We start from the raw sequence: 55,300 nt of genomic DNA on the forward strand, positions 1-55,300 counted from the left end.
CTGGGCTGTCTGGAAAGCCGTGGGGAGTTTCCTAAGGGGAATGAGATGGCAGGCCTTCGAAAAACGGTCAACAATGGTGAACATACCTCGAGAAACTGGGAGGCCGGTGACAAAGTCAATAGCAATATGGGACCAAGGGCGCAAGGGAACCGGAAGCGGCTGAAGCAGGCCTGAAGGAGGTTGATGTGAGGCCTTATTACGGGCACAGGTGGAGAAAGCCAGCACATACTCCTTGACATCTCTATGGAGGGTGGGCCACCAGAAGCGTCTTGAGATCAAAGCAATGGTTCTACTGACTCCCGGATGAGCAGAAAACTTGGCAGCGTGCATCCATTGAATGAGACGGGACCTGACGGAAGATGGTACATAGGCTCGGTTAGTGGGACTGTTACCTGGGTCGGGTTCAGTAGCCAGGGCGGAGTTGATAAGGTCAGTGATTTCCCAGTTAACCACTCCCACTGTGCAGGAGGCCGGAAGGACTGGTTCAGGTGTCTCGGGATGATCGACGGAGTAAAGACGAGAGAGAGAATCGGGCTTGACATTCTTGGATCCGGGTCTGTAGGAGATGATGAGATTAAACCGTGAGAAGAAAATGGACCACCTGGATTGACGAGGATTGGCTTGCTTGGTTGACTGGATGTAAGCCAGGTTCTTGTGGTCAGTCCATACTAGAACCGGATGCTCAGCTCCCTCCAGCCAATGTCTCCATTCCTCCAGCGCTAGTTTGATGGCCAACAGCTCTCGGTCTCCCACATCGTAATTCTGCTCAGCGGAAGAAAGTCTACGGGAGAAGAATGCACAAGGGTGGATCTTTTGATCCGTGTCAAGTCTCTGGGATAGGACAGCTCCAACTCCAGAATCTGAAGCGTCCACCTCGAGAATAAACTGTTTAGCTGGGTCAGGCTGCATAAGCACTGGTGCTCTGGAAAATAAAGATTTCAATTTATCAAACGCAGCTTGCGCCTCAGGAGTCCACTGAAAAGTGCGTTTGACAGAGGTCAGAGAAGTTAATGGAAGGGCGGTCTGGCTATAGTTCCTGATGAACCGACGATAAAAGTTTGCAAAGCCTAAAAATCTCTGTAGCTGTTTGCGGTTCTCTGGAACTGGCCAATCTAAAACTGCCTTTATCTTGTCCTCAGATGGTTTTACCTGGCCGCCCTCGAGCACAAACCCCAAAAAGGTGACTGAAGACTGGTGAAATTCGCACTTCTCAGCCTTTACGAACAGCTTGTTCTCCAGCTGTCTCTGTAAAACAAGGCAGACATGTTTCTTGTGTTCAGCGAGGTTCCTGGAGTAAATGAGTATGTTGTCAATATAAACGAAGACAAACACATTTAAAAAGTCTCTGAGAACATCATTCACGAGGGCCTGGAAGCAGGCTGGAGCGTTAGTTAGACCAAAAGGCATTACCAAGTACTCAAATTGGCCCAATGTTTTCCATTCATCTCCTTCTCGGATCCTAAGAAGATGATATGCGTTCCTTAAATCCAGTTTAGAGAAAACTGTAGCTCCCTGTACAGGTTCGAATGCAGAGGCGAGTAAAGGAAGTGGATATTTTTTCTTTATTGTGATCTGGTTCAAACCTCGGTAATCAATACATGGTCTCAGGGAGCCATCTTTCTTTCCAACGAAGAAAAACCCAGCGCCCAAAGGAGAGGAAGATGGGCGGATTATTCCTGCAGCTAATGATTCATTTATGTATTTTTCCATGGTTTCTCTTTCAGGCTTGGAAATGTTATACAACCTGCTGCTAGGTAGTGGTGCACCAGGTAAAAGCTCAATGGCGCAGTCGTATGGTCTGTGTGGAGGTAGGGACGTCGCACTGACCTTACTGAAGACAGGGGCTAGGTCATGGTACTCGGAAGGAACAGAAGAAAGGTAAGAAGAGTCCATCTCCCCCCCCACCTCTAGGAGACCCCACCAAGGGGGCAGCTGAACGGAGGCATGTCTCATGGCATGAAATGGACCATGATTCCAGGTGACGTTCTGTCCAATTAATGTGAGGATTATGCTTTCCAACCACTCAAAGCCAAGCACCAGAGGGGAGCATGCAGAAGGAAAAACAAAAAATGTTATTGTCTCTCGGTGGTTACCTGACAGAAGTAGCTCGAGGGGCTGAGTTTGATGGGTAACTTGGTGAAGTCTCTTTCCGTCAATAGCAGAAACACTAAGAGGTTGAGTCAGAGGAATGGTTTCAATTTGGAGTTGTTGGACGAGGTTTGAATCGATTAAGTTCCGTTCACAACCTGAATCGATGAATGCAGAAAAGGAGAGGCTTTGGTTAGAACAAAACAACGTGGCAAGAAGCAACAATCGAGGAGATTTCTTAGTGTTAATTTGGCCCGCCAGACTCCTCAGATCCTCTGGCGGGCCCAGGCTTTTGATTTAGCCGGGCAGGAAGCGATGAAGTGTCCACTCTCACCACAGTAAATGCATAATTTGCTTAGAAAACGTCTTTGTCTCTCCTCTGGGGTGAGCCTCGTGTGTCCCACCTGCATGGGTTCGACATCTCTTTCGCCCGAATGAGAGGCCTGAATAGGCAGCGGTAGAGACTGGGACTTAGGTCTCTGTATGGGCAGCTGCTCTGTAGAGGGAGAACAAACAGTCACGTTATGTGAGGCAGAGGAAAGTGTCCCCTGCTTTTTAGTACTGTTTCTGGCACGGATTCTATTGTCCAATCTGATCGTGAGACGAATTAAATCTTCGAGGGTAGCAGGTTCGTCGAGGGTTGCAAGCTCATCTTTAATGTGCTCATTTAAAGCCATGAAATAGGCTCCCTTCAGAGCGCTTTGGTTCCATCCGGAAGCTGCCGCTTTAACCCGGAAGTTGATGGAGAATTCAGCCACAGAAGAATTTCTCTGCTTTAGATTGAAAAGAGCTCGAGAGTCAATGGTTTGATCAGTCTCTTGGTTGAATACCTGAGTAAATTCAGAGAGGAAATCAGAGTAATAGCAGTTAAGGCTATCGTCGGTGGCAAATCTTGCCTGAGCCCACTCCAAGGCTCTTCCTGTTAGCTGAGAAAGGATGAAGGTTATCTTTTTGTAATCCGTGGAAAAGCTGCCTGGAGAGTTCTGAAAAATCAAACGACACTGAAATAAAAATCCTTTGCAATCTTTCATGTTACCAGAAAACTTTTCTGGAAGACTTGGGCGGAACTCGGATGACGTCACTGCTGGTGACCTCGGAGGTGGAACTGGACCCGGAAATGGTTGTGGTGCAGCATTAGCGCTGTTCAAATAGTTAGCATAGCTCTGTAGCATATGGTTATGAGTATCAACCAGGCGGTATAACTCACGGAGCGTTTGGGTTTGTCCTTGAATTTGGGCATGCTGCTCCTCCAATCGACGGGTGAGGTGATCTGCTGGGCCTTGAGTTTGGCCGCAGTGTTCTGTCATGATGGGTTCACTAAAAGCGACCCAAGTATGCAGAACACCACTGACGGACACAGGAATAAAAGTTTAACAAGTTTATTTTGCTACAAGCACAAAGAATTTACTGGTTCTGGCTCGGGCCTGGATACTGGTTCACCGGAGTCTGCGTGAGAGACAGTTCAGTTAGCGTTGCAAGTTGGAGCTTGATTTCTTGATGGTTACTGATTGTACCTTGAGGGTTCTTGAGGTTAGCTTTGGGAGAGTCACTGTTGGATCTGGAGAGGAGTTGATCAGCAGAGTCCGCTTGCTGCTTCAGCGTCTCACGTCTATTTATGAACAGACCTTGGCTTTGGGTTTTCCAGCTCTTAGTCCTGAGCTGCATGGAAGTTCTCTATGGTTCTTCGGGTTTGGCTCTGAGGGTCGGCTCGGCAGGTTAGCTCTTCCTGAGCTTCACAGAGGAGACACTGGTTTCCTGGAAGACAGAGACAACGGTTAGAATCCAGACTGGATTCAAAGTCACAAAGTAACACTGAGAATCTAGGCTTAGGCGCTGACCAACTGGATCAACACTGCGGCGTTGAGGCAAGGTCTGAAGACAGCTTATATAGTGGATCCTCTGATGATCTTGATGGGCTGCAGCTGTGCAGGAGGCTCAGTCAGAAGGATCCACGGCGGACTCTGCTGGAGAAAAGGTGGAACTTCTCCAGCTCCCAACAGCGCTACCTCTATTATTTAAAAAAAATGCATTTTGCTCTTTATGGATATGTTGGTAAATTTACATTCAATAAATATTCAAATATATTTGAAGGACATTTAAGATAATATATTATCAAGCCAAACTGTTTCTTTTTTTCCATTTAATAAAAAAGTTATCATTTTTAGTATTTTGGAAGTCGACTGAATTTAAACCTGATAAACAACTGGAAAAAAGAAGAGATGAAGATTCTCAAGTTGTTTAGTTTAGTAAATGTTTTTAGGAAATAAGTTTTTTATCAGTGTTTTTAAAAAGGTTTTTAAGGGGTAATATGTATTAAATAGATGTTTTATTGGTTGGAAATAGGAGGAATGATAACAGAGATGAAATGATATAAAACAAAAACACATTTTGGTTTAAGAAGATAATTTTTGATTAAGTTCATGTGGAAATGGTTAAAAAATACAAAATAAATTGTTTTAGGATAAACTAAATATTGTTACATACATTGGTACTTGAAAGGGGAGCTTTTTAAAAAAAATGCTGTGGTAAACATATTGGTCTCCATGGATACATGCAATAAACAACTTTAAGGCTTTTTTAAGGTAGCATATATTTTTTAATTTAATGGAAGGCCAAAGGTGATAAAAATGTTTTTTATTTTAAAGTTTCTGGTTTCAAAGGGTCATTTTTGGTGAATTTGGTTTCCAATCCTTTAAAAACAAGGTGGCGTCTGGCCCCTTCTGTCAGAGAACAAGTATGGTCTCTATCGAAACAACAATAAACAACTATAAGGCTTCAAATTATTGTGAAATAAAAATGAGATCATTTACATTTTTGGGCTGTAACATGTTTAGAAGTTGAGTAAATTATTCGAAGTGCTGCCATTGCTAACCGTGTGAGGAAAAAATAGAGAATAAATGTTTAATCAAGAGTTTAGAAAGGAGGATGATATGTTTATGTTTACAGGGAGAAGGTAGAATTAAAACATCAATTTAGAACAATTTATTATTTTAACATATTTCTGAGCTCATTCTTAATTTTTAATTAATACAATTAGTTCATTGAGGACTCATTTTCTAGATCTTCAAAACATTCAACACTGGAGGGTTTCGCCTAAACCATTAAAAGTTCTGTATAGGACCCTTTCTTAGAGGTTTAAGAAAAAGAACAAAATTCTTCTAAATAGTTTGCTAATTTCCATTTCTGCTCCGGGCTTTCTATGTGTTAATAAAAGTCTTTATTTCTACTCTAGGATGCATTGAGGAAGGGGTCTGATAAGCTGAGGTTCTGATTCTGAGAAATTATAGATCTGAAATTTAAAGCCTGATGTTTTTAAGCCTTTATTTCTGTTAATCGGGACAATTTTCTGCTTATAGTTAATTAACCTCAAAGATTCATGATTATATTACCAAATCACCCAGTCAAAATGTTTTTCCGATAAAGAATAAAAAAAGGTTTGTTTACAGTTTAAAACTTTAATCTGAACCAATCCGAATGAATAGTCTGGGTCAGCAGCTCCCAAAGGGGGACGCGTGCCCCCTAGTGGGAGTTTAGTGTAACTGTAGGGAGCGTCATCGAAATAAAATAAATGGACCATTTAGAGAGAATTTATTTATTGTTAACATCCTGAAATAAAAATCTAAACCCCATTAACCAGTAAAAGAAAGATTTGAATTTAAAATAAATGAACAATTTAATGTTGGTCTTGTGATTTAAAGGATATTGTAGTTTTTTGTTCTTAAATTAGCCGTCAGCAAAAATAGCTGGTGAGGAGCAGCAAAATGTCCTCCCTTTACAACGATCACTCCTCATTGTGACGGTGAAATCAGAAAAATGCTCCTCCCACTGATGCTGAGGATCATATACACAGATATATATAAATACTTGTGTGTATTTTTGTATGTATGTGTTTTTTAGAACGATTAAAACTTTTCTTTTAACACTAACCAAACCACTAGCATTGATTAGATGTTTTTTTTATTAGTTTTAGCTCACAGATTGATGTTCTTTTTTATTAAAGCTACTTAAACCTGACTAACTCACACAGGCACAGCCAGCAACCTAAAATAAAGCATTGAGTTTTGTGATTTAATGTTCCTTAATTAATGTTCCTGGTCTAATGATTTTTTTCCTCATTGCTCCAGACGCCCCGCTTCCATCTGATCCTCCCTGGAGCTCTGCATCTTGATGACGGATCAGGTTGATTTCCCTTTTTTGATCAGGATAGAACTGTCCTCCAATGACTATGAGGAAGATTTTACTGCGGATGGTGCAGAGATTGTATCTGGGTTTTCGGTGTATGACAGGATAGAGGATTATCATGAGGTTGGTTGGCCTTTTAATGGTGAGTCTCTTGATGGGTCTAGTGAAGGCTCCATGTATGGTCTCTGCGATAGCTCTGAGACAGAAGACGACGAAGAAGACGATGACCACCGTCCACCACAGGGCGAAGAAGACCACCAACCTCCAGGGACCGGCTCTGTCTCCAGGAAGAGGACAAGAGAGGAAGACGAAGATGAAGAGGAGCCCCCTGCCAAGATGTTTTGTCGTGGGAGGGAATAGGAATTTCATCAAGAACCTTCCTTTAACTCCTTCAGCAGCTTCTCACAATGAAGAGAAGCTGAGGCTTAAGCAGAAGAACCAAACATTTGACCATCTTGCTTTGGATCATCTTGCAGAAGGAGTTAGATGGATTTTCTTGGTGATTTGATGTTGATTGGAGGTGGAAAGGGTGAAAGATCACATGTAGATATTATTTATTGATTGGTTTTATATCTGGCAGGTCTAGGGATGCCTCAGGTAGCGTCTAGCCCCGTGGCTTTTCTTTACCCCGCTGCTAGATTTTGTTTTAAGTTTTAGATCTTAAGAATTTTCCTCCAGCACAGACATCAGAGCAGAGACTGGAGACGTGCTACAATTTATAAAAGCTGTAAAACATGAGAGCTGGTTAAAGCAGAAATAATCTAACATGCTCTACGTCTAATGACAGAGCCGGACCGTCTCCTAGGTAACAGAAGGCAAACCAAACAATCCAAGGGTTGATTTAAGAACGAGGTTTGACAAGAACAAAAACAGAATGGAGGCAAATGGAAAACATAAATAAAAGGACAAAAACATAAATCCTGGTTTGAGTTTGAGGCAGAGGACAGGACTGATGGAAGGATGTGGGTTGTGAGTGACGCCGATTGTTAGAACCCGCTTTCAGCTGTGACTTGATCTAGTTCTAGATGTTCCTCTGGTCAGTTGGTGAAAGAACCCTCTGCAGACATACTCTCCATATGATCTAGGCCAGTTCTGACCACAGTGGATCTCTTCTGTGTTTTTTGAATCCCATGTCGGACCGAGCCGCTACAAGCTTTGGGCCGTCAGAAGATGCTGATGAGATCTACGGCGACCAAACCAGAGGAGCAGTAAACAGTGAGAGCATGTTCAGTAAGGAGCAACAATGATCCATCATTTAAATAGAAAGTCAACATTTCAGGAGGCCTCACTTAGTTTTTCATTTATGTTCAGACACTGTGGACGTCCAAAAGCAGAACTCCTGTGAGGAACCGGGACCTCCAGGATGCTGAGGAGCCTCCCAGTCCCCACCTGAGGACGGCACAGAGGAAAACACCTGGAGTAAGCCTTTATTAACACGACAACAGAAAACTTCACTTTAAAATTCTGTAGATTAACTTAGTGTCTTTTTTTTTTACAGGGAAAGAAGGTTGAATATGGAAGCAGCGTTCTAGCAGTCGGATCTCCGTGGAACAGACTCCATCCACACGTGTTTGAAGGTATGTTGGTTGTTTGACTAGAGAGGAATCACATGCAGACAGTTTCAGACTCTGACGACGCTTTGCTTTCATTGATGAAGGAGCTGAAGCAGAGGATGGAGAACACAGACCACCAAGGAGGAGAAACATGGCTCCTCTGCTCGTCTCTCCAACATTCTGGAGTCCTGGAATGAAAAACGTCCACGAGCCCGCAGCTAAACCATCAGTGTGCTCCACCCAGAAAGAAGGTAAAGAACCTTTATTGCTTCCAGATGTTCATCAGTAGTGGTGATGACAATAAAAACAGATCCAGAACAAATAGATTCAAACCATCCCATCAAGGTGGTCTAACCTTTAATCCTTATCTTTCCATCATGAATGGATGTTCATCTAAATTTTCATCTGTTTTACCAAAACTTTACCAGAAGCAGAAGTTCTGACTTTTCCATTAGACCACAGATAAACAGTTCAGAAGCAGCTTCTGATCCAATATGGGAGAATTTCCCCCTGGTTGATCTCTGAAGGGTTTTTAGAACTTCTTAAAGCAGAGAAACGACCCTGATGAAACCAACTGTAGACTCCAACAAACGCAGCATTTTCAGGCATTTTCTCCAAGCATCCATTGTCTACAGTTATCACTGCTGTTAGCTTTAGCTTCTCCCTGTGTGTTTTCCTCTTCTCTTGGTTAAAGTTCCACCTCTCTCAGTGCTTCTGTGTTAAATGTCACAGACCAGCGTGTTCTCTCACTAACTCCTGTTCTTCTTTTCCAGAGATGGTCAGCTGCTCCTTGGACCGGCTCCTCTGTGTCTGTTGGACGTCTGCTGTCCTGTTAAAGACTCGCTCGGCTGCAGTAGATGGGCGCTGACATGGAGCCGGGTTCTGCTGGAGGATCCTTCCTGCTTGAAGCTAGTTTTCCTCTCTACTGTCACCACTTCATTGCTCAGGAGGAGGGACTGATGGAAGATTGGCTGAGCTTCCCTGGATTGAATATGTTTCTTTAAACGCCATAATACACTGAATTTATTTTCATTATGTAAATAGGATCTAATTTGACGTTTATTATTGAAATTCATTCTGTGTTTGTGTTGAATTCTGTTACATGTTTCTGTTTTAAAGCTCTCATGTAAATTGCCTTGATATCATATTAGCTGTGACTTGTTTTTATTTTTAAAAGACTGAATTATATCAAATCCTGCCTACTGGGTCTGGTTCTGTTGAAGGATTCATGTCATTCTATCTTCATCTGTTATTTATTATTACTATAATAAAGGTTTGATTTGTGTTCATTTTTCTTGAAATAAGTGTTTGTAAATTGGTTCTTTATAAATAAACAAACTGAAGTAAACTTGAGCAAGAGTTTTAATATTACTATAGTGCAGCTCTTTAGCATATTTGTGGTTATTATTGTTTCTCATGTAAACAGAACAATTGTTCTGGTCATCTTGCAGCGTCTGAACAAATTAGGTCTATAAAGTTTGTGGTTGTTTTTCATCAGTTCCAGAAAATGTTGTTAGAGGCGGCCAGTTAGCTCTATAAAAAGGACAGGAAAGCATAAAACAACTCAAATTAGTGGAGCCAAAATCAAACTCTAATTGCACTCTGTAACAAACCATACTAAACAGGTTGGGGGTCGTTGTTCATCAGTGGCGCTTCCAGAAAAAATGTATAGGTTTGCACAGAGGGGAGGATGAAAATTAATAGATGTCAAAAACATTTAAAAGTCAATCTCTGCTGATCACAATAAACAACAAGAACATGAATTCAAACATCTTATTTTCCAAATAAATCACTAAAAACAGACCAGATTTCCATGAGGTCCTTGGGAATGAAGCTCCGCTCATATTAATACATTAGTGGAAGTTAAATAAAAATGTTTTCTAAATAATCACTCGACCTGATCTAACAACTTCTATGTCATTCGATTTTTTTTTTTACTTTAAATTGCATTAAAAATCCTTCCCTTGTTGGTGTATATTAGAGTTTGCAATTAGGTTTTTAAACTTCTTTGATTTTTTTAGTTGATAATGGGAATTAATTTGAATCCTTCTTTTATGTCTCTTGTAAAAGAAATGCTGTGTCAGCCTTAGTTCTAAAATGCTCTCTTGGTTTTTCCTTTGAATCCAGGAGCAGTGAAGTACCTGGAAAGCTCAGTCAGTCAAATAAAAAGTCTGAGCTTTTTGTCTTGGAGTTTATGTAGTAATGCTGAGTGGCCAGTAGATGGCAGCATTCTTTTTTTATATTGAACTAAATCCAGTCTCCTTATTTGAAACACATCCATCATAGAATACATGAAATCAGCTCAGTTCACAAAGTATTAAAAACAAACTCATTTATTTTTTTTATCTACTGACAGCAACCCCAACTTAAAGAGTGGTATAAAATATTATTGTATTCTCTATCAAATTAACAAATGTTATCCTTAAAGACAAACATTTTATAACTTTTCATAATGTTAGACTTCTAAATATGATGAATATAAAAACAGGAAATGGATTCAGTGGTTCTACTGTCATCAGATGCTGAATAAGACATTTACAGAGTGGAGCATTTATTTCTGTTTGAGGTTTTTAAGTGTTGTGGTTTTGGTGAATATTTTATCAAATGGAAATTTCTATCATAGTCAAGTTTAGAGTGATTGTAATATTTCTAAAAAAAAAAAATATATATATATATATATATATATATATATATATATATATATATATATATATATATATATATATATATATATATATATATATATATATATATATATATATATATATATATATCAAAATAAAAAAGGATCCAGTTAAGGGGATGTTTTTCCTCCTTTGCTGTTTATTAAAGCTATTTAAACATTAGCAATAACCATCAGAACTCACTAGAATGAAACAGGCATAACAACTGGGCATCAACAACACCGTTATGCATTATTTGTAGCTGATGCATTGTTAGTTTTTAAAAACATAGAAAACTCCAAAGCCAAATTATTAGAAATGATCAAGTCATTTGCATGCTGGTCCTACCATTGACTGCCTATTTACTTACCTATTCACCCAAATTAATAAGAAATAACCAAAAACAAAGGAAACTGACTAAATAACCAAAAAACATCATCTCATAACAGATATCAAACAATAAAATCAAATAAACTTAGCTAGATTATGCACAAATACAAGAAACTTAGTTAATTATTAACAAAAACTAATTGGCTCCTACACATAAAAATCCACATAAACTCCACCAAGAAAGGAAATTAGGCATTCGAAATATTTTAAAAATCCATATAACTTAACCGCAGACATTTTTCACATTTAAATAATGATAAAGAATCAACAAATATTTCATTTAGTCATATCATTGGAAACAAGGAGTAATAAACCTTTTATAAAAATATTCTAAATAACCAAAGGTAATAAGCTCTCAAAGAAATCTTCCATCCTCCTTCTAAACCATGGAGAACATTCATTCAACAAAATTTTCCGGCTCCAAGATGTGTCCATATCCTGCGTATTTTTAAAGACAACGAAGGCTGTCCTGATTAGATGGCCTCCATACACACAGTGACATCCACCATGTGAAGGAAGGCCTTCTACTCTCTCTAATCTGGCTAACAAAGAAACAAAGCACATGCTGTATAAAGAGAAACCTAACATATACACTCACCGGCCACTTTATTAGGTACCCCATGCTAGATTCAACAAGGTGCTGGAAGCATTCCTCAGGGAGTTTGGTCCATATTGACATGATGGCATCACACAGTTGCCGCAGATTTGTCGGCTGCACATCCATGATGCGAATCTCCCGTTCCACCACATCCCAAAGATGCTCCATTGGATTGAGATCTGGTGACTGTGGAGGCCATTTGAGTACAGTGAACTCATTGTCATGTTCAAGAAACCAGTCTGAGATGATTCCAGCTTTATGACATGGCGCATTATTCTGTACATTGTGGTCATAAAGGGATGGACATGGTCAGCAACAATACTCAGGTAGGCTGTGGCGTTGCAACGATGCTCAGTTGGTACCAAAGGGCCCAAAGAGTGCCAAGAAAATATTCCCCACACCATGACACCACCACCACCAGCCTGAACTGTTGATACAAGGCAGGATGGATCCATGCTTTCATGTTGTAGACGCCAAATTCTGACCCTACCATCCGAATGTCGCAGCAGAAATTGAGACTCATCAGACCAGGCAACGTTTTTCCAATCTTCTATTGTCCAATTTCGATGAGCTTGTGCAAATTGTAGCCTCAGTTTCCTGTTCTTAGCTGAAAGGAGTGGCACCCGGTGTGGTCTTCTGCTGCTGTAGCCCATCTGCCTCAAAGTTCGACGTACTGTGTGTTCAGAGATGCTCTTCTGCCCACCTTGGTTGTAACGGGTGGTTATTTGAGTCACTGTTGCCCTTCTATCAGCTCGAACCAGTCTGGCCATTCTCCTCTGACCTCTGGCATCAACAAGGCATTTCCGCCCACAGAACTGCCGCTCACTGGATATTTTTTCTTTTTCGGACCATTCTCTGTAAACCCTAGAGATGGTTGTGCGTGAAAATCCCAGTAGATCAGCAGTTTCTGAAATACTCAGACCAGCCCTTCTGGCACCAACAATCATGCCACGTTCAAAGTCACTCAAATCACCTTTCTTCCCCATAATGATGCTCGGTTTGAACTGCAGGAGATTGTCTTGACCATGTCTACATGCCTAAATGCACTGAGTTGCCGCCATGTGATTGGCTGCTTAGAAATTAAGTGTTAACGGGCAGTTGGACAGGTGTACCTAATAAAGTGGGCGGTGAGTGTATACAGCAGTAAACCACTTCTCCAGACTAGGTAGGACTCCTGCAGGCCTGTGGAGCGATATTTTCTCTCCAGTTTCCCAGCATTTTGCATCAAAGTGCGCAGATCTGCATTAAACGAAAAAGCCAGTTTTCTATTTTAAACGGTTTTCATTTTCAAAGGAGCTGCATTGTCCAAGGCAGTACGCAGAGAACTAGCAACCCCATCAACAAAATCATCAACCTGTGAAGGGGAATAAACTAAGCTTTTGCACTCTGCAGCACTGCTCAGCAACTCTTTAAAATTTATAACTGCACTATAATGATCTGCTACAATTTAACCTTCTTTTGGGGGAGGAGAACTCTGTTAAAGCAATCCTGAAAGTTATTAGAAAGTGGTCAGAGAGGACAGGGTTTTGAGGAAATACTGTTATTTCTTCACATTCTATGCCGTATGTCAGCACAAGATCCAAAGTATGAAGATGAGAATGTGTGGGACTATTCACATTTTGAATAAAGCCAATAGTGTCTAAGATTCCATTAAAGGCTGCTCTTAAGCTATCGCCTTTAATGTAAGCATGGATGTTAAAATTTCACACTGTGATGACCCTATCAGTATGAAGGGAAATAGGCAAGTCAGATCTGTATCTTCGGGATAAAGACTGGCTCTGAGGGCCAGGTCGGTGTGAAGGGGGCTGGGCACGTGCAGCAGCTGGGGGAGCAGTCGCCCCGTCACCCTCCCTTTTCCGCCCCAGGAAGCCCAGTGCGCGGCCCACCTCGCGGTGGCTCGTGTCTGTGGCGCCTCTGGGAGTGACGTCGCGGTTCTCCCGGTGACTCTGGACACACATTGGGCCCTTCTCCCAGATCTCTCCTGCTACGGTGCTCATCCGGGACCTCGTTCGCGCGGGGCCCTGGGAGGGTTGCCTCAGCTGGCGCCTAGCAGCTGACTTAGAACTGGTGCAAACCAGGGGAATCGGACTGTTTAATTAAAACAAAGCCTCGCGAGGGCCCGCGGCAGGTTTTGACGCAATGTGATTTCTGCCCAGTGCTCTGAATGTCAAAGTGAAGAAATTCAATGAAGCACGAGTAAACAGCGGGAGTAACTATGACTCTCTTAAGGGGCGCTACCATAGAACTCCTGTTCGGTACCTTCCCTCGCGATATGGGAGAAGAAGGAGTCACTAGGTTCGTCCTGAGAGGAATTCTCTGACATTTTGCTGGTGAGGGCTAAGCCCCCTTGCCAATGTCGTCATTGGAGCATGGTTACTGGTAATACCTCCCTGTGGTCCCGCTGGTAATGGAGAAATCTGGCTGAATGACCAGGCCCCTGGACCGGAGCTGAGTGATCCGGACCCCAGTATCAGGTTATGTCTGTTCCGAGGCTGGGGTTCTGCACAGCCTACCCAGGCTGCGGTGACCTGACTAAAATATGTGGGCGGTGGGGTCACATGATGATTACAACTTATCATGCGACCAGCACTAGATGGCGGCCGTCACGGGGAGATTAAACCCGGAAAGCAGCATTGCCTGCCTAAACCTAGCCAAATGCCTCTTCATCTAATTAGTCAGTGTATTCTCATTATGAGTTCGTATGAAATTTTACGAAAAGTTATGCACCGTAATTGCGTACGTTTTTGACGTTTTTTTCGCCGTATTTCGTCATATTTTTACGTCTTGCCTCGAGACAAGATATCCTTTTGCATGCGCATCTTACGCACCATTCAATAACATAGAATTTAACATACAATTAACCCTAACCCTGACCCTAACCCTCACCCTAAGATACAAAACAGCAAGAAACAAAGTTAGAGACATCAAGAAGTAATTATTGCACTGTTTTTCCCAGATTTACGTCCGTCCGCGGATCTGCTTTTTTTGTCTGTCTGATCTGGTTTTTTGAGAAAAAACGTCCAAAAGGTACAAAATACTGTGCATAACTTTTCGTACGATTTCATACGAACTGATAATGAGAATATGTTGAATTAGTGATGTGCATGAATGGATGAATGAGATTCCCACTGTCCCTAACCCCCATCCAGCGAAACCACAGCCAAGGGAACAGGCTTGGCAGAATCAGCAGGGAAAGAAGACCTTGGTGAGCTGACTTTAGTCTGGCACCGTGAAGAGACATGAGAGGTGTAGAAGAAGTTGGAGGCTCCGGTCAGCCATTGAAATACCACTACTCTTATATATTTTTTCACTTACAGGGTGAGGCGTGAAGGCTAGCTCTCGGTTCTGGCGTCAAGCAACCCTTGCCCGAGGGATGCGACCCGCATGGGGGACAGTGGCAGGTGGGGAGTTTGACTGGGGCGGTACACCTATCAAACGGTAACACAGGTGTCCTAAGGTGAGCTCAGGGAGGACAGAAACCTCCCGTGGAGTAGAAGGGCAAAAGCTCGCTTGATCTTGATTTTCAGTATGAATACAGACCACGAAAGCGGGGCCTCACGATCGACTTTTTGGGTTTTAAGCAGGAGGTGTCAAAAAAGTTACCATAGGGATAACAGGCTTGTGGCAGCCAAGCGTTCATAGCGACGTCGCTTTTTGATCCTTTGATGTTTTTCTCCTCCTGTATCATTGTGAAGCAGAATTCTGTGACGATCTCGGCACTGGTGCTGGCTTAATCCCAAACTCGACATACCTGCTCACTCTACCCTGACTGCTATTATCACTAATTGGTTACACCTCTATATATACCTCATTTGGATCTGTTCCCAGTGCCAGATCGTCTCAAACCAACCGTTGAGTACCTTCCAGCATTTCAATCTTTTGCCTGCCTACCTGTTGCCTGACCTATTTTCTGCCTTTATTCACCAAGCCTGCCTGATCCCTTATCTAATCCTGTCTACCTGTCCTGAATCCAAACCAGATCTCCGTCTGGACCCCTGCATCAGTTCTGCCTTGGATTGCCTGCCTGTGAGCCTGAACCTCACTCAGTGAGTAGCCGAGTCTGCGTAACCCCTCTGCGTAACCCCTCTGCTTCTCTGAACTTCGTTTTTCAAGATTGAAGACATTTTACTTACATTGTATATAATGTATACATAACATTATCTGTGTGGAACTCATATGAAGTGCAACATGTGATAAAGGTTCAGGATACGGCGACAGTTGCATAAATCGGCGAAGAAGATACAATTATGCAATTCTCAGTAGCATAAAATCAAACATCACACACAGAAAAATAGTGAGTATGCTCCTTGAATGGAACCATTGGTGACAGTGACAGCGCACTACCACATGTTACAGACATCCCAAGTTCCAAAAACAAATTTTAAGGAGTTGCTTATCAAACCCAACCCTCTGCCTCTTCGGTTGTTTGAAAGAATGTGGGGAGTTTTTTTTTTCGGTTCCTCTTTCTTTTTTCTTTTCTGGAATCCGCTTAAGTATCTCTTTTTGGTATCCATCGTCGCTAACAAATTGTATGTAATGGTTATGGTAGTGAACATGTCACCACCTACTGGTGGACAGCAGAACTACAGTTTGTAATAAAATCTGTGATTTTTTATTTTTATTTTTGCAACTGTTCTTTTTTCCCCTTTCAGCTTCCTTTGAAATTGTTAATGGTTGGTGTGTATAATAAAATCTTTTTTAATTTTTTTAAGTGTAAAATTTCTTAGAACAATCATTTAAGGTTCACAGTTTTTCTGTCATTTTATTGAAATAAACTCAAGCAGAGAGTGAAAGTGTTTGTGCAAATTGGGCAATGATGAGCAAAATGAAAGGTATAAGTCATTTTTATTCAAACATGATAGTTTTTCCAAGTTTTTTTGGTTTCAGGTTGGAAGTTGTGTTCAACCAATCTTTTGGCTAAACTGACCTAATTTACCCAATCTATATTTTTACTCGGGCAAAACAATGCAAATTAATCTCATCAGCCAAAATAATTAAGTTTAATCGCAACTTTCAAAAGTCAAAGACAGGTCTTGAACCATCAACCTCTAGCGTCAGAGTCTGTTTCTCACAGATGACGCCACCTATATAGATGTGACGTGTTAACACTGAGTTTTTCCGGTGGTTTCTTTAGATTTTGATCATTACATTGTTTATTCTAACCAAATTAGTTTTAACCAATAGATTGGTTGTTTTTCCAACCAATCTATTCTTAGAATCTATCCAAACTCTATCCAGCTGACAGCAGCTCTCCTCCAAACTCCCAAATCCTGACTTAACACTGAGGCTGTATAGGTGCCAGTCAAAATTCTTGCGCTTCCTGAATCATTTCGCGAAGCGGTCACATGGTATCATGGTAACGAGGCCTCGGATGTCATCAATTTTGGCCCCTCCCCTAAATGAATCACGCCGTGACACGAGCTTCAGGGAAATGCCCCCTTCATTACTCGACACACGCCTCGAAGCCTCGGCTCATCTCGTAACATCACTAGCTTATGGTTTTAATCTACATTCTGGGTTACCCATAACTCCAAGTCGTAGTGTAAAAAATATAATACTCTAATACATTTTTCTTTTAAGATCTTTATTGCGGTTTGAAACATATTATATGAGTGTATTTTTTACCAACCATCTAATAAACTATACACAGTTATTAACATAGTAAGTGAAAGTACCACTGTCTGCTTTGCTATTGGTGTCGTCTTTAAACGGCTCACCATCATTGTGAAATCTGCCATGTGTTGCGGTATAATTATGTCTGGTGCTGTCAGTATCAGGAAGGTATTAGAGGAATTTTTCATACCATTGCATCTGCAAAGAGACATCCTAGTCTACAATTACGTTGGGGAACAAGGTTTCAGTGATGGGGCCCCTTACTTATCAATATTTATGCAATTTATTCCTGAACAAAAATAAATAAAGCCTTTCATTTTATTGCACAAGTTGCACAAGCACTTTCATTGTTTGTTTAAGCTTATGTCACTAAAATGACAGTGTATCTTTAAACATTTCCTAAGAAATTTTAAACACAAAAGCTTAAAAATGAACCTATTAGCATTTAAAATTAGCAAATTAATCCAGATTTGATGTCAAGTCACGTGATTAAAATTAGTCACATTTTTTACAATTTAGAGAGAATGTAAATAATTATTTCCCTGAAAATAAAACCAACTTATCTGAGTCCTGTAATAATAAAACAAAAACAGTCCAAACACTTCCTGTCAAACAAGCTGCCAAGGAAAGGAAGCTGATTGGTCGATCATTTTCGACTCGTCTCTGATTGGCTGATAGAGGCACCTGTTGCACCTGTCAGTGGAGCTGAAAAAGTTTGTCGGCCGCTCAGAAGTTGCAGTGGACCGGTCCATTGTTCGGCCTGGAGGGGGAGCAGAGAATTCCAGTCCGGAACATTTAAGAAGGAAGCAGGCGCGTTTGGACCGGGTCACACCTCTGTGAAGGGATCAGTGGAGTCTTCCAGGAACAGTCGGAGAAACTGCACTACCGCTCCAGACGTCAGCTCCTGGATCAAAAAGCTCCGAACCAGAACCGGTTCACAGGCCGGAAACATGGCATCGAGTCCGGGGCCGGAAAGAAAGGAACTTTTGGAAGTTACCATATGTGACCGTGGAGTGGGCGGCGTGGACTTTCACTCCACGGACGATTCCTACGGGTTCCAGCAGTGGACGAACAAAGACACATCATCGCAATCAGAGCAGGGGGTCTGCGGGGACACCGCCCCCCGCAGCAGGACCTCCATCGTGGACTGCCTGCTGGTGGAGCTCTACGACACGAGGACCGCGGACAGCTGGGACAGCTCCACGGAGGCGTCCGGTTCCGATGCCTTCCTGGGCCGGAGTAACTCCGGATCCGGCTTCCTGCAGGAGCTGCAGGAGAGACACACCAGGAGGCTCCAGATGAAGTACCTGGCCCAGAAAGGTGAGGGCTGGCACATCCTGGAGGGTCCAAACTGTCTGGATTAGTTTAAACACATCGGAACAAAGCAGAAGTTGGTCATGAAAAAAAATATAATGTCTGATGGAACTCATTTTTCTTCTGTCCCTAAAATGATGAAGAGAACTTGGTTTGTTTCAGTTTTAATGGAATATAAACATCATCTGAAGTTTTTTTTTTTTTATAATAGTAATTGAACTTAATCTCACACTGGAGAAATTCAGCTCTGCATTTATTCTATCCCTTTGGACAGGGGCGGACTTAGGAAATTAGGGGCAAAAGCAGGCAGGGCAGGGGTTGAGGTCATTTGCACAGAAACAATTTTTACTTGCCCAGTATAATGTTTGATAAATATAGTTCCTAATATTCATTTTTGTATATATATCAATGAAATATGTTTGTTTTTTAAATGTTTTTTGTAATTCAGTATTGTTTAAGTTTCCAGGTTCCTGGTGTGTATCTGCATGCGTCAGATAATGAACTCAAGCCTACATTACCGTGTTAACATGCTTTTCAATCCTTCCTGCACATTCTTTACAAACTAAACTTTGCTTTAAACTGTTGTCTGCTTGGAAAAATATAAATTGTAATGTTAAAAATCTAAAAAAAAACTTGACAGGTTAAAAACTTAAGATAAATCACAAGACAGACGTCAATGTTACAAATGAATAACTTTTATTTTAGAGTCACGGTATGTTTATACAAGATAATACTATTAATATAATGTGACTTTTCTAGAGAATCATTATAGTTATTTTATTCAGGGTTTCCACAGTCTGACATCATTTCAGAATTCCCTGACTTTTAACTCACTCAGGATTAGTTTTCCCTGACAAAATAAATGCAGCCGTTTGTCGTTTTGGTAACTAGATCAAAATTAAACACCAGGTGGACAAAAATCACACCATCTGGTGGAAAATCACCCGGCTTTTTCAAATCACACGAGAAAACAAAAATGGCGCCGGCAACGCTTCTGCGTCGTTTTCATCGAATGTCGATGATTTTAAAGTAATTTTGAGTGATAAATAAATTTTTTTTTTGCAATCATTACACTTGCCCGACGGGCAAATGAAATTAAATTTGTACTCTCCCGACAAAAAAACCTACTTGCCCCGGGCGATGGTTAGCATCGAGCCCTGCGGGGGGCCCTCTGAATTGAGAAGACGACACATAAAACCCACCCATTATACAGATATAGATATTTTAATTTGACTGTATGATCTGGTTGAACTGTAAAGTGCCTTGAGATGACATGTGTTGTGAATTTGGCGCTATATAAATAAACTGAATTGAATTGAATTGAATAGAATAGACATCCATTATCTGTTCTAGGTTGTGTCCCTCTCTTCTTGTCCCTTTTCTTCTTGTTTTCCTCTCTATGTTTTGTACTCAGCTGACTTTTCATGCTGTCTCTAAAGGAATGAAAGATTTTTTCCAAGCACTAAGCTCACTTAGCTGATTGCTCCTTCCTGTGTTTCCAAAAAGGCCAAAGTAAATAACCCAGTCCTTCTTTTCACTGTAGACAAGCCATGATCTGCTTCTCTGTTCTCCATTTTTCATTTGGATGAAATAATAGCTGCATGAATCATGACAGCAGACAAGATAGAGGAGAGCAGGAGGCGGGGTTACCAACCTACTCGCTCTGGAGAGCAGAGTTCGCTGCTTTTAGATGTTGTCTCCAAAGTCTCCAGTAGCAGAAAAAAAGAAGCTAGATTTGGCGCTAGGAGCTTTTTTGAAATAAGTGCCAGAGGGGTCTGCAAAGTGTCTAAATATAGCGACAAAAGCGCTAAGTTGGCAACACTGCTCTTTGCATCGTTAGTTTTGAAATGGTTTGCTGCTGTCTGTTTGGACCTTTCTGAACATGTGCAGCAAATTAAATTATTCAATATGGTGGACACTGGGGGGGAGGGGCACACTTAATGTTATAAGCGTTTTGAAGATTTAAAAAAACAGCCTACCTACATGTCAGTTGGATCAGGTAGAGGTCTTAAGGCTGATTTATACTCAGAAACCAGGTCGTCTGCGCGTGTGTCGCAGTGAAACGCAAATATGCCCCCGCCCCTTCCGCAGAAACTATGGTGCACCTCTCCAAAATTTTAGGAGACTGCACACAGGAGACTCTGATTGGTCAAATCAACATCTGCTCTACACTATGTATATTTCCTGTTTGTTTGTATGACCGCCATTGTGGAAAATGACTCGTGACGTTGGACCAGCTAGAAGGGCGAGGTGCACGAGAACGCTGGGATGTTTTTTTCACCTGGAGCTTTTTCGCCCTGACGACCCTCCGTTTTCACACAAAGTTGCCTCTTGTGTTTTTCGAGTTCACCGCCGCGGCCGTATCTAGACCCACAGCTAGTTCTCGATTGTCTCTCTTGCCTTGTGGCGTGGAATAAAATAGAGCAGACCACGCTTCAAAACTGGGCATAAATGAAAAATATCTGCGACTGTCACTGTGACACACTGCGCACTCCCGACGCTACGGAAGCCGGCAGACCAAACCAGCACATTCAGCTCGGCAAAGAACTCATGCTCTTCCTCAACACTGAAGTCCTCAGACATTTTTCTTTCGTTGTTTCTTTCTTTGCACAGGTAAACAGCACATTTCTTCTTCTACGCTTGCATTATTGGCAGAGCAGACACTGAATGCGCACTTTCATCTGGCTTGGTCTGCCGGCTTCCGTAGCGTCGTGAACGCGCTTTCAGGAAATCCTATACACTACTGTTTATGCTCCAAAAACATTCTAAATGACTTCGTTTCGAGTAAATTCTGGATGCTACCCACTCAGGACACTTGGATTACATTGGACGAGCAGTATGGAGGAATATTGACACGTTTTTTGTGGACTTTTATGGACCTTTCTGTCTCGGTCACCATAGACCTCCATTATTTGAATGTCAGCAGACAGCAAGAAGCCTCCCAGATCTCCAGATGCATTTGAGATATCAAAAAAGTACTCCAGAGTGTTGTTCAGCATGGGGGTGAGTAGAAAATGAAGGCTAATCATGTTTTGGGTGTACTATTCCTTTAGGCCCACTCCCACCAACTGCCACTCTGAGTCCCTGAGCAAGACCCTAAATCCCACACTGCTCCCCTGGCAGTGTCAACCCACTGCTCCCCAAGGGGAGGGGTTAAATCCAGAGAATGAATTTTGATGCTCTGTACTTGTGACGGTGTAATGACAATACCTAGGAAAAAAGTAGCTCAATGTTTTTGATACAAGTCTGAAATTTTACTGGCATTCAGTAAGCAAAACAGACTGGGACCGTTTTATTTGAACTATCTCATGAGAATTTTTTTTTTTATTTCATTTATGTGTAAAAGAGCAATAACCTATGTTTTAATGAGCCCAGTGATGAGCTCTGGGGACCATTAACCTGCAGAAACTACAGGTGGTACACTGTATAAATCTGACTATAAACATCTGTGGGATCAGATTTGATTCAAGAAAACGCAAGAATCAATGGAATGAAGTGGAGCTTCAGGAAGTCGGCTGTTTACGGAGGGTCGTGTCGGGCTTAGGTCAGGCTTACGGTTTGTTCGCGGTTGGGCTTAGGTCAACTTGGCTAAGGTAAGGGTTACGTCCGGGTTAGGCTTAGTTTGGAGTCTGGCTTAGGTTGACGTTAGGCTTAGGTGAGGTTTATGCTTAGGTAAGGCTTAGACATAGATATAGGTCAGGCTTAGGTTAAGTTTAGGGTTACCGGTAGGTTGGGTTTAGGCAAAGGTTAGGGTTAAGGTTATGCTTAGATCAGGGTTAGGCTTTCTAGGTAATCTAGATGGGTTAGAGTTAGGATGTTTTGCTGGTTGAAATCTTTTGGCTTACTTTGTCTTGTCACACAGGTTCTGTTTTTTAAGTGTATTGATTTCACAAGTGAAGACTTGACATTTTACTGGTTGGTCTTGAAAGATTTCCTACCAAGCTAAATAAAATAATCTTCCATCGCTGCACAGTTGTAGTGAAGGCGGAACCGGAGGTTTGGCTCTGACCAGTACGTCTGTAGGAGCTGAAACTGCCGGTCAGATTGAGGTTCTGGGTCTCTAGGCTGGTCGGGACCACGGAGCTAAACAGGAATCCAGAGCCTCACCCTTCACTCACATTTGGCTTGGTGGAGATAAAGAATGCTGAGAGCTGGAAGTCAAGAAGAGGAAACGATCTGATAGCATCTGAAGGAGCAGCTCTGTCTGCGGCGCCTGCTGGGGGAGGGGCTAAGTTTTGTTTTGTTTTGTAGATTTTTAGGCTGATAAAACTTTCTAAGAACATTACAACAGTGATTTCCCTTTTCCATTTCTGTTAAAACATTTTGAGGTATTATGTATATCTGACATTTCAGAGTTCTGATAGTTGGGTCCTCAATAATGACCAGAAGAGATTATAGCTTCATTGGAAGCTGCTGAAAATGTTGAAAAATCAATGTGTTCTGATTGTGACTGTCAGAGGGGAATCTGGATCATGTTCTGGCTCTAAATCCCTCTGTGCCAAACAGACTGTTCTGGAAGTGCTGATCTTTGGACCGAACTCGGGAGACTTTTACCCTGATGTGGGTGTGGCTTCCTGACGGCCTTCCTAATGATGTAAATCTGATTCTCTCCCTGCTTAAGTCCGTGCTTTCTCTTCCCTCTGCCAGACCTGCAGGAGCTGCGCTCCATCATCCAGGAGGTGAAGTACCGCTCTGGGCTGCAGTCCACCAAGCTCATCCGGCAGCTGAAGAGGCGCGACCGACTTTACAACAAACGGCAGAAGAACTATGACATCATCACGGCCTGCCTTCAGGCTGTCTCTCAGAAGCGACGTAAGACTCCAAAAGATTTATTAACATTTAGTTTTATTCAACAATCCCCTTCAGAAGTTTCTGTCTTTATGGAAGTTCTCTGCTTGGTTTCAGTCAGAATAGTTACAGGTATGTGGGAGAAATTCTCAGGCTACCGGGGTCCATCGGGGACACAGCCTGGGGAAGAAACCATATGTGTGGCAGCTAATGTGGCTAGTAGCCATCTGTTGTAGCGGCCACTTGGAATTAACAGCCAGATGCAGGGAGTTCAAAAACTGCTTAACTCTTGTTTAAATTTAAAATATTAATGTTCACACATGCAACAAAAAAGGATTTGTATTGTCCTTAACTCGTAAAGTTTTGCGTTTTAAACAAATAAACTAATGATTTTCTACTGCTTCAAAAATAAATGAACATTTATCACAAATCACAATTGTTCATATTTATATCTCATTCTTCTTTCCAAGTGTGCTATTTTAACAGGTTTCTTCAGGATCTAACGCTGTCTGACATGCTTAGCAAGAACAGGAAGTGCAGCATGTCACAAAAAACTGGAGAAGAAAATCTACTGTTCTTCAAAATAAAGCATCAATTAACCACTAGGTGTCACTGCTGGACCAATGAACAAGAACGAGAATTTTGTCGTTTAGTAGTCCTTTACACTCCCACCAAATCCTGTCTTGATGATTGAACAGAGTAACATGTAAGGGGTACATTAATTGAACAGGATTTCTAGATTCTACTAAATGAATATGGTTGCATAAAACCAGCATAGAGTAAATAAACTGTACAAAAGTTCTTCTGTTCTGCTCAATTTTCCAAAAAAAGAACCATTTTCTGGATTGGCCTCTCAATAGAAGAAGAAGAATTGGACTTTCGCTCTCCAACTTGAACTTTGACTCGACGGACCAATCCATTGCTGGCTTGAACGGTTTCCACCACTCATCCTGGTTGCCACCGTTTTCTTGGAAAGTCGTCGTCTTTGATAATGACAACGTCATCTTTCTTGAGGTTTCAACATAATGCCAATGATTAGGATCGCTGTTATTATCTCTAATCACTTGGACACGGTTGGTAACGAATATGTGGAACCTGCAGGCATCATTATTGATGTACCCTAGTACAACTCGTGAGTCAGTCCAGAAAAACTCTTGATCAATCTTCAGGTCAAGTTCACATCTTAACTTAACGCTGACCTTTGTAGAAACCACTGCTGCAAGTTCTAAAAAAAGCTATTTCCATTTCTCTTTTAACAGCTGCAGTTTTGCTCTTCCTTGATCCATCTGTTGTTGCATTTCCAATTCTTTTAGCTTCATTTCTGACAGCATTTCTGACTCTTAAGTTTCCATTCATTTTCTAATTTTTGAAGCCGTGCTCGCTGCGCTTGAATTTCTTTTGTGGCCTTTGATTGCTCCACTTTAGCAGCAAGCTCTGCTTGTGCATCTGCCTTGCTGGTATTTGTACTAGATGAGCTGGAATGGCTGCTTGAAGTCTCTGATGACTTTGATAAGCTTATGTAGGGCCCTATAAAATCTGTTTTATTTTTCCCAAATTCCGTTTTTTCCGTTTTATGTATGTATTTTTGCGCTTCCAATCAATGGAATGTTGACTTGCAAAACGATAGTTCACCTGACACGTAAAAGTCACGAGGGAACTGCTCGGCTCTATACTCAGGGCTTAGCGTCGTGTTTCTCAACTTTTTCGCCGAAAGCTGAGGTGTGGAGAGCCGCGTCGCCATTTTTTTCAAATTCTGATGGATGTGTCGCCCGGATTTGCGTCCCCGGTGTGCATTTCCCCCCGACGTACGTTCTTCTCCCACACAAAAACAGAATTTCATTTCAAATGTAGAAATTCTACGTTTACACTAGATTCTGCGTTAATTTGCCAATTCCGCGATTCCGTGATTGCGGAAATTATAGGGCCCTACTTATGGTTTCAGTTTGAGTGTGACCAAAGATAGATCCATATTCATCTTTGTTTAATGTTAAAGGAATAGTACACCCAAAACATGATTAGCCTTCATTTTCTACTCACCCCCATGCTGAACAACACTCTGGAGTACTTTTTTGATATCTCAAATGCATCTGGAGATCTGGGAGGCTTCTTGCTGTCTGCTGACATTCAAATAATGGAGGTCTATGGCGCCCGAGGCAGAAAGGTCCATAAAAGTCCACAAAAAACGTGTCAATATTCCTCCATACTGCTCGTCCAATGTATTCCCAGTGTCCTGAGGGGTAGCATCCAGAATTTACTCGAAACGAAGTCATTTAGAATGTTTTTAGAGCATAAACAGTAGTGTATAGGATTTCCTAAAAGCGCGTTCACGACGCTATGGAAACCACGGCAGACCAAACCAGATGAAAGTGCGCATTCAGCTCGGCAAAGAACTCATGCTCTTCCTCAACACTGAAGTCCTCAGACATTTTTCTTTCGTGGTTTCTTTCTTTGCACAGGTAAACAGCACATTTCTTCTTCTACGCTTGCATTATCGGCAGAGCAGATGCTGAATGCACACTTTCATCTGGTTTGGTCTGCCGGCTTCCGTAGCGTCGTGAACGCGCTTTTAGGAAATCCTATACACTACTGTTTATGCTCTAAAAACATTGTAAATGACTTCGTTTCGAGTAAATTCTGGATGCTACCCACTCAGGACACTTGGAATACATTGGACGAGCAGTATGGAGGAATATTGACACGTTTTTTGTGGACTTTTATGGACCTTTCTGTCTCGGTCACCATAGACCTCCATTATTTGAATGTCAGCAGACAGCAAGAAGCCTCCCAGATCTCCAGATGCATTTGAGATATCAAAAAAGTACTCCAGAGTGTTGTTCAGCATGGGGGTGAGTAGAAAATGAAGGCTAATCATGTTTTGGGTGTACTATTCCTTTAATCTTTCTTTCTCAAGATGACTATTATAATCTTTATCAATAGTCTCTGTACGATTATTTGAGGTCACAAATGTCTTTTCTAAGCGTAACGCAGGCTTCCATGTGGTGTTACTGTTCGTAAAATGGGTTCGTCCTGCAGTCTTACTGCAGCATACTTTGCTTGAATACTTTCCTGTAAAACACTGAGTTCTTCTAATGTACAGAGGGCCTTTAGTTTTTTCCTAGTTTCTCTTGCCAACCACTTCCAAGAATCATAGGCCTTGTGGAACGCTTTCTCACGTTTTATGTTTTCCAGTATGTGCATCTCTTGGCATTTTTCTGTTTGTTTTCTTTCTCTGGAGCTAGACCTGAGTGGCATGTCTACAGGATTATCTGTTTTCTCTGTTGGAAGTGATATTTTATTTCCTTTCTTCAACTGCTTTGGATTCAACGAAGACTTTCTATTTATCCCTTGCCTCCCTATGCCAATTCAGGTATGTTGTGAGCTTGTTCAGGTGATGGTCCATTTTAATTATATGCTTTATCTTGCCTGTGTGAGATCCTTGGTGCGAGTAGAGACAGTTGGGTTTCAGATGGGATAGTGTCAGCTTCACTGTAGAGAGATCTAGTCTCTTGCAATGAGTTTTCACTGTAGCGGCCTCTTGGAATTAGCAGCCAGACGCCGGGAGTTCAAAAACTGAAACCTGTAGCATGAAATACAAGAATATGAAATTGTTTGACATGCTTAACTCTTGTTTAAAATTAAAGTATTAATGTTCACGCATACAACAAAAAAGGATTTATATTGTCCTTAACTCGTCAGCATAAAGTTTTTGTGTTTTAAACAAATAAACTAATGATTTTCTACTGCTTCAAAAACAAATTAATAACTTTTATCACAATTGTTCATATTTATACCTCATTCTGCTTTCCAAGTGTGCTATTTTAACAGGTTTCTTCAGGATCTAACGCTGTCTGAACATGCTTAGCAATAACAGGAAGTGCAGCATATCACAAAAAACACAAGAAGAAAATCTACTGTTCTTCTTAAATTTACCACTAGGTGGCACTGCTGGACCAATGAACAAGAAGGAGAACTGTATCGTTCAGTAGTCATTTACATCTGTAGCTCTGGCGTGGACGTAAAAGTCTAAACAGTCTGTGTGGGATCTAAATCTGAGGTCCGAATGGTTGTTTTTCAGACTTGTAGGAGGAGCTCATCTAAAACGGAGAGCTCCTGCTAGTGTTCTCCTTGGTCCTTTGCTGAAGAGCTCCTCTTTAGCTTCTAGATGTATAGGTCTAAAGGCAGAGTTAGGGAGGGAGCAGGGGGCATGGCCACCCCTTTGTCCCCCCCACTGTCCCAAACCACATGATTACTCCAATCTGGATGTAATTCTCCACCTCTGGAACAGAGCAGTTCTCATATAAACCAGAAGTTGGCAGCACTGATAAGAGTTCAGAGTTTGGGTTCTACTCTGACGGTTCAGAGTTAGGGTTCTACTGTGACGGTTCAGAGTTTGGGTTCTACTCTGACGGTTCAGAGTTTGGGTTCTACTGTGACGGTTCAGAGTTTGGGTTCTACTGTGACGGTTCAGAGTTTGGGTTCTACTGTGACGGTTCAGAGTTTGGGTTCTACTGTGACGGTTCAGAGTTTGGGTTCTACTGTGACGGTTCAGAGTTTGGGTTCTACTGTGACGGTTCAGAGTTTGGGTTCTACTGTGACGGTTCAGAGTTTGGGTTCTACTCTGACGGTTCAGAGTTTGGGTTCTACTCTGACGGTTCAGAGTTTGGGTTCTACTCTGACGGTTCAGAGTTTGGGTTCTACTCTGACGGTTCAGAGTTTGGGTTCTACTCTGACGGTTCAGAGTTTGGGTTCTACTCTGACGGTTCAGAGTTTGGGTTCTACTCTGACGGTTCAGAGTTTGTGACGGTTCAGAGTTTGGGTTCTACTGTGACGGTTCAGAGTTTGTGACGGTTCAGAGTTTGGGTTCTACTGTGACGGTTCAGAGTTTGGGTTCTACTGTGACGGTTCAGAGTTTGGGTTCTACTGTGACGGTTCAGAGTTTGGGTTCTACTGTGACGGTTCAGAGTTTGGGTTCTACTCTGACGGTTCAGAGTTTGGGTTCTACTCTGACGGTTCAGAGTTTGGGTTCTACTCTGACGGTTCAGAGTTTGGGTTCTACTGTGACGGTTCAGAGTTTGGGTTCTACTCTGACGGTTCAGAGTTTGGGTTCTACTCTGACGGTTCAGAGTTTGGGTTCTACTCTGACGGTTCAGAGTTTGGGTTCTACTCTGACGGTTCAGAGTTTGGGTTCTACTCTGACGGTTCAGAGTTTGGGTTCTACTCTGACGGTTCAGAGTTTGGGTTCTACTCTGACGGTTCAGAGTTTGGGTTCTACTCTGACGGTTCAGAGTTTGGGTTCTACTCTGACGGTTCAGAGTTTGGGTTCTACTCTGACGGTTCAGAGTTTGGGTTCTACTCTGACGGTTCAGAGTTAGGGTTCTACTCTGACGGTTCAGAGTTAGGGTTCTACTCTGACGGTTCAGAGTTAGGGTTCTACTCTGACGGTTCAGAGTTTGGGTTCTACTCTGACGGTTCAGAGTTAGGGTTCTACTCTGACGGTTCAGAGTTAGGGTTCTACTCTGACGGTTCAGAGTTAGGGTTCTACTCTGACGGTTCAGAGTTAGGGTTCTACTCTGACGGTTCAGAGTTTGGGTTCTACTCTGACGGTTCAGAGTATCTATATAATGGGTCTGTTTTATGTGTTTTCTCTATTCAGAGGGCCCCCTGCCTAATTTTGCCTAGGGCCCCAACGTTTTTAAATCCGACCCTGCTTATACAAAACTAACCCATAAAAAGTATACCAGCAGCTTTGCCAGATTTCTCGTACAACAGGCATACGCTGGTTAAATCAACACGGTGTGACAGGGGCTTACGCCCAAAGATGTCAGGGACTTGGTTTCTAATAAGTTTTTGAATCTCTAAAGCTCATGAAATAAGTCCTTTTGACTTCTTTGGATTCCTGCTTCTCCTGATAAATAAATTGAAAATTTTAAAAACTCCTTTTAGTATTGTCAATGTTGTTTCTATTGTTTGTCCAAATCATAGGCGGTTCTGGACGGGGGCCAACGGGGGCCAGTGCCCCTGTAGATCACGTTATGGCCCCTGTACCAAAGACGTAATACTCAAAGAAATTCTAATGATGATATGTGCTGGAACAACCATGATTACTGATCTATTTTATCTTTTTTCTTTACAAATTCTATTTTATAAATAATTTAAAAACAATAAGGTGGTGGCTTCAGCAGTATTGAGATAGGATCCCAGGTTTCATCTGCTAAATGTTCTTTTCAAAACAAAAAAAAAAAAAAAAACAGCTGAATTTATCTGTTTTTCTCGAGCCTTAATTCTGATTTTACAGAAAACGGTCATTTTAACTTAAGCCGGGCGTACACTGTGCGATTTTTCTGTAATGTTGCACGCAGCTACAATTCACACTGTACAACCAAACCTCAGGCACTATCAGGCTACATGCGGCCCGATCGAAAATTCTCGCATGACTGGAAAGTCAGCCCAAAAAGGGCTAAAAAAAATCGCACACTGTGGGCCCGGCTTTAAATTAAGTAAAAAATATGTAAAATTCCTAAATTATGAATGTATATAAGGCATAGAACTTTAATTAAACCTAATTGAATAGAATTTTCCAATTAATGCAGCTCTCTTTTAGCCTAGTAAACTAGCCCCACCCACCAGCAGCCAATATCAAGCCTCGATCAATGCCCCAGGCCCTGGAACCGGCGGACCAATCACAACGCAGGGATGTGTTTTCAATATCTGGATGCAAAGCGGGCGGGGTTTGAGGGCGTGACGACAAAGACTTGGGGTTTTCGTTAAAACGCGTGCAGGAAGTGGCTATACGTTCTTCATTTTTAAGGAGGACGTATTCATGGTTTTACCGACAGGCTGTTTGTTTACACTTCCCCACCAGCTTTCTGTCGGGCTTCCTACATCACAGTCAGTTGCTCATTGGTCAGAGCATTGGCCAATAGGCACAGACATGGTTAGAAAAACAATGATTGTTCTCATTAACAATCTTCTAATGTCTCATTCATCAGGGCCAGACTAAATTACACATTTAATCTCACATTTAGTCTGGTTCATCAGGCTCTTTTTATATTTGAATCCCCCACCCAGCCCCCTCCCTACATCTGGTGTAGAACCGCCCCTGCTCCAGCTGGATTTAACAGGAACAGACGGATCGATCATCCATCTTCCTCCCTTCCCTCCTCCTAGTTGTCGTCACCAGGAGGAGGAGGAGGAGTGCAGCATCAGCATCGCTTCCTGCTCTGATGTTTTCCAGCTCCTGGTTCCTCCTCTGAACCTTTGATCGATGCTTTTTGGAGCCGCGCCGATCGTCGCTCCGCTCCGCATGGAGCCGGGCTGTCTGGGAGGAGGCGGCAGGCGATGAGCTGACTGTCCGCAAGGAGAGCTTTGATTCCGGGATGAGGCCTGTGCGGCTCCCCGCCGGCAGGAGGCCCCGCGCCGCCGGCAGGCAGCGGCAGCAGGGCGGGGTGGGCAGCATCATCAGCAGCGTCCTGAGGAAACGGGACGGGATCTCCAGAAGCGCTCCGCGGCTGCTCTGCACCCTGGAGCCAGGTGCGCAGCTCCCGTCTGGACCTGCTGGTTCCGACAAAATAAAAGCCCTGAATTGATTCTGTTTAGAAACATTTAATGAGAAACTGGATCCTTAAATGAGACCGATAAACTTCCAGTTTAACCCTTTTATTGTAAAATCAAATCAAAGCTTTTTTTTTTATTATTATTTCTGCTCGGATGCAGAACTCCGGCTTTTATTTTAGATTTTACTTTGATTATAAACCACTTCCGGTTAGGTCGCGCGGTGGAGCCACTGTAATCCCGCTGCAGTGTAGGAATATAATCCCATACGTGGAAGTGGGAGGAGATTTCCAGGTTAATCCTCCATCGGAACCGAGAAGCGAGTCTGCAGCGGGAGCAGAATGGCGCAGGAGGATCCAGCAGCACCGGACCCTGCAGGTTCATGGAGCTCTATCTGTGCTGGAGACCCAGGGGGCCCGATTTAGGATTCAGCACTGCGTGGAAGTGGACAGCAGCTAAACTTTAATAGGTCATAAAAAGATGGAAAAGGATTAGGGACTCCTGGAAATGATTTTATTCATCTTATTTATGAAACCTTGAGGCTTTTCTCTAAATCCTGATTTTTCTGCATTATTTTTTCTTTTTAGGCAGTGATTGTTTTTGTTTGTTCAGACATCAGCCTGTGTTTCCTCCACCCCTGAACTCCCCATTAAGTCCCTCTTCTTCTTTGTTCTCAGGTGTTGACACAAGGCTTAAATTCACCATTGAGCCATCGCTGGGGAACAATGGCTTCCAGCAGGTGAGTACAGAATTATCTGAAACCAGCCCAGCAGAAATCCCTTCAACATCTCTGTTTTTTGATAAACATAAATGAGACAAGAATTCATCATTTTATACAATTTCCTTCACTTAAAGGAATAGTACACCCAAAACATGATTAGCCTTCATTTTCTACTCAATTCAATTCAATTCAGTTTATTTATATAGCGCCAAATTCACAACACGTCATCTCAAGGCACTTTACAGTTCAACCAGATCATACAGTCAAATTGATACAAAGTTTTCTATCTAAGGAAAACCAGTTGATTGCATTGACTCATTGACTCAAATACAATCCCTCACATACAATCACCCCCATGCTGAACAACACTCTGGAGTACTTTTTTGATATCTCAAATGCATCTGGAGATCTGGGAGGCTTCTTGCTGTCTGCTGACATTCAGATGATGGAGGTCTGTGGCGCCCGAGGCAGAAAGGTCCATAAAAGTCCACAAAACGTGTCAATATTCCTCCATACTGGTCGTCCAATTTATTCCAAGTGTCCTGAGTGGGTAGCATCCAGAATTTACTCGAAACGAAGCCATTTAGAATGTTTTTAGAGCATAAACAGTAGTGTATAGGATTTCCTGAAAGCGCGCACAGGCGCGTTCACGACGCTACGGAAGCTGCTTTAAATTAGGCTGCTGGCCTAAAGGGGTCATAGAATGCAAAACAGAGTTTCCATTGTCATAGATGAATAACGATAGTTCAGTGGGTAAAATGGACGTACAGAGAAGTTCAAAGACCTCCTTTCTCTGCAAATCTCACAATTCTAAACTTCCACCATAAAACGAGTTAACGTAAACTCAGGGATGTTGCCTTCTTTGGTTCTGGCCTTTACTTTTGTCACACTGAAATTTGACATACAGACCAGCCCACTGGTTTACTGGCCCAAGAACATGAATAGAGGGACATGAAAGATGCCAGTTTAGCTGTTGAGCCTACAGTTGGGTTTACCTTTACAAGAATTACAAAGCAGGCAGTTTCTCTATTGAAAATGAGCCAGAATGGGTCACTGACTAGACCGGACCGGGCACTAGCTGCACTGTAGATGACCAAAATCCTAGAGGATTTTGAAAAAGAGGACGTCTGGTCACCCTACCATACCATAGTGAGTGAGTGAACGGCAGCTTTGCCCATTGTAAACCAACCAATCAGTGCACAGCTCATCTAAATATTCATAATCATACCATAAAAGAAAGAAAACCTGTTGTTAACCTTTTAACCAGGCTGCATTAGGGCTCATAGAACAGCAAATATGCCATTTTCAGCCCAACCAATGTTACACACCCTATTAGAGACCTGAAGGACCAAATACCCAATAGAATCATTGTATGACCCCTTTTAAGGAAATGTTTGTTTGTGTAAGGAGATTATTTTGGAGCCTTGTGTTTTTCCATTCTGGAAAGTATTGTGTACAGATGAAAATCACAAAGATAGACGATAAAAATGATCAAACTTTGATTCAATTCAAACTGAAATAGTCTTTTTTTTTCCCACAGTGGTATGACGCTCTGAAATCTGTGGCCCGGCTTCCAACTGGGATACCTAAAGAATGGAGGAAGAAGGTACCCACCATCAGCCCCATTTACACCACCCCCTGAAACCAATCTGTGCCGAGTTCTGACCGAGCTTGGATCGGTTAACTGTGCTGAGCTCAGTTCCTTACGACCGTTTACACACGGAGGCGGTTCCTCGCCTCCTAGTTACGACCTACGGTACCACTGCTCTCTAGAAACAAGCAAGCCCATGTGGCGGCGCCCGTAACATTCAGGAAGTTTGGCTATAGTTGAGATATTTTGTTATTTGCGGAGAATCAGGCGAAGAAGGCAGCCTTTGGTGAATTTGATTGACAGTCTGGTTTCTAGTAGTGGATACGGCAAACCATAGTCTAATCAGAGCGTACAGACGCAAGAAATGCCAGATGTTGAGGTTCGTCACACTGCTAACTAGAATCCTCACTGGAAATGGTGTGGCACGGTAGGGAGGCTAGTGTTTATATGTATGTCTGAAATTTATTGATCACAGAGGCTGACTGTAAGGAGATGATGCGGTCTACTCATGTTCTCTGTTATGTGAGAACCAAGTCGGGTAGTTTTGTGTCATTTAGACTCAACAGTTATCTCGGTTACCGATCTCTGCGCGGTTTCCAAAGGGTATTGTAAATGGGACTATAGACTTAGCAGGGGCGATCCAGGATTTGAAAAACCATTTGAAAAATTGAACCAGCTTTTATTTATCTAGAAGTGAGTCTTTGAGTTCACCTTCAGCTCACATCAAAACCAAGCAGAGGAACAGACTGGAAGTAGATAAGGTTTAGGTCTTAGGGAAATCATATTTACATGTCAAATCATTCTGGGTTAAACATGTATATTAATGTACTCTTTTTCAGACCATATCGTCCCAAAGTCTGTCTTAAAATCTGGGGGGTTGGGTTTCGTTATTTTATGCAGGCTACATCATCATCCTGAACACCTAAGTTCGGCCAATCATACAGTGGGGCAAAAAAGTATTTAGTCAGCCACCAATAGTGCAAGTTCTTCCACTTAAAAAGATGAGAGAGGCCGGTAATTTTCATCATAGATATACCTCAACTATGAGAGACAAAATGAGAAAAAAAATCCAGAAAATCACATTGTCTGATTTTTAAAGCTACAGTGTGTAATAATTACAGGGATATACAGTCAGAAATGTAATATATTATTCATAACTATGTTATTTATCATTATCTACGAGCTCAGCCTTTTAACCATAATATTTGCGTTTCCTTAGAATTCGTTATTTATAATTACATAGGAGCGGGTCTCGCAGCCATGGAGGCAGACATCTTTGCGCTACGGCAGCGCAGAGCCAACAAACTAGCGATTGCGAGATCGCCCATTACGCTCGAAAGTAACTACGGCAAGTTGAGAGAGATGAACTGAGACGGTACTGAACAATAGATGGCAGTATTAAAATTATCTATGTAAACAAACCTCATCACTTGAGAAGGTAGGTGATGCGGACGGCGTGGAAGACATTTTGTCCCGTAACGCTCGCCGTACTGTTGGGGGGGAGAAGCGGTGGGGGGGAGATGTTCATGTTGCTGCGGTCTGCAGTCTGGACGTTAGATGTCGCTGAAAATTACACACTGTAGCTTTAAAGAGTTTGTACATTTATGTCTCACTGTATAATTTTATTTCTACCTACATACATTTGTTTTTTGTATTTTTGGTGGCAATTAATTGTATGCTTATTTATTTATTGAGCATTTATTTATTTCTGTATTTATCTTTAAATATGGCAGAGTTGGTCCTCCATACAAGCACTCATAAAAGGTATAACTGACCGAAGATGAAGAATCATTTGTCAAAATAAAATATAGTAACGACAAATTGGTAACTACAAATCAGAGCATAATTCTTCTTGTATTCCCCAAAACTGAAACAGTTTGTTTAAATTATTAGATGCAGATTATCGGTACTTCATCATACCAGGAAGCAGATTTCTCATCTCGATCAAAATATTGATTTTATACTAAGAGTCATAAATGTTTAATGAAATCCAGTCACAACAACCTCCATTGCAGCCAGAATGAATGAAGAGATGCGGGGTTTGGAAGTAGAGAACATCCTAATTATCCCGATTACAAAGTCCCACAACAAAACGAAAATGTTTGCACAGAAACGTGTGATTGATGGTGAGTTTTGATGATGTTATATTAAATGAAGCGTTCATTGCCACATGTTTTTATCCTATGAATTAAATAATATTGTGCCTTAAGGTCAGAGAAAGTCGGAGCAGAGCAGGACGGAGCAGAGGCTGTAGGCTTTGCTTTGTGCAGGCGGGAGTGGTTGCAGAGGATATAGGATGAGTTTCGACCGCAGAGCCGGTGTAGATGACAGCTACTGGCGGTTCATGTTAATAGAACGAAATATGTATCAAATATTTATGATGGTCTCCCAAATGGGGGTGCGTGCGGCCCCCGTCTCTATCTGCCACAGCTTAGTAATGACCATGTGACCTCAGTTAGAGCTCAGACTAACCAACTAACCCGTCTGGAGTAGAAAGGAGCCCCTGTCAGCGGCGGACCAGTTGGACCTGTGAGACTGCTCCGATGTTCTTCCAGAATCCTCAGAGTTCCTGCTTCTCTGCTTCTACTCTTACAGGTTTGGCTAACGCTAGCAGACCACTACCTCCACAGCATCTCCATCGACTGGGAGAAAACTCTTCGTTTCGCCTTCAATGAGCGCAGCAACCCGGACGACGACTCCCTGGGCATCCAGATCGTCAAGGTAACCGGACTTGATCGTACTCTTAGGATGAGATGCAGAGTTTCAAATGGTGCAGGGCCTGTACTTGTATGCCGCTTTCTTAATTCAGGAAAGTTGACCAAAGCTTCACACCACATTCAGTCATTCACTCACACACTGATGGTGGTGAGCCCCACAGGCTGCCGTACACAGGCCCCAGCCGCCATCGGTAGGTCACACTGAGGCTTAAACTATCAACCGGCATCCCAATGGCCTTTCTGGAAACATGTGGCCAGATGTAGCTTCCATAAAGTAGAGAGGAGGAGCCTGGAGCACTTTTAATAGAACTCGATGCCAGATAGTACCTTCCTCTGTCGGTCCAGAACGTCTCAACTCTGTAAAACTGCTAGGAATACTTTCTATACACCCTCTGCTCTACATCAGCTGCACCTAGATATCCATCTGGTCTTAAAATGTTCATATCCCCCGTCCCAGGACCTGCACAGGACAGGCTGCAGTTCTTACTGTGGCCAGGAGGGGGAGCAGGACCGGGTGGTGCTGAAGCGGGTTCTGCTGGCCTACGCCCGCTGGGACAAGAGTGTTGGTTACTGTCAAGGGTTCAATGTTCTGGCTGCTCTGATCCTGGAGGTGACAGAAGGTGATGAGAGTGATGCGCTGAAGGTGAGCATGGGTCCAGCTTCAGCGAACGGTTCAGATACAAGAAACCTTTTCTGAACCTTTCTTTGACTATCATCAGGTGATGATTTACCTCATCGACAAGGTTCTGCCTGAAAGCTACTTTGCCAACAACCTGCGGGCTCTATCAGGTACGCCCAGCTTTATCCTGCTTTTAAAACCGGTCAGAACTACAGATCCAAGGAGCAACCTGTGAGTCACTGACCCGATTTAAATGCCCTACTGATGACCGGGTTCTCCAAAAGCCCAAAACCAATCCGACAGAAAATTGTCTCTTATGCTACGTTCAGAGGCAGCAGAAGCAGCTGGTTTACATGCAAATTCAATGGTTGATGCACATCTTGACTGCTGGAGTTGGAAAAATTGAACTTTTGCTGCTAGAAACGCTGTATCAACCAATCAGAGAAGCTGAGCAGGGAGCTGGCAGGGAGTCAGACACAGCACTGCTGATGCAGATCACTATTAACTCTCCCCTGAAACAGTTTATTAACGGCTAAATTAACTTAAAAGACTGAAAAATGCTGCCAAAACATGTTTGATTTAATTATTCTGGTGCCTGCAGTTTGGAGTACGTATGTGAAAAACTCCTTACTGCAACCGCGAACAGTTGAGAAGCGACCAGGCCAGAGGCTGCTGTTGAGCAAGATTCCCAATAAGGAAATAATATTTAAAAGCAGGATGGTAATCTGGATGAACTGACTGCACAGAGGAAGTTTTCAGGTGGACTTTCTCCCTTAAAAAACATATTAAAACTACTTTTTACCCACTTATAACATCAAATATAGCAGCCATTGTTCCAGGCAAAGAAAGGATAGGGTAGCTCCACCCATCACGCATCAGACCCACTTATTGACCGTGCACTTAGATCAGCAAAGATGCTTTAGCCACACATCAGAACTAAACTTGTTTAAGCATCAAAAATGAAGCAGAATGTGCATTTTTGTTTCTGAACGTAGCCTTAGAGGTTGTGCCGTTTAGCTAATTGAAAGTCAGCGTGGATGAAAAACGCCTGACAAGATTTCCTGCATAGGGCTTGGTGGCTCGAACTGAGATAGACACCAGGTCTATTCTACTCTGAGCTATGCAGCCATTCAGTGGTATTTCATGGGCTTGATAGGAAGAGAGACGAGGTTACAAAGTAAAGCAACATCTACTTTGTGGGAAAATGCAAAGTAAGATCTGTTAATCGCAGAGTAAACAGTCAGTCTTGGAGTCATATAGACATACAGCAGGCAGAACAGACTTTGAAAAATATGATATGATGGCCTGCTTGGAGAATAGCAGAGGGAACTGGATCCAGCTGCTCCTTCTAAAAGTCCTGCTTGCAGTCCTGAACCCATCCTCTTCTCTTCTTGGTGTAACTATGCAGACATAGTGTGTAAATGTTGTGGTTCTGTCCGTCTCCTGGCTCCAGTGGACATGGCGGTGTTCAGGGATCTGCTGCGGGTCAAGCTGCCCATGCTGTCTCAGCACCTTCAGCACCTGCAGAGAGCTGCTAACAGGGAGGCTGGAGGTAAAGATCTGCAGACACCAGATAGGACCTTAAGGAAGTTCTCCAGCTGAAGGCTGCTTGTGCTTCCAGGAAGCTACGAGCCTCCGCTCACCAACGTCTTCACCATGCAGTGGTTTCTCACCATGTTCGCCACCTGCCTTCCGGCGCCCACAGTCCTCAAGATCTGGGACTCGGTTTTCTTTGAGGGATCGGAGGTTCTGTTCCGTGTGGCCCTGGCTATCTGGGACCGACTGGGAGAGTAAGTCCAGCTTTGTTTGGTTCACTTAATCTTCAGAACTCCTAAGTGGACCCGGTCTGTGCTCTGCAGGAGAATCGAGGAGTGCCAGTCAGCAGATGAGTTCTACAGCACCATGGGCTGCTTGACGCAGGAGATGCTGGAGGAGAACCTCATCGACCCAACTGAGCTCATGCAGGTACCTGATGGACCCAGAATCTAAACGTCCTCTGGAATCAGAACTGAGGAACTAACTCCGCCTCCTCCTCGTCTGTCAGGAGGTTTACTCCATGGCCGTGTTCCCGTTCCCCCAGCTGGCCGAGCTCAGGGAGAAGTACACCTACAACATCACTCCATTCCCGACCTCGGTGAAGTCCAACGGGAGGTGAGTTACTGAAGCCCGACTGGGCTCAGAACGGTTCCAGCTAAGCATAGCTGGAATTTCCAGAGTTTATTTCAACGTCCAGATACTGTGTCTCCATCCTTCTCTTCTCTTCTGTGTCCTTTCCTTCTATCCTTCCTGCCCTCATTACCTTGTGTCCTTTCCATGTATCCTTCCTAATCATCCTTCATGCCTGCATTCTCTTGTAACCTCTCCTTCCATCCTTCCTGTTTTCATTCCCTTGTGTCCTCTCCTTCCATCCTTCCTGTTTTCATTCCCTTGTGTCCTCTCCTTCCGTCCTTCCTGCTTTCATTCTCTTGTAACCTCTCCTTCCATCCTTCCTGTTTTCATTCACTTGTGTCCTCTCCTTCCATCCTTTCTGCTTTCATTCCCTTGTGTCCTCTCCTTCCATCCTTCCTGCTTTCATTCCCTTGTGTCCTCTCCTTCCATCCTTCCTGCTTTCATTCCTTTGTGTCCTCTCCTTCCATCCTTCCTGCTTTCATTCCCTTGTGTCCTCTCCTTCCATCCTTCCTGCTTTCATTCCCTTGTGTCCTCTCCTTCCATCCTTCCTGCTTTCATTCCTTTGTGTCCTCTCCTTCCATCCTTCCTGCTTTCATTCCCTTGTGTCCTCTCCTTCCATCCTTCCTGTTTTCATTCTCTTGTGTCCTCTCCTTGCATCCTTCCTGCCTTCATTCCTTTGTGTCCTCTCCTTCCATCCTTCCTGTTTTCATTCCCTTGTGTCCTCTCCTTCCATCCTTTCTGTTTTCATTCCCTTGTGTCCTCTCCTTCCATCCTTCCTGCTTTCATCCCTTTGTGTCCTCTCCTTCCATCCTTCCTGCTTTCATTCCTTTGTGTCCTCTCCTTCCATCCTTCCTGCTTTCATTCCCTTGTGTCCTCTCCTTCCATCCTTCCTGTTTTCATTCCCTTGTGTCCTCTCCTTCCATCCTTCCTGCCTTCATTCCTTTGTGTCCTCTCCTTCCATCCTTCCTGCCTTCATTCCTTTGTGTCCTCTCCCTCCATCCTTCCTGCCTTCATTCCCTTGTGTCCTCTCCTTCCATCCTTCCTGTTTTCATTCTCTTGTGTCCTCTGCCTCCATCCTTCCTGCCTTCATTCCCTTGTGTCCTCTCCTTCCATCCTTCATGCCTTCATTCCTTTGTGTCCTCTCCCTCCATCCTTCCTGCCTTCATTCCTTTGTGTCCTCTCCCTCCATCCTTCCTGCTTTCATTCCCTTGTGTCCTCTCCTTCCATCCTTCCTGCTTTCATTCCCTTGTGTCCTCTCCTTCCATCCTTCCTGCTTTCATTCCCTTGTGTCCTCTCCTTCCATCCTTCCTGTTTTCATTCCCTTGTGTCCTCTCCTTCCATCCTTCCTGCCTTCATTCCTTTGTGTCCTCTCCCTCCATCCTTCCTGCCTTCATTCCTTTGTGTCCTCTCCTTCCATCCTTCCTGTTTTCATTCCCTTGTGTCCTCTCCCTCCATCCTTCCTGTTTTCATTCCCTTGTGTCCTCTCCCTCCATCCTTCCTGTTTTCATTCCCTTGTGTCCTCTCCTTCCATCCTTCCTGTTTTCATTCTCTTGTGTCCTCTCCTTCCATCCTTCCTGCCTTCCTTCCTTTGTTTCCTCTCCCTCCATCCTTCCTGCCTTCATTCCTTTGTGTCCTCTCCCTCCATCCTTCCTGTTTTCATTCTCTTGTGTCCTCTCCTTCCATCCTTCCTGTTTTCATTCCCTTGTGTCCTCTCCTTCCACCCTTCCCGTTTTCATTCTCTTGTGTCCTCTCCTTCCATCCTTCCTGCCTTCATTCCTTTGTGTCCTCTCCTTCCTTCCTTCCTGTTTTCATTCCCTTGTGTCCTCTCCTTCCATCCTTCCTGTTTTCATTCTCTTGTGTCCTCTCCTTCCATCCTTCCTGCCTTCATTCCTTTGTGTCCTCTCCCTCCATCCTTCCTGCCTTCATTCCTTTGTGTCCTCTCCCTCCATCCTTCCTGTTTTCATTCCCTTGGTTCCTCTCCTTCCATCCTTCCTGTTTTCATTCTCTTGTGTCCTCTCCTTCCATCCTTCCTGTTTTCATTCCCTTGTGTCCTCTCCTTCCATCCTTCCTGCTTTCATTCCCTTGTGTCCTCTCCTTCCACCCTTCCTGCTTTCATTCCCTTGTGTCCTCTCCTTCCACCCTTCCCGTTTTCATTCCCTTGTGTCCTCTCCTTCCATCCTTCCTGCTTTCATTCCTTTGTGTCCTCTCCTTCCATCCTTCCTGCCTTCATTCCTTTGTGTCCTCTCCCTCCATCCTTCCTGCCTTCATTCCTTTGTGTCCTCTCCTTCCATCCTTCCTGCCTTCATTCCTTTGTTTCCTCTCCCTCCATCCTTCCTGTTTTCATTCTCTTGTGTCCTCTCCTTCCATCCTTCCTGTTTTCATTCTCTTGTGTCCTCTCCTTCCATCCTTCCTGCTTTCATTCCCTTGTGTCCTCTCCTTCCACCCTTCCCGTTTTCATTCTCTTGTGTCCTCTCCTTCCATCCTTCCTGCCTTCATTCCTTTGTGTCCTCTCCTTCCATCCTTCCTGTTTTCATTCCCTTGTGTCCTCTCCTTCCATCCTTCCTGTTTTCATTCTCTTGTGTCCTCTCCTTCCATCCTTCCTGCCTTCATTCCTTTGTGTCCTCTCCCTCCATCCTTCCTGCCTTCATTCCTTTGTGTCCTCTCCCTCCATCCTTCCTGTTTTCATTCCCTTGTGTCCTCTCCTTCCTGTTTTCATTCTCTTGTGTCCTCTCCTTCCATCCTTCCTGTTTTCATTCCCTTGTGTCCTCTCCTTCCATCCTTCCTGCTTTCATTCCCTTGTGTCCTCTCCTTCCACCCTTCCTGCTTTCATTCCCTTGTGTCCTCTCCTTCCACCCTTCCCGTTTTCATTCCCTTGTGTCCTCTCCTTCCATCCTTCCTGCTTTCATTCCTTTGTGTCCTCTCCTTCCATCCTTCCTGCCTTAATTCCTTTGTGTCCTCTCCCTCCATCCTTCCTGCCTTCATTCCTTTGTGTCCTCTCCTTCCATCCTTCCTGCCTTCATTCCTTTGTTTCCTCTCCCTCCATCCTTCCTGTTTTCATTCTCTTGTGTCCTCTCCTTCCATCCTTCCTGTTTTCATTCCCTTGTGTCCTCTCCTTCCATCCTTCCTGCCTTCATTCCTTTGTGTCCTCTCCTTCCATCCTTCCTGTTTTCATTCCCTTGTGTCCTCTCCTTCCATCCTTCCTGTTTTCATTCTCTTGTGTCCTCTCCTTCCATCCTTCCTGTTTTCATTCCCTTGTGTCCTCTCCTTCCATCCTTTCTGCTTTCATTCCCTTGTGTCCTCTCCTTCCATCCTTCCTGTTTTCATTCTCTTGTGTCCTCTCCTTCCATCCTTCCTGCCTTCATTCCTTTGTGTCCTCTCCCTCCATCCTTCCTGCCTTCATTCCTTTGTGTCCTCTCCCTCCATCCTTCCTGTTTTCATTCCCTTGTGTCCTCTCCTTCCATCCTTCCTGTTTTCATTCTCTTGTGTCCTCTCCTTCCATCCTTCCTGTTTTCATTCCCTTGTGTCCTCTCCTTCCACCCTTCCTGCTTTCATTCCCTTGTGTCCTCTCCTTCCACCCTTCCCGTTTTCATTCCCTTGTGTCCTCTCCTTCCATCCTTCCTGCTTTCATTCCCTTGTGTCCTCTCCTTCCACCCTTCCCGTTTTCATTCCCTTGTGTCCTCTCCTTCCATCCTTCCTGCCTTCATTCCTGTGTGTCCTTCCTTTCTTCTGTCCTTTCTGATTCCCTCCATCCTTTATTCCTTGTGTCCTATTTTCTGTTTTCCCATGCATCCTCCTTTCCTCCTATCCTCCCTTACATCCACCATATTAATCTATTAATGGTTTGGGCAGGAATTCCTGCGTTCTTGTGCAGGAGAAGCTCCTGAACTTTCCAGGAGCTTTGGCCTCCATCAGGAACCAGCTGAACTATAACCTCAGAGATGTCCACCTTCCATCCTAACAGCTGTCCTTCTCCCAGCAGCGGTCCTGGCGGCTGGGACAGCGAGGACGATGTTGACGTCGATGACGAAGACTCTGTGACAGCGGCGCTCGGCTGTCTGGGGCCACTGGGCGGACTTTTGGCCCCTGAGCTGCAGAGATACCAGAAACATCTCAGAGGTTGGTGACCAGTCCAAAGAGAAATGATCTGGACCCTCATGATCAAACCAAAACTTTCAAGTTCTACTGAAAATGTAAATATTTTCCAAAAAAAATAGCAAACAGCTTTAAACTTTAAAGAGTTTTTAGACGATGATACAAAAACTCTGATTCAACGTTTCATTTCATGAGGATCTGAAATTTATAGCAGGCTTTTAAATCAATTCCTTCAACCATCTTTGTGTCACGTGTTTCTATCCAGACCAGCGAGTCGAACAGGAGAGCTTTGCTGAGGTGAGCCCAGGAGCAGTGGGAGGAAGTGCTAAAGCGGAGCATCAAGCGGCCATCAACAGCATGATGATGGAGAGGATGAGCACGGACATCACTGCACTGAAGAAGCAGTACACTCGGATTAAGAGGCGGCAGCAGCAACAGGCTATGCAATTCTACATCCGCACAGGTGAGGGCGCACCATCCCGGTTCTCTGCCCCCAAGATCCTAGTTTAGGATTCATTCATGGAAACAGCATTCTGTGGATCAAAGAGGCAACAAGTTGGACCCTGGAGGTCCTGAAGGTTTGATCATGCTGTGTGACTCGCAGGACCTGGACCTGAGGTGGCCACAGACCCAGAGGTTCTTCAGGACGGTTCCCTCAAACGCATCGGCAGTGCTGAGCCCAACAGTGATGGTAGTGGAGTTTAAATATGCAGAACTTCTGAGGGACTAAACGGTGGCGGGCTAGACTATCTGAAGACACTGGCTCTGTTCTCTGTAGAATAATGACAAACATTCATCTCTCATTGGAGAGATTTATCTCTGCGTTTCACCCATCCCCTCGGAGAGCAGTGGGCTGCCACCGTGGGGCGCCCGGCGAGCAACCAGGGGTTAAGGGTTTGCTCAGAGAGCAAGAGTGGCAGGCTGTGGGAGTGGGGCTTAGAACCTCAGGATACCACGTTCTATTCCCTAACCACTAGGCTGCCACTCCCCTCTTGTGGGTAGTGTGGCCTGGCGGTAAGGACATTACGCTTGTGACATTGTAATGACAATAAAGGAAACAAACATTCAAGCAGACGAGGAGTCAGCTCCCATATCAGAGGATGAAGAGAGCACATCTAGTTAGTCACAATCAGAGAAACAGGACTACACTGGAAAATAGGCAGATCTCCAACATCTATTAACAAAGGTGTTGATGGCAGCAGCACAGCTGATATTTCTCTCCAGGATGGAGTCACAGCCAAACAGGAACAGACCAGATGTCAGGTCCAAAGTCAGAGCAGTCATCCAGCAGGACAATTTAGAAAAGCTTTACTGACTTGATTTTTCCAGCTGGATTTGGTACCGGCTCATGCTGTTAAAGGTACCAAACCAGCTTTAGTCTCCATGGTAATGCCAGAAATCTAAACTCCACAAACTCTCTGGGCTGTTGTTACACCAATTACTAATAATGCAGAAGCTCTGTTAGCACCAAATCTAGTGATTTTTTTTTCTGCTACTGGAGACTTTGGCGACAACATCTAAACCAGTGGTAACCATTTAAAAATCTGCGGGGTGAATAAAAAAATAAAAAATTCAACCAGTAAAGGTCCGGGGACATTTTTAATTAGCTGTTACTATAAACAGAATTTAACAATGAAAATAAAATGAGGTGTTTATGCTTTCATGTTATACATTAAATTTTTAAATAAAAAAAAAAAATATATATATATAAAAAAAAGAACATTTTTCCATTTAAAAATCTTAAGTGTTTTTTGAAGTAGAGAACAACAATCTTTCAGTTTGTTATATAGACATTTTCCTGCTTCACATATTTTCTTAAATAACCTGAACTGACCGTTTATTATTATTATTTTCTTTCTTTTTTCTGTCTTAATGTTGGCAGTGGGCTTTATGCTGCCCTGCAAGGCTTTAAACCTGGGTTTAACCGGAGACTAAGCCATTCTAAAGCACATATCAAGGAGCTCATTTTGAGCCTGGATCCAGATTTATTTCTGATTCTGTTCATGGTGGAGAATCCTGCTTCACAGCAGCAGGTTGAGCCAAACTTCCTCTAAATGTCCTGAGTCCGCTCCGGACGGCCAGGTCAAGATCCACTATTGCAATCTCACCAAACAGGAAAAAGAACGGCGTGAAGATCCGGTTTGTCAAATTAAAATATAGTAACAACAGATCGGTAACTACAAATTAGAGCATAATTCTTCTATATTTTAGTGGATGCAAACTATTGGTCCTTCAACAGACCAGGAAGCAGATTTCTCATCTCCATCAGAAACTGAACATCTGCTGGATGCTGATAGGGATTTTTTAAATATGTCATATTAAATTAAGCGTTAATTTCTGCATGTTTTGCTCCTATGAATTTAATAATATCCAAGGAAGTCGGATCGGAGCAAGACAGGAACAGTGGAGGCTGTAGGCTTTGCTTTGAGCAGGAGGTCTGGAGCGCTGCGGTAACAGGAGAAGCGGCGCAAGTGACGTTTAGACACTGTCATCAGACAACGTGGGGTCATTTAGAATTGTTTTAAATCAGGTTGGGCCAGATTAGCCAGCAGATGGATCATTATCTGGACCGCGGTCCGCTAATCTGTGACCTCTGCTCTCCAGAGCAAGTAAATTGGTAACCCCGCCTCCTGCTCTATCTGATTCATGCAGCTATTATTTCATTCTAGTATTTCATTATTTCCTTCAAAAAATCTTTCATTCCTTTAGAGACAGCATGAAATGTCAGCTGAGTACAAAACATAGAGAGGAAAACAAGAAGAAAAGGGACAAGAAGAGAGGGACACAACCTAGAACCTAGAGTGTCTATTCTATTAAAGGAATAGTACACCCAAAACATGATTAGCCTTCATTTTCTACTCACCCCCATGCTGAACAACACTCTGGAGTACTTTTTTGATATCTCAAATGCATCTGGAGATCTGGGAGGCTTCTTGCTGTCTGCTGACATTCAAATAATGGAGGTCTATGGCGCCCGAGGCAGAAAGGTCCATAAAAGTCCACAAAAAACGTGTCAATATTCCTCCATACTGCTCGTCCAATGTATTCCAAGTGTCCTGAGTGGGTAGCATCCAGAATTTACTCGAAACGAAGTCATTTAGAATGTTTTTAGAGCATAAACAGTACTGTATAGGATTTCCTAATAGCGCGTTCACGACGCTACGGAAACCGCGGCAGACCAAACCAGATGAAAGTGCGCATTCAGCGTCTGCTCTGCCAATAATGCAAGCGTAGAAGAAGAAATGTGCTGTTTACCTGTGCAAAGAAAGAAACAACGAAAGAAAAATGTCTGAGGACTTCAGTGTTGAGGAAGAGCATGAGTTCTTTGCCGAGCTGAATGCGCACTTTCATCTGGTTTGGTCTGCCGGCTTCCGTAGCGCCGTGAACGCGCTTTTAGGAAATCCTATACACTACTGTTTATGCTCTAAAAACATTCTAAATGACTTTGTTTCGAGTAAATTCTGGATGCTACCCACTCAGGACACTTGGAATACATTGGACGAGCAGTATGGAGGAATATTGACACGTTTTTTTGTGGACTTTTATGGACCTTTCTGTCTCGGGCGCCATAGACCTCCATTATTTGAATGTCAGCAGACAGCAAGAAGCCTCCCAGATCTCCAGATGCATTTGAGATATCAAAAAAGTACTCCAGAGTGTTGTTCAGCATGGGGGGGAGTAGAAAATGAAGGCTAATCATGTTTTCGGTGTACTATTCCTTTAGCATTTCTCTATCTGGATCATGGGTCTGTTTTACATGTTGTCTTCTCAAGTCATAGGGCCCCCTGCCTGTCTCTGCCTAGGGCCCCTAATTTCCTAAACCCGCCCCTGCGCTACATTAAACGTATCTCACAGGTTGTAGTTGCGTCGTTCAGTGTGAACACAGAAGAACAACGTTTCCAATGAGGTTCTAGTTTCTGGAACACAGGAGTCACTACTGGAAATGAAAGACCTCCTAAAACGGATTGTGTTCAGGTTCTGCTGGGTGCTGAAAGGTCTGGGTTCTGCATGTTGACCTGCTTTACTGCTCATCCTGCTTCTCCTCCCCTGATCTGATCTCATGCTTCCTAACATCTCTCCACATATCAGGCATGTTCTGTTTTCAGGTTTCAACCAGGCTGTTCTTGGTTCTTTCACGTTCTAGAGCTCGGATAATCGCGGCACTCGGCCCGTTTTGACCCGGTTCTGTCTCTGTTTTCTCCTCCATCAGGCAAGTGTCCCGCCACACGTGTTCTGGCCTCCCAGCTCAACCAGTCCAGCTCCGTCATCAACCATCTGCTGCTGGACCGGAAACAGGCCGGTCCTTCCAGAACTTGCAGGCCCGTCTCTGCCGGTACTCCGCCCCTAACGGGCTCTCCGTCCAGGCGCTGCTGTTCGTCGCTGCTCTCCCGCAGCAGCAGATCTCCAGGGAGCTCCAGAGGTTCTCCTTGGCGGGCCCACGTCCGGCAGCATCGGAAAAACATGGCCCGGGCCCGGGCTCAGCTCGGGTTTGGAGATTCTGAGGAAAGGGAGGAGGAGGAGGAAGGGGGTTTGGTCCGGAGCAGGGAGGATGAGGAGGAGGCTCCACCTCCTGCAGGATGTGAAGCGGCTCCTCAGCCTGCAGAGGAGACAGAGGAGGTAAAGGTGGAGGAGGTGGTGGTGCAGCTGGATTCCCTGGACCTCGAAATGGGTACCGGGACCGACCCAGAACAGGAACCAGAAAGTAACGAGAGCAAACCTGCAGCCCTGACCCCTCCTTCTCCTCCTCCCTCCTCAAACGGACATTTGGACTCTGGTTCTGAAGCCCACTGTGCTCCAGCTTCACCTCCTCGTCCTCCAAGCTCCCCCCACAGCCTTCCTCCTGCACAACCTTCATCCTCCTCATCCTCTTCTCCACCTGCTCCGACCGCTCATGTTCCACCTTCCCCTTCTTCCTCGTTGACCTTCATTCCTGCACCAGGCTCTGCATCCCGCCTCCCATCATCTTCATCACCCCCTCCTCCCGTTTCTTCGCAGCACATCTTCTCCCCTTTTCCTTCAATAAAGCAGCCTAGAAAGTCTGTGGCAGCCAGGAACCTGGGCCTTTATGGACCCACATCCAGAACTCCCACGGTCCATTTCCCTCAACTGAGCCGCAACATGAACCGGAGCAGCGCCGTGGGTGCGGCAGGCAGGCGGTGAGGAGCGGCGCCTCAGAGAGGAGACAGGACCTCGGCGGGTCAGAAGCCCTTTAGCTGCTTATCTGAACTCCACAGCCGTTTCTGTGCTTTAGATGAGCAGGATGGATGAAGATCCTCCTGAGACGATGTCCTCCAGAACTTTGTAACCCAGTGAAATGATTCTGTCCTCTGGTTCTGATCCAGTAACCCAGAATGTACCGTCTGGATCAATAATGAAAGTATGATTGGGAACACTGACCTGCTGTCGACTCCGTTTGTTTTTAACCCCACATATAGAACTGGTCCTTCAGAGGTTCTGGAGGCTTACTGCTGAGAATCAGGCTGCTTTAAAGGAATAGTACACCCAAAACATGATTAGCCTTCATTTTCTACTCACCCCCATGCTGAACAACACTCTGGAGTACTTTTTTGATATCTCAAATGCATCTGGAGATCTGGGAGGCTTCTTGCTGTCTGCTGACATTCAAATAATGGAGGTCTATGGCGCCCGAGGCAGAAAGGTCCATAAAAGTCCACAAAAAACGTGTCAATATTCCTCCATACTGCTCGTCCAATGTATTCCAAGTGTCCTGAGTGGGTAGCGTCCAGAATTTACTCGAAACAAAGTCATTTAGAATGTTTTTACAGCATAAACAGTAGTGTATAGGATTTCCTGAAAGCGCGTTCACGACGCTACGGAAGCCGGCAGACCAAACCAGATGAAAGTGTGCATTCAGTGTCTGCTCTGCCAATAATGCAAGCGTAGAAGAAGAAATGTGCTGTTTACCTGTGCAAAGAAAGAAACAACGAAAGAAAAATGTCTGAGGACTTCAGTGTTGAGGAAGAGCATGAGTTCTTTGCCGAGCTGAATGCGCTGGTTTGGTCTGCCGGCTTCCGTAGCGTCGTGAACGCGCATGTGCGCGCTTTCAGGAAATCCTATACACTACTGTTTATGCTCTAAAAACATTCTAAATGACTTCGTTTCGAGTAAATTCTGGATGCTACCCCTCAGGACACTTGGAATACATTGGACGAGCAGTATGGAGGAATATTGACACGTTTTTTTGTGGACTTTTATGGACCTTTCTGTCTCGGTCACCATAGACCTCCATTATTTGAATGTCAGCAGACAGCAAGAAGCCTCCCAGATCTCCAGATGCATTTGAGATATCAAAAAAGTACTCCAGAGTGTTGTTCAGCATGGGGGTGAGTAGAAAATGAAGGCTAATCATGTTTTGGGTGTACTATTCCTTTAAGGGCTGGTTAATGGAAAGTCTGGAAGGTAGAAATGCTCATTCCAGAGCATTTAGGAGGGTCTAGAACTGGTTCCGGGTCCATCTGGTTCCTGACCTTTGGCTTTAGTTGGGTTAGTTTCCACAGAAGCAGGCAGACATGCAGAGAGGAACGGATTCACCTTTAAACACAGAAATCCTTCTGACCTCTAATATATCTGAAGGCTCAGTAAAGGAAGTAATCGGATCAGAACCCGGAACCGGAGCAGGTCAGAGAGAATTCCATCGTCTAATTAGATGTTCCGACCCCCCAGCACTGGGTTTCCTGTTTATGCAGAACGCTCTCAGAACCGGACCCTGCTGGTTTAACCCTTTCTGGTACCATGAGGTTGGTGTTAAGGAGGTTCTGCTCCTGCATCATCTCCCAGGATTCCTTTAGTTGACAGTGAGAGGGTTGGATGCCATATTAATGTTGGATAGCTTTTATATTCAATTCCCAGCCTGCTGGGAATTTATATTTCTGATACTTCAAGATGTTTATTGCCCTCCCCTGTGGGGGGGGGGGGGGGGGGGGGAATATCTTATTTAATCAGATATTATTTCAGCTGTTATATACTGTTTATGAACACACGCCCTACTAGCTGTGTGTTAGAACAATAAATGAAAGAGTGATTCCAGCACTAATCATGGTCAAACAGTTATTTCTGCACAAACATGGAATAAATTCACCATAACTTCTGTTCAAAATATAAAAGTTTATTGACAAAAATCATTCAGCTCCAAGTCAAACATATTTCAGTTTAAAACTCTCAACTAAGACTAATGAAACTAAACTAAACTACTATGTACAAAGAGGAAGGGTACGGAAGAGGATTAGGGCCACTGAAAAAAAAAAAAAAAGTTAACTGATTTTTTTTTATTTTATTTCAGTATAGTATGGGGAAAAAGTCAGAATTCTGACTTTAATGTCAGAATTCTGACTTTTTTCTCAGAATTCTGACCTTAATCTCAGAATTCTGACTTTAATCTCAGAATTCTGACCTTAATCTCAGAATTCTGACCTTAATCTCAGAATTCTGACTTTAATCTCAGAATTCTGACTTTAATCTCAGAATTCTGACTTTAATCTCAGAATTCTGACCTTAATCTCAGAATTCTGACTTTAATCTCAGAATTCTGACCTTAATCTCAGAATTCTGACTTTAATCTCAGAATTCTGACTTTTTTCTCAGAATTCTGACTTTAATCTCAGAATTCTGACCTTAATCTCAGAATTCTGACTTTAATCTCAGAATTCTGACTTTAATCTCAGAATTCTGACTTTAATCTCAGAATTCTGACTTTAATCTCAGAATTCTGACCTTAATCTCAGAATTCTGACCTTAATCTCAGAATTCTGACTTTATTCTCAGAATTCTGACTTTTTTCTCAGAATTCTGACTTTTTTCTCAGAATTCTGACCTTTAATCTCAGAATTCTGACCTTAATCTCAGAATTCTGACTTTAATCTCAGAATTCTGACTTTAATCTCAGAATTCTGACTTTAATCTCAGAATTCTGACTTTAATCTCAGAATTCTGACCTTAATCTCAGAATTCTGACCTTAATCTCAGAATTCTGACTTTAATCTCAGAATTCTGACTTTTTTCTCAGAATTCTGACTTTTTTCTCAGAATTCTGACTTTTTTCTCAGAATTCTGACTTTAATCTCAGAATTCTGACTTTTTTTATTATCAGAATTCAGTCAGAATTCTGACTTTAATCTCAGAATTCTGACTTTTTCCCCATGTTAAACTGAAATAAAATAAAAAAATCAGTTTACTTTTTTTTTTTTTTTCAGTGGCCCTAATCCTCTTCCGTAGAAGGGGGAACATGGTTGTAGGTTCTTGCTGTCCTTATTAAAGCTTTAGCTTGACGCTCATCAGACTCCCTTGTATCCAAAATAAATCCACGAGTCCAAAACTTAACACAACATTACAGAAAACATCAAAAACATCCATGAAATGAAGTCCTTTTAAAGTCCAACGGAGCCTGGGAAGAGTGAGGTCAAAAAACGATCGCGCTCCAATCTCCACCTGATTCCCACTGCCTTCCTCACCTGGCATGAAGATAAGCCCCTCCCCTTCGTGGGTTTTTAAATGTCACAATTAAAGTCATATCTTACTCACAATATCAATTATCTGAACATATGAAAATAACATTTTTTAATTCCTTTTAAATCCCTTTGAATCATTAAATCATAATATTTATCTTATGAATTTGCATATTTTAAAAAATAAATATTCTAACTCAAATAAACTGCATTTAGGCTCCTACTACAGTTTAAGATGGATCCTGTGTTTGAAACCAAAGTTTGTAGGAATGTTTTCAGACCAATTCACAAAGCAAATCCATGAGGTGAATAAAACATTATTTGGCCAAATAATCAGCAACCAATAACCTTTAGTTAATTGATTCTTTACTTAGTCTTTCAGCTGCTTAATCACCAAAGCTCTTCTCTGGTCATCGTGTCAAGATGAAATGTGGACACTGCTTCTCAATGTCCAAAAAAACATGATCATGCAGAAGAAATGCCAAATTAACAGGAGTTATGTAATCCTGTCGTGATATGCTAACAGAGAGAGGGGTAATAAGTGATTTATAACAGGAACATTAACAGAAGATGCTGAGCCCTTGGTTTGACCTCAATAATGACAGACAACAGTGATTTAAATTGCTGTAAAAACGATTTCTTTAAACAAAAACTACAACTTCAATACAAAATAACATTTAAATTTAAACAGTATAACCGTATATTTAAAAAAATGGAAATAATAAAGCCTGCAAGAGTTCTTGAGAAGAATAAGTTAAACCATTATTAACCCACTTTAGCTCATTGGGACCCTTTTTTCCTGTGATATTGGTGTCAGGACCAATCAATGCAAGACTTCCAATCCTGGGATGGGTGTGACTCCAGATCCATGGAGATCACTGGGAAAACCTGACTGTTGAAACACGTCTCTGAACCATCTGCTGACTCCGCTCCTATGGATGGTTATGAGTTCAGAATCCTGCATGTGAAAATGCAGCTTTTCAGAAGTTTCACTGACAGGAAGGCCCGGTCATCTAAAGCTTTTGGGCTTTCTGATTGGCCGATTCCTCAGAGAGAAGCATGGGAAATGTAGTTCAGCAGTTCTTTAGAGGAGAAATCGTTCTTTTTTTCACCAAAATCATTGTAGATTTTTTTAACAGCCTTTCAAGCTAAACATGTTTATTAGTTGTTGGGTTTTTTTCTTTTTAAACTTTTTAATCATTTAAAATCCTTAATATTTACACAAATATTTTTCTGAATTGCTTAATTTTAAAAGAAAACTTTAATTTTAAGGTCTGGTTACAGTTAGATTAAATGATTAAATACACGGCATTTATTGGTGAAATGTTTTGATCCAGCATTTCATCCCATTATGCACAGCCAGTGATGTAACATTAAAAATCACACAATAAACCAAGACATGAGGAGGTGTTTACTGATGTCTGTATATTTCTACAGGAAGCTTTACCACAATAGTAGATTCAAACCCTGAAATTCTGGCTTTTAGTTTCAGTGGCCACCCCAAGATTTTTAGTGGCCTCATCTGGCCCCCCCCAATGAAACATTTCCTGAAAGCGCGTTCACGAGTCTACGGAAACCGCGGCAGACCAAACCAGCGCATTCAGCTCGGCAAAGAACTCATGCTCTTCCTCAACACTGAAGTCCTCAGACATTTTTCTTTCGTTGTTTCTTTCTTTGCACAGGTAAACAGCACATTTCTTCTTCTACGCTTGCATTATTGGCAGAGCAGACGCTGAATGCGCACTTTCATCTGGTTTGGTCTGCTGGCTTCCGTAGCGTCGTGAACGCGCAGGCGCGCGCTTTCAGGAAATCCTATACCTTACTGTTTATGCTCTAAAAACATTCTAAATGACTTCGTTTCGAGTAAATTCTGGATGCTACCCACTCAGGACACTTGGAATACATTGGACGAGCAGTATGGAGGAATATTGACACGTTTTTTGTGGACTTTTATGGACCTTTCTGTCTTGGGCACCATAGACCTCCATTATTTGAATGTCAGCAGACAGCAAGAAGCCTCCCAGATCTCCAGATGCATTTGAGATATCAAAAAAGTACTCCAGAGTGTTGTTCAGCATGGGGGGGAGTAGAAAATGAAGGCTAATCATGTTTTGGGTGTACTATTCCTTTAAAGAAGAGTTTTTTCTAAATGAAACCAGGTGAAATAGAAACGTTTCCTCTTCAGGAGATCTGGATGGAGAATATTAAAAGACAAAAACTTTTTTTTTAACTTAAATGCAAAATATTTACGTATTTTTACAATCTAAGTATAATTCCTGCTCTAAGTGGGTCGCTCTGTCGGCTAAAGGCACATTTTAGTGGCCCTATTGTCCAGGTAATGATTAATCAATTACTAAATTAGTTAATGATTATTTAAAGAATCGATTAATATGATTGTTTCATCCATAGATAAAATACATGAAATGGGCGACACAGAGTAACTACAGCCCAGATTTACAATTTGTATAGTGAAGTTAATATTTTAAATGCTCAATGTCAGTGCCTGTTATAGTTCCAGTGCACATGTACCTCTGGATACCTCTGCACAATTTTATATCTTCAAAAGAAAACAGGATAAATCCACATATAACAGACATATTTACTGTAGACTATATTTGGTTAAATAGGAACTGGTAAGTTGAAATGCAAACCTTTTCAAAGTGGAAAAAAGTCCTAATTCCACATTGATCAGAGCCAGTGACGCTTTAAACATTGATAAACAGCATCTGTATTAATGTAGGAAGAAATGCTGCTGTTCTCTTTAAACAGAATGTGCCCTGTTGCTCACTTTAAGCATATTTCTGCAAAGGACCAATGACATCAGACCAATGAAACTGAAGACCAATAATGTCCATACCAAAGCTGAAATCAAACCTACGCCTTTGGGCAGATTATGCAAATGAGGCAATGATGTTATTCAGCGACTTGTAGCACAGCCAATAGCTCCTTTCCTTATTGAGGAGTTGATTGCACACAGAAAAACAGGGGGAAAAAAATAACATTTAGGCACACACTCACACCTAAGAAGGATTTAGAGAAACCAACTAACCTAACAGTAAGAGTCATGTTTTTGGACTGTGGAAGGAAGCCGGAGTACCCGGAGAGAACCCACGCATGCTCAGGGAGAACATGCAAACTACATGCAGAAAGACCCCGGGCAGGGAATCTAACCCAGAACCTTCTTGCTGCAAGGCAGCAGTGATGTGATTCAGAACCTAATATTTTTTCACACTAGTCACTATGGTAACGTACTCTGAACGGAGCAGGGGAGCTTTCAGGCTTGATCTCCTAGGAAACGCTCCACCCAGCAGCCAATCAGCTGGTAGGAAATGTTAAAGTTTCCTTTGTTTGGAGAACTGATTTTTATTCAGAGGAAAAAGAACTTAAACAAATTACATAAAAAGACCTGGAAAAACAAAACTTAATTGAAACAAAGTATGCTGTTAAAATTAGTTTTCAATGTATTATTTTATCTTTTCACAGATTTGTGTCCTACTGTATGTCCTGATACCCTGCTGCCATTCAGTGGTTTCTTCTATAACTGTTATGGGAGCTAAATAAAAAAATATATATTTAGGAAAATAAAAATCAGAGCGCAAATTGTAAGAATAATAAATAAGAACTTCTTAAGATATGTCAGAGATATTTTCAATATGAACCAGTAAAATCAAGACAATATTTTGTGAATATTTTAGAAACACTTCTGGACTGGATGAGGTCAGCAGGGGGCGCTGTGGCCCAAAATCACTTCCACTGTGCTGTCATCTGTGATTCCGGTGTCAGATCAGGTTGAGTCAGAATGTTCGGATCAGGTGAGTCTGAGGTCCGGTTCTGATGGGTTCTGGTGTCTCTCCCAGAAATGTGCATCTTCTAAAGCATCTCTGGGTTTTTGTGGAGGCTGGAAAGAACCGGGAACCAGTCGGATACAATCACAGACTTTATTAACATGATGAAGGTGATGATACAGGATGTGCAGGGACAGAGGGGCATCTGATGGATCCAAATCAGAACCAGGACTACAGTACAGCTGTTTTCATCTGAGGGACCATTTCTCAATAAATCCAAACTCCCATGAAGCAGCTTCATTTACAAACCAGAACCTCCCTGAGACCCAGAAGAACGCGTCTCTAGATGAGATATTTCTACACTGAGCATGAATAAGCAGGAAACCTTAATTTATTGAACCAGT

The 55,300-nt window shown here is 42.9% G+C and overlaps 1 protein-coding gene and 1 long non-coding RNA gene across 7 annotated transcripts; both read left to right on the forward strand.

Annotated features, from left to right (window-relative positions):
- The first annotated feature begins 7,204 nt into the window (after positions 1–7,204).
- LOC119788041 lies at positions 7,205–8,049 on the forward strand. The gene is made up of 4 exons (XR_005281413.1): positions 7,205–7,500; positions 7,582–7,689; positions 7,769–7,847; positions 7,928–8,049. It is a non-coding gene; the product is annotated as an uncharacterized LOC119788041 (long non-coding RNA).
- A 9,818-nt stretch (positions 8,050–17,867) lies between these two features.
- On the forward strand, positions 17,868–48,045 carry tbc1d30 (TBC1 domain family, member 30). Of its 6 annotated transcripts, XM_038292131.1 has the most exons (15): positions 17,868–18,407; positions 23,049–23,213; positions 31,418–31,479; positions 33,002–33,067; positions 35,648–35,773; positions 36,227–36,412; positions 36,489–36,558; positions 37,842–37,940; positions 38,010–38,178; positions 38,248–38,353; positions 38,433–38,539; positions 42,534–42,673; positions 42,915–43,112; positions 43,254–43,340; positions 46,860–48,045. In XM_038292131.1, the coding sequence occupies exons 1-15, from the start codon at positions 18,038–18,040 to the stop codon at positions 47,807–47,809; spliced, it is 2,901 nt and encodes a 966-aa protein (XP_038148059.1). In that variant the 5' UTR covers positions 17,868–18,037; the 3' UTR covers positions 47,810–48,045. The 6 variants fall into 6 exon arrangements, with proteins under 6 accessions (XP_038148059.1, XP_038148060.1, XP_038148061.1 ...); XM_038292132.1 differs by lacking the exon at positions 43,254–43,340 and having other exon boundaries at positions 17,871–18,407; XM_038292133.1 differs by lacking the exons at positions 17,868–18,407; positions 23,049–23,213 and adding an exon at positions 30,340–30,719 and having other exon boundaries at positions 42,519–42,673.
- The last annotated feature ends 7,255 nt before the right edge of the window (positions 48,046–55,300 follow it).

The sequence above is a fragment of the Cyprinodon tularosa genome, unplaced genomic scaffold (assembly GCF_016077235.1).
Source record: "Cyprinodon tularosa strain WSP-4 unplaced genomic scaffold, ASM1607723v1 ctg309, whole genome shotgun sequence".
In the NCBI taxonomy this organism is placed as follows: domain Eukaryota; kingdom Metazoa; phylum Chordata; class Actinopteri; order Cyprinodontiformes; family Cyprinodontidae; genus Cyprinodon; species Cyprinodon tularosa.

Bases quoted from the DNA above. Each gene is read 5' to 3' on its own strand.
- tbc1d30 (XM_038292131.1), top strand. From the start codon at position 18,038: ATGGCATCGAGTCCGGGGCCGGAAAGAAAGGAACTTTTGGAAGTTACC. The intron at 23,214-31,417 runs GTAAGACTCCAA...CTTTGTTCTCAG, and splicing joins GGCTGTCTCTCAGAAGCGAC to GTGTTGACACAAGGCTTAAA. The intron at 42,674-42,914 runs GTTGGTGACCAG...GTTTCTATCCAG, and splicing joins ATACCAGAAACATCTCAGAG to ACCAGCGAGTCGAACAGGAG.